General features: G+C 40.1%; 1 protein-coding gene across 3 annotated transcripts; it reads left to right on the top strand.

Annotated features, from left to right (window-relative positions):
• The first annotated feature begins 22,557 nt into the window (after positions 1-22,557).
• VSIG4 (V-set and immunoglobulin domain containing 4) lies at positions 22,558-51,934 on the top strand. Of its 3 annotated transcripts, XM_065900083.1 has the most exons (8): positions 22,570-22,737; positions 28,456-28,812; positions 29,580-29,861; positions 47,476-47,538; positions 48,074-48,151; positions 48,480-48,584; positions 50,811-50,832; positions 51,172-51,934. In XM_065900083.1, the coding sequence occupies exons 1-8, from the start codon at positions 22,683-22,685 to the stop codon at positions 51,407-51,409; spliced, it is 1,200 nt and encodes a 399-aa protein (XP_065756155.1). In that variant the 5' UTR covers positions 22,570-22,682; the 3' UTR covers positions 51,410-51,934. The 3 variants fall into 3 exon arrangements, with proteins under 3 accessions (XP_065756156.1, XP_065756155.1, XP_065756157.1); XM_065900084.1 differs by lacking the exon at positions 50,811-50,832 and having other exon boundaries at positions 22,558-22,737; XM_065900085.1 differs by lacking the exon at positions 29,580-29,861 and having other exon boundaries at positions 22,609-22,737.
• Positions 51,935-72,089: the final 20,155 nt, after the last annotated feature.

Below are 72,089 nucleotides of genomic sequence, written 5' to 3'. Positions count from 1 at the left end.
TGCCTGCTGATACAGGGGACATGGGTTCATATCCCAGTCTGGGAAGATCCCACATGCCGTGGAGCGGCTGGGCCCTTGAGCCATGGCCACTGAGCCTGTGCATCCAGAGCCTGTGTTCCACAATGGGAGAAGCCACAACGGTGAGAGACCCGCATACCACACACACACAAAAATACATCTACGTGTGGAACAACTCCTATAGAACACCTACTGAACACTGGCAGCGATCTCAGACTTCCCAAAAAGCAAGAAACTCCACACATACCTGGGTAGGGCAAAAGAAAAAAGGAAAAACAGAGACAAAAGAATAGGAATGGGACCTGCCCCACTGGAGGGAGCTGTGAAGGAGGAAAACTTCCCACACACTAGGAAACCCCTTCAGTGGCAGAGACAAGGGGTGGGTGGGTGGGGGAATCTTCAGAGCCATGGAAGGGAGTGCAGCAACAGGGTTGAAGAGGACAAGGAAGAGAGATCCCTGCACATAGGATAGGTGCTGATCAGCATTCAACAGCCTGAGAGACTTCTCTGCTCACCCGCTGGGCTGGGTGGGGACTGGGAGCTGAGGCTTGGGCTTTGGAGTTCAGATCCCAGGGAGAGGACTGGGGTTGGCTGTGTGAACACAGCCTGAAGGGGGCTAGTGCTCCAGAGATAGCTGGGAAGCAGTCCAGGAAAATGTCTGGACCTGCCTAAGAGGCAAGAGACCATTGTTTCAGGGTGCGTGAAGAGTGGGGATTCAGAGCACTGCCTAAACAAGCTCCAGAGACGGGCATGAGCCACGGTTATCAGTGCAGACACCAGAGATGGGCATGAGACGCTAAGGTTGCTGCTGCAGCCGCCAAGAAGTCTGTGTACAAGCACAGGTCACTATCCACACCTCCCCTCCCAGAAGCCTGTGCAGCCCACCACTGCTAGGGTCCCATGATCCAGGGACAACTTTCCTGGGAGAACACACGTTGCGCCTCAGGCTGTTGCAATGTCACATGGACCTCTGCCACCACAGGATCACCTCGCATTCCATACCCTTCTCTCTCCCAGGCCAGAGTTTCCAGAGCCCCTTAATCAACTGCTCCTTTAACCCTCTCCTGTCTGGGGTGGGGGGGGGACAGACACCCTCAGCCGACCAACCAGCAGAGGTGGGGCCAAATCCAAAGCTGAACCCCAAGAGTTGTGCAAACAAAGCATGGAAAATGAAATCTCTCCCAGCAGCCTCAGGAGCAGTGGATTAAATCTCCACAATCACATTGATGTACCCTGCATCTGTGGAATAAGTGAATAGACAACACATCATCCCAAAATTTAGGTGGAGGACTTTAGGAGCAACTGAAGGGTTGGGATTTGTTTTCTGCATGTAATTTGTTGCTGGTTTTATGTTTATTTTAGTTTAGTATTTAGAGGTTATTATCATTGGTAGATTTGTTTATTTATTTGGTTGCTCTCTTCCTTCTTTATATATATATATATATTTTCTTTTCCTATTTTTGTGAGTGTGTATGTGTATGCTTCTTTGTGTGATTTGGTATGTATAGCTTTGCTTTTACCATTTACCCTAGTGTTCTGTCTCTCCATTTTTTTTTTTTTTTTTTTTTTTTTTTGCTTTTGTATAGATTTTAGCGCTTGTTATCACTGGTGGATTTCTGTTTTAGGTTTGGTTGTTCTTTTCTTTCTTTCTTTTTTTGTTACATTTTTATTTTTCTATTTTTAATAATATATATATTTTTAATTATTTTATTTTATTATTTTTTCTTTCTTTTGTTTTCTTCTCGCATTTATTTTTTTTTAAACACCTTTATTGGGGTATAACTGCTTTACAATGGTGTGCTAGTTTCTGCTTTATAACAAAGTGAATCAGTTATACATATACATATGTTCCCATATCTCTTCCCTCTTGCATCTCCCTCCCTCCCACCCTCCCTATCCCACCTCTCCAGGCGGTCACAAAGCACCAAGCTGATCTCCCTGTGCTATGCGACTGTTTCCCACTAGCTATCTACCTTAGGTTTGGTCGTGTATATATGTCCATGTCTCTCTCTTGCTTTGTCATAGCACACACTTCCCCCTCCCCTTATCCTCAAGTCCGTTCTCTAGTAGGTATGTGTCTTTATTCCTGTCTTACCCCTAGGTTCTTCATGACAATTTTTTTTCTTAAATTCCATATATATGTGTTAGCATATGGTACTTGTCTTTCTCTTTCTGACTTACTTCACTCTGTATGACAGACTCTAGGTCTTTCCACCTCATCACAAACAGCTCAATTTCGTTTCTTTTTATGGCTAATATTCCATTGTGTATATGTGCCACATCTTCTTTATCCATTCATCCGATGATGGGCACGTAGGTTGTTTCCATCTCTGGGCTATTGTAAATAGAGCTGCAATGAATATTTTGGTACATGACTCTTTTTGAATTTTGGTTTTTTCAGGGTATATGCCCAGTAGTGGGATTGCTGGGTCATATGGTAGTTCTATTTGTAGTTTTTTAAGGAACCTGCATACTGTTCTCCATAGTGGCTGAACCAATTCACATTCCCACCAGCAGTACAAGAGTGTTCCCATTTCTCCACACCCTCTCCAGAATTTATTGTTTCTAGATTTTTTGATGATGGTCATTCTGACTGGTGTGAGATGGTATCTCATTGTAGTTTTGATTTGCATTTCCTGAATGATTAATGATGTTGAGCATTCTTTCATGTGTTTGTTGGCAGTCTGTATATCTTCTTTGGAGAAATGTCTATTTAGGTCTTCTGCTCATTTTGGGATTGGGTTGTTTGTTTTTTAGTTATTGAGCTGCAAGAGCTACTTAAAAATTTTGGAAATTAATCCTTTGTTAGTTGCTTCATTTGCAAATATTTTCTCCCATTCTGAGGGTTGTCTTTTGGTCTTGTTTATGGTTTCCTTTGCTGTGCAAAAGCTTTGAAGATTCATTAGGTCCCATTTGTTTATTTTTGTTTTTATTTCCATTTCTCTAGGAGGTGAGTCAAAAAGGATCTTGCTATGATTTATGTCGTAGAGGGTTCTGCTTATGTTTTCCTCTAAGAGTTTGATAGTTTCTGGCCTTACATTTAGGTCTTTAATCCATTTTGAGCTTATTTTTGTGTATGGTGTTAGGGAGTGATCTAATCTCATACTTTTACAGGTACCTGTCCAGTTTTCCCAGCACCACTTATTGAAGAGGTTGTCGTTTCTCCACTGTAATTCCTGCCTCCTTTATCAAATATAAGGTGACCATATGTACGTTGGTTTTTCTCTGAGCTTTCTATCCTGTTCCATTGATCTTTCTGTTTTTGTGCCAGTACCATAGTCTCTTGATTATTGTAGCTTTGTAGTATAGTCTGAAGTCAAGGAGCCTGATTCTCAAGATTGCTTTGGCTATTCAGGGTCTTTTGTGTTTCCATACAAATTGTGAAACTTTTTGTTCTAGTTCTGTGAAAAATGCCAGTGGTTGTTTGATAGAGATTGCATTGAATCTGCAGATTGCTTTGGGTAGTAGAGTCGTTTTCACAATGTTGATTCTTCCAATCCAAGAACACAGTATATCTCTCCATCTATTTGTATCATCTTTAATTTCTTTCATCAGTGTCTTATAATTTTCTACATACAAGTCTTTTTTCTCTTTAGATAGGTTTATTCCTAGGTATTTTATTCTTTTTGTTGCAATGGTGTATGGGATGGTTTCCTTAATTTCTCTTTCTGATCTTTTGTTGTTAGTGTATAGGAATGCAAGAGATTTCCGTGCATTAATTTTGTATCCTGCAACTTTACCAAATTCATTGATTAGCTCTAGTAGTTTTCTGGTAGCATCCTTAGGATTCTCTATGTATAGTATCATGTCATCTGCAAACAGTGACAGCTTTACTTCTTCTTTTCCGATTTGGATTCTTTTTATTTCCTTTTCTTCTCTGATTGCTGTGGCTAAAACTTCCAAAACTATGTTGAATAAGAGTGGTGAGAGTGGGCCACCTTGTCTTGTTACTGATCTTAGTGGAAATGCTTTCAGTTTTTCACCCTTGACAATGATGTTGGTTGTGGGTTTGTCATATATGGCCTTTATTATGTTGAGGAAATGCCTACTTTCTGCCGGGTGTTTATCATAAATGGGTGTCGAGTTTTGTCAAAAGCTTTCTTTGCATCTACTAAGATGAACATATGGTTTTTCTCCTTCAGTTTGTTAATATGTCACATTTCTTCTAAGCTGACTGGCTGACAGGATCGTGGTGCTCTGATCAGGTGTCAGGCCTGAGCCTCTGAGGTGGGAGACATGAGTACAGGATATTGCTCCACCAGAGACCTCCCAGTCTCATGTAATATCAAAATGTGAAAAATCTCACAGAGATCTCCATCTCAACACTAAGATCTAGATGCACTTAACAACCACCAAGCTACAGTGCTGGACACCCTATGCCAAACAACAAGAAAGACAGGAACACAACACCATCCATTAGAAGGGACTGCTTAAAATCATAATAAATTCAAATTCAAGGCACCAAAATAAATTCAGTACACCCAAAAACACATAACTGGATGCAGTCCTGCCCACCAGAAAGACAAGATCCAGTCTCATCCACCAGCACACCAGAACCAGTTCCCTACAGCAGGAAGCCTACAAAACCCAGTAAGCCAACATAACTCACTGGGGGCAGACACCAAAAACAATGGGAGCTACGAATCTGCAGCCTGAGAAAAGGAGACCCAAAACACAAATGAAGGTCAAATAGGTAGCCTACCTGAAAAAGAATTCAGAGGAATGATAGTAAAGATGATCCAAAACCTTGGAAACAGAATGGAGAAAATACAAGAAATGTTTAAAAAGGACCTAAAGAAACTAAAGAGCAATGAAACAATGATGAACCACACAATAAATGAAATTAAATATTCTCTAGTATGAATCAATAGCAGAATAACTTAAGTAGAAGAATGGATAAGTGACCTGTTAGATAAAATAGTGGAAATAACTACTGCAGACCAAAATAAAGAAAAAAAGAATGAAAAGAATTGAGGACAGTCTCAGAGACCTCTGGTCTCTGGGACAACATTAAATGCACCAACATTTGAATTATAGGGCCCCCAGAAGAAGAAGAGAAAAAGAAAGGGACTGAGAAAATATTTGAACAGATTATAGTTGAAAATTTCCTTAATATGGGAAAGGAAATAATCAATCAAGTCCAGGAAGCAAAGAGAGTCCAAAACAGGATAAATCCAAGGAGAAACATGCAAGACACATATTAATCAAACAATAAAAAAATAAGTACAAAGGAAAAATATTAAAAGCAACAAGGGAAAAACAACAAATAACATACAAGGGAATCCCCGTAAGGTTAACACCTGATCTTTCAGCAGAAACTCTGAAAGCGAGAAGGGAGGGGCAGGACATATTTAAAGCAATGAAAGGGAAAAACTACAGCCAAGATTGCACTACCAGCAAGGATCTCATTCAGATTCAATGGAAAAATTAAAACCATTACAGACAGCAAAAGCTAAGAGAATTCAGCACTGCAAAACTAGATTTACAACAAATGATAAAGGAACTTCTCTAGGCAGGAAACACAAGAGAAGGAAAAGACCTACAATAACAAACCCCAAATAATTAAGAAAATGGTAATAGGAACAGGGTTCCTATATCAAAAACTACCTTAAATATAAACGGGTTAAATGCTCCAACCAAAAGACATAGACTGGCTGAATAGATACAAAAATAAGACCCGTGTATATGCTGCCTACAAGAGACCAACTACAGACCTAGGGACACATGCAGACTGAAAGTGAGGGGATGGAAAAAGATATTCCATGAAAGTGGAAATCAAAAGAAACTTGGTGTAGCAATTGTAATATCAGACAAAATGGATTTTAAATTAAAGACTATTACAAGAGACAAAGAAGTACATTACATAATGTTCAAGGGAAAAATCCAAGAAGAAGTTATAACAATAGTAAATATATATGCACTCAACATAGAAGCACCTCAAAATATAAGGCAAATACTAACAACCATAAAGGGGGAAATCAGTAGTAACACAAATATAGTAGGACACTTTAACAGCCCACTTTCACTTATGGACAGGTCATCCAAAATGAAAATAAATAACACAATACAAGCTTAAATGACATATTAAACAAGATGGACTTAACTGATATTTTTAGGACATTCCATCCAAAAGCAACAGAATACACTTTCTTCTCAAGTGCTTATGGAACTTTCTCCAGGATAGATCATATCTTGGGTAACAAATAAAGCCTTGGGAATTGAAAGAAATTGAAATCGTATCAAGTACCTTTTCCAAACACAACACTATGACACTAGATATCAACTAGAGGAAAAAATCTGTAAAAAAATACAAACAAGTGAAGGCTAAACAATGCACTACAGAATAAGCAAGAGGTCACTGAAGAAATTAAAGAGGTAATCAAAAAATACCTGGAAACAAATGACAATGAAAACACGATGCCCCAAAATCTATGGGATGCAACAAAAGCAGTTCTAAGAGGGAAGTTTATACCAAGACAATCGTAACTCAAGAAACAAGAAACATCTCAAATAAACAACCTAACTTTACAACAAAAGCAATTAGAGAAAGAAGAACAAAAAAACCCGAACATACCAGAAGGAAAGACATCATAAAGATCAGATCAGAAATAAATGAAAAAGAAATGAAGGAAATGATAGCAAAGATCAATAAAACTAAAACATGCTTCTTTGAGAAGATAAGCAAAATTCATGAACCATTAGCCAGACTCATCAAGAAGAAAAGAGAGAAGACTCAAATCAATAGAAATATAAATGAACGAGGAGAAGTAAAAACTGACACTGCAGAAATACAAAGGATCATGACAGATTACTGCAAGGATCTATATACTAAAAAAATGGAAAACCTGGAAGAAATGGAGAAATTCTTAGAAAAGCACAACCCTCTGAGACTGAATCAGGAATAAATAGAAAATATAAACAGGCCAATCACAAGCACTGAAATTGAAACTGTGATTTTAAAAATTCCAACAAACAAAATTCCTGGACCAAATGCTATCACAGGTGCATTCTATCAAACATTTAGAGAAGAGATAATGCCCATCCTTCTCAAACTCCTCCAAAATATAGCAGAGGGAGGAACACTACCAAACTCATTCTACAAGGCCACCATCACTCTGATGCCAAAACCAGACAAAGATGCCACAAAAAAAGAAAATTACAGGCCAATATCACTGATGAACATAGATGCAAAAATCCTCAACAAAATACTAGGAAACAGGATCCAACAACACATTAAAGGGATCATACACCATGATCAAATGGGGTTTATCCCAGGAATGCAAGGATTCTTCAGTATATGCAAATCAATCAATTTGATACACCGTATTAACAAACTGAAGGATATAAATCATATGATCAAAGCCGTGAACCAAGATGTTAGAGAAGGAGGACGTGCTCTCACTTGCTCTTGTATGAACACCAGAAACACAGCTAACTGTTGAACCATCATTGACAGGAAGATACTGGAATTCACCAAAAAATATACACCACATTCAAAGACAAAGGAGAAGCCACAATGAGATGGTAGGAGGGGCACAATTACAATAAAATCAAGTCCCATAACTGCTGGGTGTGTGACTCACAAACTGGAGGACACTTATACCACAGAAGTTCACCCACTGGAGTGAAGGTTCTGATGCGCACGTCAAGCTTTCCAACCTAGGGTCCAGCAACAGGAGGAGGAATTCCTAGATAATCAGACGTTGAAGCCTAGTGTGATTTGATTGCAGGACTCTGAGAGGACTGGGAGAAACAGAGACTCCACTCTTGGAGCACACACACAAAGTATAGTGCACACCAGGAGCCAGGGGAAAGAGCAGTGACCCCACGGGAGAATGAACCAGACCTACCTGCTAGTGTTGGAGGGTCTCCTGCAGAGGTGGGAGTGGCTGTAGCTCACCATGCAGACAAGGACACTGACAGCAGAAGTTCTGGTAAGTACTCCTTGGTGTGAGCCCTCCCAGAGTCCACCATTATCCCCAACAAAGAGCCTGGGTAGGCTCCAGTGTTGGGTTACCTCAGGCTAAACAACCAACAGGGAGGGAACCCAACCCAACCCATCAGCAGACAAGCAGATTAAAGTTTTACTGAGCTCTGCCCACCAAAGCAACACCCAGCTCCACCCACCACCAGTCCCTCCCATCAGGAAACTTGCTCAAGCCCTGTAGATAGCCTCATCCACCAGATGGAAGACTGCAGGAGCAAGAAGAACTACAATCCTGCAGCCTGTGGAAGAAAAACCACATTCACAGAAAGATAGACAAGATGAAAAGGCAGAGGGCTATGTACCAGATGAAGAACAAGATAAAATCCCAGAAAAACAACTAAATGAAGTGGAGATAGGCAACATTCCAGAATAATGATAATGAAGATGATCCAGGACCTCGAAAAAAGCATGCAGGCAAAGATCGAGAAGAATCAGCAAATGTTTAATAAAGACCTAGAAGAATTAAAGAACAAACAGAGATGAACAATACAATAACTGAAATGAAAACTACAGTAGAAGGAATCAGTAGCAGAATAAATGAGGCAGAAGAGCGGATAAGTGACTTGGAAGACAGAATGGTGGAATTCACTGCTGTGGAAGAGAAAAAAGAATGAAAAGAAATGAAGACAGCCTAAGAGACTTCTGGGACATCATTAAACACAACAACATTTGCATTATAGGGGTCTCAGGAAGAGAAGAGAGAAAGGACACGGGAAAATATTTGAAGAGATTAGAGTTGAAAACTTCCCTATATGGGAAAGGAAATAGCTACCCAAGTCCAGGAAGGGCAGAGAGTCCCATACAGGATAAACCCAAGGAGAAACACACCGAGACACATAATAATCAAATTGGCAAATAGTGAAAACAAAGAAAAATTATGGAAAGCAGCAAGGGAAAAATGACATATAACATACAATGGAACTCCCATAAGGTTAACAGCTGATTTCTCAGCAGAAACTCTACAAGCCAGAAGGGAGTGGGACTAAAGTGCTGAAAGAGAAGAACCTACAACCAAGATTACTCTACACGGCAAGTATCTCATTCAGATTCCATGGAGAAATCAAAAGCTTTACAGACAAGCAAAAGCTAAGAGACTTCAGCAGCACCAAACCAGCTCTACAACAAATGCTAAAGGAACTGTGCTAAGTGGGAAACACAAGACAAGAAAAGGACACACAAACAAACCCAAAACAATTAAGAAAATGGTAATAGGAACATACATATCATTATTTACCTTAAACATGAATGGATTAAATGGTTCAAGCAAAAGACACAGGCTTGCTGAATGCATACAAAAACAAGAGCTGTCTACAAGAGACCCACTTCAGCCCTAGGGACACATACAGACTGAAAGTGAGTGAATGACAAAAGATATTCCATGCAAATGAAAATCAAACCAAAGCTGGGGTAGCAATACTCATATCAGATAAAATAGACTTTAAAATAAAGAATGTTACAAGAGACAAGTAAGGACACTACATAATGATCAAGGGATTGATCCAAGAAGAAGATATCACAATTATAAATATATATGCACCCAATATAGGAGCACCTCAATACATAAGGTAATTGCTAACAGCTATAAAAGAGGAAATCAACAGTAACACAATAATATTTGGGGATTTTAACACCTCACTTACATCAGTGAACAGATCATCCAAAATGAAAAAAAAATAAGGAAAGAGAAGCTTTAAATGACAGAGTAGAGCACTCACATTTAATTGATATTTATAGGACATTCCATCCAAAAACAGCAGATTACACTTTCTTCTCAAGTGCGCATGGAACATTCTCCATGATAGATCACACCTTGGGTCACAAATCAATCCTCAGTAAACTTAAGAAAATTGAAATAATATAAAACATCTTTTTGTACCACAACGCTATGAGATTAGGAATGAATTAAAGGGAAACAAACTTAAAAAACACAAACACATGGAGGCTAAACAATACATAACTAAATAACCAAGAGATCACTGAAAAAATCAAAGAGGAAATCAAAAAATACCTAGAGGGCTTCCCTGGTGGCCCAGTGGTAGAGAGTCTGCGTGCTGATGAAGGGGACACGGGTTCATGCCCCGGTCTGGGATGATCCCACATGCTGCAGAGCAGCTAGGCCCGTGAGCCTTGGCCACTGAGCCTGTGCATCCACAGAATGTGCTCCACAACGGGAGAGGCCACAACAGTGAGAGGCCTGCGTACTGCGAAAAAAAAAAAAAAACTTAGAGACAAATGACAATGAAAACACAATGATCCAAAACTTTTAGGATGCAGCAAAAACAATTCTAAGAGGGAAGTTTATAGCTATACAAGCCTACCTCAAGAAACAAGAAAAATCTCAAATAAACAATCTAACCTTACACCTAAAGGAAGTAGAGAAAGAAGAACAAACAAAACACAAAGTTAGCAGAAGGAAAGAATTCATAAAGATCAGAGCAGAAATAAATGAAATAGAAACAAATAAAACAGTAGCAAAGATCAATAAAACTAAAAGCTGGTTCTTTGAGAAAATAAACAAAATTGATAAACCATTAGTCAGAGTCATCAATAAAAAGAGGGAGAGGACTCAAATCAATAAAATTAGAAATGAAAAATGAGAAGTTACAATAGACACTGCAGAAATACAAAGCATCCTAAAAGACTACTACAAGAAATTCTATGCCAATAAAATGGACAACCTGGAAGAAATGGACAAATTCTTAGAGAGGTATAACCTTCCAAGTCTGAACCAGGAAGAAATAGAAAATATGAACAAACCAATCACAAGTAATGAAATTGAAACTGTGATTTAAAGTCTTCCAACAAACAATAATCCAGGACCAGATGGCTTCACAGGCAAATTCTATAAAACATTTAGAGAAGAGGTAACACCTATCCTTCTCAAAATCTTCCAAAAAATTGCGGAAGAAGGAACACTCCCAAACTCATTCTATAAGACCACCATCACACTGATACCAAAACCAGAAAAAGATACTACAAAAAAAAGAAATTACAGACCAATATCACTGTTGAATGTAGATGCAAAAATCCTCAACAAAATACTAGGAAACAGAATCCAACAATACATTAAAAGGATCATACACCATAATCACGTGGGATTTATCTCAGAGATGCAAGGATTCTTCAATAAATGCAAATCAATCAACGTGATACACCATATTAACAAATTGAGGAATAAAAACCATATGATCATCTCAATAGATACAGGAAAAGCTTTTGACAAAATTCAACACCCATTTCTGATAGCAATTCGCCAGAGAGTGGGCATAGAGGGAACCTACCTCAATATAATAAAGACCATATAGGACAAACCCACAGCAAACATCATTCTCAATGATGAAAAAGTGAAAGCATTTCCTGTAAGATCAAGAAAAAGAAAAGGATGTCTTATTCTCATACCTATTATTCAAGAGTTTTGGAAGTCCTTGCCACAGCAATCAGAGAAGTAAAAGAAATTAAAGGAATGCAAATTGTAAAAGAAGAAGTAACACTGTCACTCTTTGCAGATGACATGATACTCTACATAGAGAATCCTAAAGATGCCACGGGACAACTACTAGCACTAATAAATGGATTTGGTAAAGTTGCAAGATATAAAGTTAATGCATAGAAATCTCTTTCATTTCTATACACTAATGATGAAGAATCTGAAAGCGAAATTAAATAAACACTCCCATTTACCACTGCAACAAAAAGAATAAAATACTGACGAGTAAACCTACCTAGGGAGACAAAAGACCTGTATGAAGAAAACTATGACACTGATGAAAGAAATTAAGGGTGATACCAACAGATGGAGAGATATACCATGTTCTTGGATTGGAAGAGTCAATATTGTGAAAATGTCTATACTGCCCAAAGCAATCTACAGATTTATTGTAATCCATATCAAATTACCAATGGCATTTTTTCAGAACTAGAAAAAACTATCTTATAATTTGTTTGGAGACACAGAAGACCCCGAGTAGCCAAAGCAGTCTTGAGGGGAAAAAGCAAAGCTGGAGGAATCAGATTCCCTGACTTCAGACTATACTACAACGCTACAGTAATCAAGACAATTTGGTACTGTCACAAAAACATAAACATAGATCAATGGAACAAGATAGAAAGCCCAGAGATAAACCCAGACACCTATGGTCAACTAATCGATGACAGAGGAGGCAAGGACATACAATGGAGAAATGACAGTCTCTTCAATAGGTGGTACTCAGAGAACTGGACAACTACATGTGAAAGACTGATATTTGAACACTCCCTAACACCATACAGAAAAATGGACTCAAGAGGGATTAGAGACCTAAATGTAAGACTGGACACTATACAACTCTTAGAGGAAAACATAGGAGGAACACTCACTGACATAAATCACAGTAAGATCTTTTTGATCCACCTCCTAGAGTAATGGAAATAAAACCAAAAATAAACAAATGGACCTAAAGAAACTTCAAAGCTTTTGCACAGTAAAGGAAACCTTAACCAAGACAAGAAGACAACCCTTAGAATGGGAGAAAATATTTGCCAGGGAATCAATGGACAAAGGCTTAATCTCCAAAATATGTAAGCAGCTCATGCAGCTCAGTATTAAAAAAACAAACAACCCAATCCAAAAATGGACAGAAGACCTAAACAGACATTTCTCCAAAGGAGACATACAGATGGACAAGAAGCATATGAAAACCTCTTCAACATCACTAATTATTAGAGAAATGCAAATCAAAACTACAATGAGGTATCACCTCATACCAGTTAGAATGAGCATCATCAGAAAATCTACAAATTACAAATGCTAGAGAGGGTGTGGAGAAACGGGAACCCTCTTGCACTGTTGGTGGGAATGTAACTTGATACAACCACTATGGATAACAGTATGGAGGTTCCTTAAAAAACTAAAAATAGAATTACCATATAATCCAGCACTCCCACTACTGGACATATACCTAGAGAAAATCATAATTCAAAAAGACACCTGCACCCCAATGTTCATTGCGGCACTATTTACGATAGGCAGGTCATGGAAGCAACCTAAATGCCCATCGACAGACGAATGAATAAAGAAGATGTGGTACATATATGCAAAGAAATATTACTCAGCCATATAAAGGAATGAAATTGGATCATTTGTTGAAACGTGGATGGATCTAGAGACTGTCACACAGAGTGAAGTAAGTCAGAATAAGAAAAACAAATATCGTATATTAATGCATATACATGGAATCTAGAAAAGTGGTACAGATGTACCTGTTTGCAGGGCAGAAATTGAGACACAGATGTAGAGAACAAAAGTTTGTACACCAAGGGCGGAAAGCGGCAGGGTGTGGGGGGGTGTGGTGAACTGGGTGATGGGTATTGACATATATACACTGCTGTGTATAAAATTCATGACTAATAAGAACCTGCTGTATAAAAAAATATATAAAATAAAATTCAAAACCAAAAATAATTCCTTAGACCCCCCCCAAAAAAAAAGAAAAAGTCATTGCCAAGTCAATAGTTATTTAGATTTTCTCCTATGTTATCTTCTAGGAGTTTTATAGTTTTGTGTTTTACATTTGGGTCTGTGATCCATTTTGAGATTTTTTGTGTGTGATGGGTGTAAAGTCTGTATCTGGATTCACGTTTTTGCACATGGATGTCTAGTTGTTTCAGCGGCATTTGTTGAGGGGCCTATCTTTGCTCCATTGTATTGTTTTTGCCCCATTGTCAAAAATCAGTGAACTATATGCATATATATATAATATATATATTAATCGAAATATAGTTGATTTACAATGCTGTGTTAGTTTCTGGTGTACAGCAAAATGATTAAGTTTTATATATATATATATATATATATATATATATATATATATATTCGTTTTCATATTTTTTTCTGTTATGCTTTATTACAAGATATTGAATATACTTCCCTGTGCAACACAATCATAAAAAATAAAAATAAATTAAGACACTGGAAATGACTCAAAACTTTTGGGTGCAGGCATATCCTTGGGTCAATACCCTGAGCCAGCCAGGTGCCGGCAAATGTGGGTGACACCCATTCACCCAACCTTTTTCTGTGTGCTAGGACCACCTGTGTTTGTGCCCAAGTGAGATGTAGTGCTGAAGGATGTGACCTTTGGGAGGGAGGGATTCTGGTGAGAGACTTGGGGAGTGGTAGTTTTAGTGATGTGTCCACACTTTTAGCTGAATATAGGGTGGGGGCAGGACACCAAGTTTGGGAGCAGAGGTAGTCGGGAGGCATATTTGTGGAAATGGGATGAGCCCAGTGGGAACATGTTTCAGGAGTGCAGCCCCAAGTTTAGAGGACTTGGGGGTTGAACTGGAAATAGCCAGGGTCCTGTCTTAGAAAATGGTACCCAACATCAAGCCCCAAAGGCCAAGGTGACAATGTAAATGGTAGAATAGGCAGCAAGATTATCCTTTGGAAGGGTTGGTCACACATTGTAATTAGATATGATGGATGGATGAAGGAAGGTGGTTCTGAATTAAGGCAGAAATGGTGAAGGTGCTTGTGTTTGCATCTGACTCAGAATAAAATATGAAGACATCACCATTGTCCAGGGTTCCTTAACCTTGACATTGTTGACATGTTGGGCCAGATAATTTTTTTGTTGTGGGTGCTGTCCTGTGCATTATAGGATGTTTAGCAGCACCCCTGGCTTCTACCCACTAGATGCCAGTGTCCTCTCCCCATTACCCACCTCCCACATTGTGACAACCACAAATGCTCCAGACGCTGCCAAATGTCCTTGGGGGGCAAATTGCTCCAGATGAGAAGCACTGCATAACCTGCCAGGCTATGGTACACAGTGCATATTCTAAGGTGTAGAGGAGACCTGCCATCCAGACTGGGACGGGGATCTGGAAGAAATGGAAGAGCCTTGTGGGCCTGGAAATTTACTAATTTAAAAGCTTAGGACAGGTTCCCTTAGATAAAATTGGGTTTATCTTCCTGACTTACAGGTTTCATCCTGGTCTCCTGTGCTCCCACTGTATATCACACATATTCCCAATAAAGCTCCTAAATTCTTGTATTGTCAACAAAATATATATGATCATCTCAAAAGATGCAGAAAAAGCTTTTGACAAAATTCAATACCCATTTATGATAAAAACCCTCCCGAAAGTAGGCATACAGGGAACTTACCTCAACATAATAAAGGCCATATATGACAAACCCACAGCCAGCATTGTTCTCAAAGGTGAAAAACTGAAAGCATTTACACTAAGATCAGGAACAAGACAAGGTTGCCCAATCTCACCACTATTATTCAACACAGTTTTGGAAGTCATAGCTACAGCAGTCAGAGAAGAAAAAGAAATAAATGAATCCAAATTGGAAAAGAAGAATTAAAACTCTCACTGTTTGCAGATGACGTGATACTATACATAGAGAATCCTAAGCATGCTACCAGAAAACTACTAGAGCTAATCAATGAATTTGGTAAAGTAGCAGGATACAAAATTAATGCACAGAAATCTCTTTCATTCCTATACACTAATGATGAAAAATCTGAAAGAGAAATTAAGAAAATACTCCCAATTACCACTGCAACAAAAATAATAAAATACCTAGGAATTAACCTACCAAAGGAGAGAAAAGACCTGTAGGCAGAACACTATAAGATACTGACGAAAGTAATGAAAGATGATACAAACAGATGGAGAGATATAATATGTTCCTGGATTGGGAGAATCAATATTGTGAAAATGACTATACTACCCAAAGCAATCTACAGATTAAATGCAATCACAATCAAACTACAAATGGCATTTTTCACAGAACTAGAACAAAAAATTTCACAATTTGTATGGAAACACATGCGACCCTGAATATCCAAAGCAATCTTGAGAAAGAGAAATGGAGATGGAGGAGTCAGGCTCCCTGACTTCAGACTACCCAACAAAGCTACAGTAATCAAGACAGTATAGTATAGGCACAAAAACAGAAATATAGATCAATGGAACTGTTTAGAAACCCGGAGATATATCCATACACATAGGGTCACCTTACCTTTGATAAAGGAGGCAAGAATATACAACGGAGAAAAGACAGCCTCTTCAATAAGTGGTGCTGGAAAACTAGACAGCTACATGTAAAAGAATGAAATTACAACACTCCCTAACACCATACACAGAAATAAACTCAAAATGGATTAAAGACCTAAATATAAGGCCAGGCACTATAAAACTCTTAGAGGAAAACATAGGCAGAACACTTAATGACATAAATCATAGCAAGATCCTTTTTGACCCACCTCCTAGAGAAATGGAAATAAAAACAAAAATAAACAAATGGGACCTAATGAAACTTCAAAGCTTTTGCACAGCAAAGGAAACCATAAACAAGCTTCAAAGACAACCCTCAGAATGGAAGAAAATATTTGCTAATGAAACAACTGACAAAGGATTAATATCCACAGTATACAAGCAGCTTATGAAGCTCAGTATTATAAAAACAAACAACCCAATCCCAAAATGGGCAGAAGACCTAAATACACATTTCTCCAAAGAAGATATACAGATTGCCAAAAAACACATGAAAGGATGCTCAACATCACTAATCATTAGAGAAATGCAAATCAAAACTACAATGAAATATCTCCTCACACTGGTCAGAATTGCCATCATCCAAAAATCTACAAACAATAAATGCTGGAGAGGGTGTGGAGAAAAGGGTACACTCTTGCACTGTTGGTGGGAATGTAAACTGATACAGCCACTATGGAGAACAATATGGAGGTTCCTTAAAGAACTACAAATAGAACTACCATATGACCCAGCAATCCCACTACTGGGCATATACCCTGAGAAAACCATAATTTAAAAAGAGTTATGTACCAAAATATTCATTGCAGCTCTATATACAATAGCCAGTACATGGAAGAAACCTAAGTGTCCATTAACAGATGAATGGATAAAGAAGATGTGGCACATATATACAGTGGAATATTAACCATAAAAGAAACGAAATTGAGTTATTTGCAGTGAGGTGGCTGGACCTAGAGTCTGTCATACAGAGTGAAGTAAGTCAGAAAGAGAGAAACAATTACTGTATGCTAACACATATATATGGCATCTAAAAAAAAAAAGGTTCTGAAGAACCTAGCAGCAGGACAGGAATAAAGACGCAGATGTAGAGAATGGACTTGAGGATATGGGGAGTGGGAAGTGTAAGCTGTGACAAAGTGAGAGAGTGGCATGGACATATACACTCTACCAAACGTAAAATAGATACCTAGTGGGAAGCAGCCGCATAGCACAGGGAGATCAGCTCTGTGCTTTGTGTCCATCTAGAAGGGTGGGATATGGAGGGTGGGAGGGAGACGCAAGAGGGAGGAGAAATGGGGGTAAATGTATATGTATAGTGATTCACTTTGTTATAGAGCAGAAACTAAGGCACCATTGTTAAGCAAATATATTCCATTAAAGATGTGAAAAAAATAAGTAAATAAGTAAATAAAAGTAGTCTGAGTTCCAGTCCTTCCTCTAACACTGACCTTCACTCTGTAGACTTGAACAAATTCCATTCTCTCTCTAGGCTTCAGTTTTTCCCACCTGTACAATTGAGACAATGTAAGATCCATGGTGACCTCAAAGGTTCTCTAGGCTCTGACCTTAAATGATTCTAAGTATGGGTCTGGAATTAGTGGCAAAGGAGGGAGCTGGGTGTGCTCTAGGAACTCTTGGTTCTCCATCCTTGACTCTCTGCTCCTTTTCTCTACTCTCCTCAGCGGTTTGGCAAACTCCCATGTCTTCACCATCATCTCTTTCTAAATGATTTTCAAAGTTCTCCCTCTAGCCATGACCTCTCTTATGACTTCCAGTCCTCTCATATTCTCCCTACGAGGACATCTCAGTGCAGAAGTCCCATCACTTCTATTCCCATAAAGCTGGTTCCAAACTGTTTTCACATAAAAACCACCACTTCCCATCCAGAATTTGTTGAGTTTTACTTGTGGCCTTGTTGTTGCCCACGCCATCCAGATCTACCACATGAACAATATCTGCACCTTACACTTAGCCATGATTCACTCTGACACATTGTCAAGTCCTAGCCACTCTTCTTTCCTCAGTCTCTGGCATCTACTCTTTCTACTCTGATTAAAGTGCCACCATTGTACATTTACTCATTTGTGGCAAAAGCATCCAGATTGGTCTCCCTGCTTCTACCCTTGCCCCTCTAGTGTCTACCATAGAGAAGTCATGGAAATGATTTTAAAACACTATCAAGATCACATCATTCCCATGTTCAGATACCACCAATCATTCCTTATCTCAGAGTAAAAGCTAAAATTCTTTAAATGACCCTCAAAACCCTGCATGATATACTCCCCCTCAACCATCCCCTTTCCCATTACATCCTCTAACAATTCTCCCCTTCACTCACTGTACTCCAACCACACATACTTGAAAATGCCAGGTATACTCCCTCCTCAGGATCTTTCCACTTGCAGTCCTCCTTTCCTGGAATTATCTTTCCCAGATATCGGCCAAACCTGCTGTTTAACTTCATTCAAGCCTCTATTCAAATGTTACTTCCTCCAAGAGTACATGCCACCTTATTACTCTGTTTAATTTTCTATCATTGCCATAACAAATTATCATGATTTTAGTAGCTTAAAACACCACAAGTTTACTACCTCACAGTTCTAGTGGTCAGAAGTCTGCCAGGGATATTCCTGAACTAAAATCAAGATGTGAGCAGAGCTGCATTCCTTTTTGAAGGCTTTGAAAGGGAATAATCCATTTCTTTGTCCTTCTTAGCTTCTAGAGGCCACCCACATTCATTGGCTTATGGCTCTCCTCCTCCATCTTCAAAGCCAGCAATGTTGCACCTATCTGCACCTTTTTTTCATAGTAAGATTTTCCTATAACTCTGACTCTTCTGCCTCCCTCTCTTCCACTTTTAAGGATCCTTGTGATTACACTGACATCACCTGGATAATCCAAAATATTCTCTCTGTTAAAGTCAGTTAACCAGTAACCTTAGTTCCATCTGCAAATTTAATCCTCCTTTGCCATGTAAACTAACATATTTACAAACTTTGGGAATTAGCATATAGACATTTTTGGGGGTCCAGTATTCTTCCTACCATACTCACTGTCCCACAGCACTGCTTCATTTTAACTTCATGGTACTCATCACCGCCTGATGCAGTATATACAACACACGTATTTATTTATTACATGCATGTAATCAAAACAATCAAATAGTTCTATGATGCTTGTTAAAACATTCTTCTCTCCTCAGAGACAAATATTATCAACGCTTTTAACTGATTTTGGGGAGCTTTGACTCCATAACTCTAAATAACATGCTTATATTGCTACTCCTTCTTCTATCTTATATAGAAGATGAGAATCTAGATCTCATTTGTTCCCCTGTATCCATTCACTCCAGTCCTGCACACATAAACTCATGCATATTTCCTGTCTTCCCATTATCTCAATACATTCAAATATAATTTTATTGGTAAGAGTAAGATTCAGTGTTTATGATGCTGAGATTTCGTGCCTGAGCCATATCATATATAACGTTTCATTTCCATATTTATTTGTTTGGTTGTTTGTTTAATAGATACTTTCCACTAGAAAATAAGCTCCATGTCTGTTTAGTTCAGCACTATATCCCCAGTACCTAGAACAGTGTCAGGAATGTAAAGGTAAATAATATGCATTTGTTCATTACCCATCTTATCTGGAATTCCTTCCCCATTCTCTTTGCCTAGACAGTGTTAACCAAATCTCAGGTCCCAGCCCACATTCCAGCTCCTCTCAGAAGTTTTCTTAGACCAATGAAGTTCATGGGATTTGTTACCACCTCTGTATTCCCATTGTACAAATAAGTTTCTGTCATTCCCTTATCCCTTAGTATGTGAGGCCTGTTATTGTTAGTTTACTTTTAAATACATTTCCCCCTTTTTAAATGTTTCTTTGGGTTAATGTTTGTATGTGTGTATCTGTGTGTTTACATGCTTATATGCATGTACTGTCTGCTTGTGTTCTGCTTGGATAAATGGATCTGTGTTTCAATCCTTGTTTTTGTGTCCATGTGCATGTCTGTGTATATTTGCATGTCTGTATGACTGTTTTGTGTGTCTGTGTATCTCTGCATGTACATTTCATGTATTGTGTGTCAATGTGCTAATATTTTATGCCTATGGTCATTATATATACATATGTATAACTATGTGTCCATATGTATCTATGCATCTATGTTTATATATGATATTTGTGGGTTTATGGGTTTGTGTGTATGCATGTTCTTGAGCAGGATTTGTGTGGATTTCCTTTTTGCACCACTGATTCCTTCCAGCTCACCCAAACCCAAGGTGTACATTCACACTGTGCTTAACAATTTGGATCTTGTCTAGGTAGCTCTATACAGGTAACTGATTTCACTATTCTGGGCCTCAGTCTCATTTGTAAAATGGTGATTTATTCAATTCCTTTATCAAAAAATATTTACTGAGTATCTATTATATGTTAGTCGCTGTTCTAGGCACTGGGTATATAGCAGTGAACATGACTTCATAGTGCTTACATTCTAGAGTGGAAGACAGAAAACAAACAAATAAACCAGTAAAAATGCAACATGCCAAGTGATTTCTACAAAGAAAAAGAATAACAGCATAAGAGGGAATAGAGTGATAAAAGAGACACAAGAGTAAGTACAATAATATCAATACCTACCTGAGTGACTGTAAATGCCAAATGAAATAATCTGCACTAAGTGCTTAGTACAGTGTCTGGAAGAGCAAATGATTAAGAAATAGTAGCTGTCATTGTTATACTTGTTATTGTATGTATATTATAGTTTGATTTTTAAAGATCAGGAAAGATACAAATATCAAGGCTAACAGTGCTCATGTCACAATTGGGGAAGCTGAGGTGCAAAGAGATTTAACTTGTCTAAAGTCTCAGAATGAAATAGATGCAGAGCCCGGCCTGTCTCTGGGCTTCCTAATTTCACCTTCAATGTTCTTCTTGATCAACAGTTACTGAGCCCACTGCAGGACTGGAAGTCTTCCCCAGAGAAATTCTGTGCATGCTCTCGAGGATATTTCTTTATCTTCAGATCCAGGAGATCCTAACAAGAGGCAAGAGGCAGTTCAAAAATAAAATCACCAGGCCAGACAGAAATTGACACCAGTCCAAGGGGGCATGGGCTTCCAGCTCTTCGTCAGGAAAGACTGTATAGGTGAAGAGGTGTGTGTGTGTGTGAGAGTGTGTGTGTTTGTATGTGAATGGTGGTAGTGTGGTAGTGTGGTAGGAGAGTTCTCCAAAGTTCAGAGTTCCCTGAGTGAGGACCCTATGGGAATGAATGACTAGAAGTTCCAGTGAGGTAGACTGAATGAAGTAACCAAAAATCAAGGGACAAATAGACAAGTGGGATTGAAACTGGGAGGCAGAGGGGCTTGACAGAATTCCTTGTGATAATGGCAGGGCCTGAAAATCTGAAGTCTCCTCTTAGCCCTTGAACAACTCCAAATCATCTGTATGTAAACATGCTTTGACAAGCATGTGGAGGAGATAATGTCTCTCTTTGGAGTCCCACTCCCCCTCTCTTTAAAGCTAATGCCTCCCCAACCAAGGTCTCTCTATCCCTCTAATCAAAAAGAAAGCTAAATTCAGATGTTACCCACACTTCAGTATGAATTTGTTGGATGTATTTTTCTTTTGGAAGTGTTTATATTTTCAAATATTAGTGGATTGTTGTCAGTGTCAAACTTGGAGGTAGACTTCTGGTGGACTTACAGTCACTCTTGGGCCTGTGAAAAGAAGTAATTAAGCTTCCCATAAGGCTTAATATCACTCTCTCACAGATCAGGGGTATGTACCAATTGAAAGCCACTGAAAACATCAACCTAATAGAGCGCACCACTCAGGTCAATTGGCAAGTACATTGGATGCTAGACTTAACTTTCCCACAAAATAAATAAATAATAGATTCCTTGTGAGCAGTAATGGGAACTAATGTGTACCCTTACCACTAAAGAGGCAGAGCTATTGGAGAAAGTAATTCAAAGAGCTTTCCCTATATGAGATATGGGGGTATATTCCCTCATAACCGTCTTACTCATGGGCTTACAAATTATTTAAGCATTGGTGTATAAAAATGTCTTTCATAAACTTAATCTCTGTATTCTGAGGCCCATAGGCACCCACCTCCAACACTCTTTATTTGCATACACTGAACAGACGGGGTTAACTGTATAACTGCTGAATATTGCATAGGCCAGCAAAGTTGATCTTTTCTACTTGGGCCCACCAGAAAGGAAAACACTCCCATACTGAAGGGAGCAGACTCATCCCAAAACTCATTCCTCAACCTCATCTTGTTGAGGAAACACAAGTAAACACAGCTTGAGAGATCAAAGACCAGAAGCCCCTATTGGCTCCAGGGAAAGTCAAGTCAATAGTCTTAGCAGGGGGAGGAATTGCTTCACTCACACTTAAACCTCCAACCCCAGGCAGGGGAGGGAAGGGTGTTCTCATGTGACTTGTGCTGAAATAGGGAAGGAAGGGGAATTTGAGATGGGACTGGGAGTCCGAGCGAGAGATATAGGGAAGAAAAGGAAGTGAGCAGGCACAGACACTGGCAGCCATCAGGAGTTCAAGTCTTTTTGACAGCAGGAGGCTGGAAGAAAGGACAGAAGTGGTTCTGGCTGTGATGGAGCTCTTACTGGGCCTACTGCTCCTGCACCACCTATTGGTGGTCACCTATGGTAAGGTAGCAAAAGGGGTCTGGCTGCTACTGCTGGCACAGGCAAAAAGCTGGGGGTTGGGGAGAGGCGGGATTGAACGCCTACTGAGGAAAGCCTACTCCTGCTGACTAGGTGAGTGTTCTCAGCCAATGCTCCCAGCTTTCTCAGCTTTTGGCAGAAAAAAGGGAGGAGGTTGAAATCTATTGAAGAAGCTAGGAGATAATTTTGGGTAGAAATTGGAAAGGATCCTCTCTCGGAAAACATCCACATGATTTTCTAGTACCTGTCATATCTCAGGGGCATTAAAAATGTGCCCAATGCCACCCAAATCCCTCCCCAATCTGTTGCCCTTCATCTGAAATTCTACCACTATACCTTTACCCCCATGCTACCAGGTTTTGATCCTTGTTAAGGGATACAACCCCCAAAAGAAGTAATGTTGTCAGGAGCTAGATGGGACCTTAGAAGTAACTTAGATCCACATTTCACTGTTATGAACAGGTGTTCAGAATATTTGTTCACATTCTTGCAGTGACTGAGAATTCACTATTTGTCCAGACCATCTAAAAAGGCAGCTTCAACTGTTAGAAAGTTCTTCCTTGTGTTGAACTAAATCAAATTCCCTGTGGTTTCCATCCAAACACCGCAGCCTTGTTTCTTGGAGACACAGATAATATATCTTCTCCCTCTATGCTGTGACAACTCTTTAGAGTCCTGAGGACAGAAACCATGTCCCTTTGATTCATCTCTTCTCGAAGCTAAACAGCCTTATCTCCTTCAACTGTTCTTCACAGAACTTGATTTCTTACCACTTCCTGGGTTATCTCATTTCCCTGTGGACATAGTCCAGTTTGTCTGGGCTATTTGTGGGGGCTTAATGCTGGACACATACCCCAAAAGAGGATTGACTATCCCATAGTAGCATTATTTTGTGGGGTCTTACTCCATCCTCATTTATACCCCTGAAAATTGAAATAGCCTTTTTAGGAAACTGAGCCTGATAATAGCTAAGTGAAATCCAGGATAGGGTAAAAGATTCTTTGATGCACCCCTGTTTATTCCATATCCTTAGAGGGAGAGACTAGATGAGTGTTAACTTGGTGCCCTTTGTGTGGTTAGAAAGAACCCAGCTTTCCATAACTGACTCAGATTAAACCACCTTGTCCTGGGGCTCTGTGACCCATTAAATTCTAGAACCTCAAAGTTAGAAAAGGAACACTGAGTTAAGTCACCCAAGAAGGAAAATAATTTGCTCCAGGGCACAGAGCATTAGCAGCAGAGTTAATGTTCCTAAAAATTACCGTTCTTTCTACAACTACAATATTTTCACTATCTAACATGTTTTAGAGTGCACCACTCTACCTTCTCCAAATCTGTTGATTTGAGCTGGGAATTAAAGAGGCAGGACTGGAGCTCAGAGGAACATTTTGTAAATGTTAAATTTAAATCACGTGTGTATGTGTGTGAGTGCATGTTCCCTCCACAGCCTGTGAGGGTCCTTTAGACCTGGAAGCAGGTCTTCCATTTGCATGGAGGGTCTTACACCACAGACCTGAGACTGTGGACAAACTCAACAGCCGATAACGCTTTCTGTCTCCCTTCATCTCAGTATCCCCAACCCATCTATATAGTTAGATCAGCTTGGCTGGCCTTAGAAGATCCTGTCAGCTGGACAAATCTGTAGGACTGTGGCTTAACTTCTAAAAAGCCTCTAGATCTAAGACATATGTTGAAATAATCACAATAAAAATAAGTCCTAATATTTGCATTTTATAAAAACTATAAACATTTTATAAATACCTATTATCTTAGCTAATCTTCTTTTGAGGAAGCATCCCAAGAGGAGGAGAGAGGCCAAACACAGAGGTGCAGGGTCATTGGAAGATCTCACCATCTTTGTTTGATAATGGGAGAAGGAAAATTCAAGATGGAATCCATAATGGATCTCATAAAAAGGGCCACATACCCCAAACTAGGCCTTTTCTTGATTTAGTATCATCACACAGACCACAGAACGTTGATTTTCAAAGTCCAGGTCCCAGGACCAGAGTGGGCCTCAGTAATATGCGTTCTTTCTCAAGCCAAAACTTTTTTCAACAAAGCCCTTTGAGTACATGCTCAGTCCTTTTCTTTCTTCTGAGGGGATGCAATATTTGCAGGAAATTCAATCCTTTCATGAGGGAGGAGAGCTAAGCTCTGAAGTTCTGGGAAAGGTTTCTCAGGAAGCAGCTGGCAGATGGGGGAATTATTTTTCAGGCAGTCAGGAGGATATTATCTAGCCCTAGGATAACACCCATTAAACCATGTCAAATAGGCCCAGATAAGGAGTTGCTGGTTTCTGTTGTAGCTGGTGGATTAATCAGTTAAAAAAGTAAAAAGGCAGTGTAGGAGCTGAAAGACTTCATTCTAGGCCTCCAGGCCAAGCTCTGCTCGTGCTCTCTGTGTGACTTTGAGTAAGCATCTTTCTCTCTCTGGGCCTCAGCTTGTCCACATGTACCATGAGGGAGTGTGACTAAGTGGTTTCTAAAAGCCCTTTGAGCTATGCCATACTGAAAGTCTCCAAATTCTCTCCTGCCTGATACTTCAAACCCTGTTGTACCAAGTACCTCACCATTTGGTGGTCTGCATAGATCCATAATGGGCAGAGCATCCCCCTAATAGTTGGGACTTTCCTGAAATAGATTTTCCTCTACCCAATCTTCCAGGAAAGTCAGGAGTATTGTTGAATTTGGCCAACATTTCACATTGGCTGCCAAGCCAGTCCTGTCACTAAAGTGTCCTCTCTGGTTTCCTTATAACCCAGGGATGACCTATTACCTACCCATAACTTGGTAGGTCCCAGCAAAATGGAAAGGCAAACTCCTTACTTTCTCATGTATTAACTTCTCCTTCAGGTCATTATTAAAGCAGACAATGACCCAATCTAATGAATCTGTCCACCCTGAGTAAGACATATTGAGGATTTCTAGGATAAGAAGAATCAATACAAATATGTGAAGTTTCTCTTGAGGCATGGGACAGGACTAGCATTTATCCCACACCTACTGAATGCCAGCCACTATGCTAGGTGCTTTCACACTTATGAGCTCATTTTATCATCATAATAACACTCCATGGAAGGTTTACTATTACCTCTATTTTGCTGATAATGACCTAAAACTCAGTCAGGCTTAGCAATTTACCCAAGGTCACACAGAGAGATATATGGTAAGGCAGACCTTAAACTTAGATTGGTGTTATTCTTCTTACTACATCATGCCGTCCTTCACTGTCCTCCTGATCTCACTAGGTGCAGTGCTCCTACTCAGTGTTTCTCTAGGCTCTTTGTGCACCAGAGGAAGAGTTGGAAGGTAAAAACCTATGCTATTGAAGTTACCTTCATTTTGGAGGTCAGGGTACATGAGGAATGGTACATTGTCCTCTTTCTTGTGATACCCTGTGCCTACCATACACTGTCTCTTCATGCTACTGATGAAACAGGAAGAATAAGAGGAGAGAAGAACAAGAAGAAAAAGGAGGAGTAACAGGAGCAAGATGGAATAATGGGTGAAAGGAATAAAGGAGAAGGGAAGGAAAAGAGTAAAAGGGGGAAAATATGCCATTCTTGGATGTCTTGTTACTAACTATGCCCCACTCTCCTATTCTGGGATGGAGAAGTGAAGCCTGACCCACTTCTAGAAGTAAGACTGGGAAATTGGGAGTGGCTGCCCATATTTTTGACAGACCAGAGTGAGCTATGTGAGAATCTCCAGCAAGTTTCCAGAGAGAGTAATGCAAGACAGGCCTTGCAGCCCCGCTATGTCAAAGGGAAAACATATATATTCACAGACAGGCATTTTTGGCTGCTCCAGCTGTCCTCACAACAAAATGCTGTTTTGTTGCCCTAGAAGGAAGGGAAGTATGAGGATACTTTTCAGAGTTGGAGAAGGATATTTGGGAGGGCTGGAGTAAGATTAAACTGAAAGGGTCAAATAGTTTTCAAGGGGCTTAAGGCTGGTATGCTTGTGCTTACAGGTGAGCAAAAATATATATGGGCATGTGTGCTCATGACGATGATAAGCTGTATCTGCATGCATATGGAGGCAGGAACTGTCAATAGCACAGTGGAACCCACTACCTGGTGAAAGCTCACCACCAGCTAGAACATGTAATTATTTAATTTATGCTTTCATTAAGTCTATTAGCACTGAACCATCTAAGATTGGAAGAGACCTTAAAGAATAATGCTGTTCAAGACCTAAACAAAGCTCAGAACTTGCCCTAGACAGCTTAGTCCATCATGGACAGCTCTGATTAATTACAAAATTCATTTTTAGGGAAAACCAAAATCTGCCTGTATTGTGCTCCCATTTGTGGATCTGAGTTTTTCTCTCTGCCCTGTTTGAAACTCTCCAGATAGAATGTGGTGGACCTAGCAACATGGACCCATGTTTATTTATTATTGTTTATTCAAGGCTTTTATCTTGGCCAAAATATGCTGGTTATGTACTAGAGTCCCAGGTGAGGGCACAGGCCAAAGGCTAAACTTTAGTAACCCCATTGATAGAAGCCCTGGTACTTGGCAATACATTATGGGAGCTAGCCCCCACCCCAACTTCCATCTGCTTGACTGAAGCCTGGGAATACTAGGCTATATAAAAAGTTTTTATTCATCAATAGCTTGCACTTTGAAACAACCTCTCCTGAGAGAGATATAAAGACATATCTAAATACAATCTCTCACTCCTGACCCCAGTTAAATAAAACACAAAATCCTCAAGATATTAGCTTATGGATGGATATTGCTGATGGAAGGTGGTGGCTCTCTCAACACCCACAAATTCCCCCCCCTTAGTTTCCTTTCCCAGCAAGCCAAGAATTAATCACCCTTTGGTCCTACCATCATTCCTACCACAGCCAGGTCTAGGATTATACTCAGAACTTTTTCCCCTCCAGACCTTTTCATCTCCATTCCTCCTCAGCATGAAATTTTCCAATGTACCTTTGCTGACAACTCAGAGAAACCAATAGGGAAATAAACAAAGAAAGGATAGAAATCAGAAGAAAAAAGTCAAGCTTACAAATTACAGGTTTAACACTTAACAATAACTAAAGATTTTGTTAAACAGGAATGCATCTCACACAAGTTTCCACCCTCAAAATTGTCCTTTGTCTGCCTCTTTCCTCCCTTCCAGAAAAGAGCTTTAGTCTAAGGACCCAATCTGAGCCTTTCTGAAGGAGCAATGGGGAATTAGTGGGGCAGATAGCCCTTTCCTTCTGAGCCTTGAAGCCACCACATTTATCCAGGTACATAATTACATACAGTAAAATAGCCCAGACCCAACTGCTCAGCATTTGCTTCCACACTTCTTTTGCAAAATGTTGAAAGACGTATCTTTCATGGATTTACAGAACGTTAGTTTGTAGAATCGTTAGAGATCATTCCATTCAGATTCTCTACATTATATACAAAGAAAATGGGTCCTCCATGGTGAAAGGTGACTTACCCAGGGTCACCTCACAGCAAGGCAGTGACAGGGAAAGGACTTGAAACTCACAAGAGCTAAACAACCTTAAGGGCTTTCCTTCTAAGGACTGGTTCTGATTGATGGGAGGGCTGGCGGAGAACAAAAGGGCATGGGAAATCTGAAAGTATGAGTTAAGGCTGTGCTTCTCAAAAGCCTCTCTGCCATTGCCATCTTAGCCCCCAGGTGGGTGTGCCATCTGTGTCTGCTTCCTTCTTCTGTTCCCCCTCTTCAGGCCATCCCATCCTGAAAGTGCCTGAGAGTGTGACAGGGCCTTGGAAAGGGGATGTAAATATTCCCTGCACCTATGGTCCTCTGCAAGGCTATACACAAGTCTTGGTAAAGTGGCTGGTACAACGTGGCTCAGACCCAGTCACCATCTTTTTACGTGACTCTTCTGGAGACCATATCCAGCAAGCAAAATACCGGGGCCGCCTGCATGTAAACCACAAGGTTCCAGGAGATGTGTCCCTCCAACTGAATACCCTGGAGATGGATGACCGGAGCCACTACACATGTGAAGTCACTTGGCAGACCCCTAATGGCAACCAAGTCGTGAGAGATAAGATCATTGAACTCCGTGTCCAGAAACGTGAGTCACTGTGGGTGTTAGGAAAGTACTGGTAAGCAAAAACCTGATAGAGGACTGTAATCCTAGAAAACACTGAGAAACCCAGAGACCTCTGTTTACATTTACATAGTCTCTCTTCAGTTATATGTGCTAATCAGAGGAAGTGGACAGGCAGAGCATCCTCAGTGATATCACTCTCGTGGCAGAATTTAAATGTTGGGAAGGCTTTCTGGCCTTCAAATCTCTACCACTTCAAGTGTCCCAGAAATTCCTGCATCGATAGCCTGATTGCTTCCTTGGACTCTGAGTCTTAAAATCCATAAAAATGAGTATATCTGATCAGGATATTGGAGAGTGGATAGATGCTGGCAGAGAAACTCTGGGAAAAGGGATGCATGGATTAGTCAAGATAAACTTAACTGACTTGACAATTTTACAGAGTTCTGACCCCTGGTAATCCCAAACTGCATATAATCCAAAAACTCTACTTGAGCAAAACAACAACAACAAAGCCTGTTTGTTGTTGTTGTTGTTGTTTTTAGTCAGTTGATTGTTTTAACTCCAGATAACCCAAATCCCCAGATAATACAAAATGGTACCTAATCTTCCAAAAGGAAGTTATTTTTATTTAAGTTGTCCTATTCCCTTTTTCCTCCCCATGTCAGGAGTCCCTTTTAGTTCCCTTTGCAGATATATTCATACCCCTAGACTCAGCAGGGATGACTCAGCCTTGTGTTCCCATACCCTTGTAACTTCTCAGAGCCTCCTCTCTTGTCTTCCCTTTGCAGTTTCTGTTTCCAAACCCACAGTGACGACTGGCAGTGGCTATGGCTTCATGGTACCCCAGGGAATGAGGATTAGCCTTCAATGCCAGGCTTGGGGTTCTCCTCCCATCAGTTATGTGTGGTACAAGGAACAGACTAACAACCAAGAACCCATCAAAGTAGGAGTCTTGAGTACCTTACTCTTCAAGCCTGCAGTGGTGACAGACTCAGGCTCCTATTTCTGTACTGCCAAGGGCCGGTTAGGCTCTGAGCAGCACAGTGACACTGTGAAGTTTGTAGTCAAAGGTGAGCAATTCTCTTTCCTGGTAAGCATTTCAATGGACTACCTTGTTCCAGAGATACGTCAGTATATGCCTTTATTCCAGAGAAGAGAGGTTGGGGCAGGGTGGGAAGGGAGTCCTGGGTTGTTCAATCACAAAGAAAAAATTCTGGACTGGGGACAATAGGGGTGCAGACAATGCCTGTCATGTTGTAGGTTAAGTAGATGAAAATGGTAAAGGGAAAAGTGACATTTACTAGGTACATTTATTTGCCAGATACAATGCACAAGAAGTCGGCACATGTTTTCTCATTGAATCCCACAAATATCTCATGAGATACCCTTATTTTACAGAAAAGGAAACTAAAAGTCAGGAAGGGAAACCTACTTGTCCAGGGGCTCAGAGCTTGGAAGTTCAAGGCAGTATTTGTACTCAGATTTCATGCTCTTTCCACTATGTCTGATTGCCTCTCATGGTGGAACCTATATCAGCTCCTGGGCACCCTTTGGGATACTTTTTGTTTGTTTGTTTTTGTTGTGCTTTGTTTGGTGTGTTTTTTGTTGTTATTTTGTTGGTTGATTATGTTTGGTTTTGCTTTATGAAATAAAGCCCAGATCTCTGCATAGTTTCTTTAAATCCCCCCCCACTCTTTTTTCCTAAAGCCAAATGCAAGTTCTGGTTGAAGTCTCGATGAAGATTGACTATGCTTAATCAAGGTCAGATTATTTATTAAAGAATTATTTGGGAATACTACAAACTGTTTACATAAAGATTGTAGGCTGGGATTTAAGTGATCAGCTCAGCAGTGATATGTCCAAATGAGTCTTGTTAACTTTCAAGAAATCTCTTTGGAAGGAAAGATACTTATTTCAATAAGGTTTCTATTTCCCAAAACATGTTGAGTACTAACTGCCTTTAGGAGATTATCCTCAGAGCCACCTGAAAATTATTATCCTCTGAGGCCAACTCTGTATAACAAAAGTGAACAAACTGTCTCCTTCCACTTGGGTTAGGAGACCGATGTTGGTTTGAGACTCCTGTTTTGCCTGCAAGGATTTGTTTCCCAAAATTGAATTGTAATGAGGATGTGTGCTGTAGGATTTGGTCTGTTAGCTTAGGTGGGAATAACGGCAGTCTCATTCTGAGAGAATTATATGGACACTGGCCCAGTTCTCTGAGAGTCGATAATCTGGTCAAGCAGAGAGAGCAAAACATGGGCAGAAAGTCCAAGAATGTGTACTTCATAAAGGGACAAGTTGAACATTCTCACCTTTCTGAGTTTGTTTCTAGTCCTTCTGGGGAGGATCTTGCTCACAACCAATCAGCCTGTCTATTCCTTATCTAGTCCATGTTCACAGGTCACAGAGCTGTTAGGCAGTGCTCACAATTGAGCTCTCTGACAGATAAGGAAATTGAGGCTCAGAGAAGTTACACCCTTCCCTGTTCTCTAAGCCAAGCTACTATCTCTTGGCTTCCTCTACCTGCCTCTTTTGCACCTCAATCTGGTCCCATGAGTCTGGTCACTTGTTTCATCTCTGTCCTACATAGCTCTCAGCTCCTCATCCATCCCCTCACCCTCTGTGATGTTCCTTAATTCTGGAAAAAGCACAGAGGTGCATTGGTGCCACTTTAGTTTCATGCTCTGTGACATCAACTGCCTGTCCCCGTGCTGTATGCCAATCAATTTGCTCATCTATGTTCCATTCCTTATAACAGCTATTCAGAATACTTTCTGCCTTATCTCATGTCCCCAGTCCTGCTCCCAGAAGATGAGGTCACCTTCTCCTTCTTTGAGAAGACCCAGACCCCTGCCCTCAGATGTAAATTCTATCAACCACCCTCTCTACTTTGACATTTCCCTGCCCATTCTCTCTTGGCTCAGAGTAAGATGTGTCTTTCTTCTCTCCACAGTAAACCTTCTACCTCAGCTCTTTACCTCAACTACTCCAACTCCCTGCTTCACCCATTATCCTCTACATAAGCCTAAAATGTATGTATGTACGTGTGTGTGTATGTATATATGTATAATATATGTATAATGTAAGCCTAATATACATATATATGTAAATAACATACATATATATGTTATTTTAAAAAACGTTTTCGGGCTTCCCTGGTGGCACAGTGGTTGAGAGTCCACCTGACGATGCAGGGGACACAGGATCGTGCCCCGGTCCGGGAAGATCCCACATGCTGCGGAGCGGCTGGGCCCGTGAGCCATGGCTGCTGAGCCTGTGCTTCCGGAGCCTGTGCTCCGCAATGGGAGAGGCCACAACAGTGAGAGGCCCGCGTTCCGCAAAAAAATTAAAAATAAAAAAAGAATAAAAAATAAACGTTTTCTTCATCTGCCACACCACCTCTCTCCTATGGCCACTACCAACCTATTAAAAAAGGTAGTTTTCACTGGCTGTCTCTCCCTATTTAGCACAACATAACTTTGTAAACTGGAGTCATCACTTCCAAATCTCCAAAACCCAAGATATCTTTATTCACATCTTTGCTCCTTTGTCATAAATTAATTGTCCATATAAGTGTGAGTTTATTTATGGGCTCTCAATTTTGTTCCATTGATCTGTGTGTCTGTCTTTGTGCCAGCAACATACTCTTTTGATTACTACAGCTTTGTAGTATAGTTTGAAATCAGGGACTGTGATGCCTCCAGCTTTGTTCTTCCTCAAGATTGTTTTAGGTTATTCTGCATTTTTTGTGGTTCCACACAAATTTTAGAATTATTTGTTTTAGTTCTGGGAAATATGCCATTGGAATTGGGACAAGGATTGCATCAAATCTGTAGATTGTTTTGGATAGTATAGACATTTTAACAATACTACTTCTTCCAATCAATAAAAATGGGATATCTCTCCAATTATTTATGTCTTCAATTTCTTTCATCAGTGTCTTACAGTTTTCAGTGTACAGGTCTTTCACCATCTTGGTTAAATTTATTCCTAAGTATTTTACATTTTTGATATAACTATAAATTGGATTATTTTCTTCATTTATCTTTCTGATAGTTCATTATTAGTATGTAGAAATGCCACAAATTTCTGTATATTGATTTTGTGTCCTGTTATTTTACTGAATTCATTTATTAGTTTTAAAAGACTTTTGGTGGTCTTTAGGTTTGTCTTTATATAGTATCATGTCTATCTTCAAATAGTGAAAATTTTACTTCTTCCATTCCAATTTGGGAGGCTTTTATTCTAAAATTATTTTCTTAAATTTAATTTTGGATTGTTCATTGCTAGCATACAGAAATACAACAGATATTTGTATATTGAACTTATATCCTGCAATCTTGCTAAACTCATTTATTAGCTCTAATCATTGTTTTGCGGATTCATTTTTTTTATATAAAACATTGAAAACCAGGCCCCTAGATAAACACTTTGGTTTCTTGTTTATAGGAGGCATAATTTCTTTACATATATATATATATATATATATATATATATATATATATATATATATATATTTATATATTTATTTACATACATTACATCTTTCTTGGAGTATAATTGCTTTACAATGGTGTGTTGGTTTCTGCTTTATAACAAAGTGAATAAGTTATACATATACATACGTTCCCATATCTCTTGCATCTCCCTCCCTCCCACCCTCCCTATCCCACCCCTCCAGGCGGTCACAAAGCACCGAGTTGATCTCCCTGTGATATGCGGCTGCTTCCCACTAGTTATCTACCTTACGTTTGGCAGTGTATATATGTCCATGCCTCTCTCTCACTTTGTCACAGCTTACTCTTCCCCCTCCCCATATCCTCAAGTCCATTCTCTAGTAGGACTGTGTCTTTATTCCTGTCTTACCCCAAGGTTCTTCATGATATTATTTTTTCTTAAATTCCATATATATGTGTTAGCATACGGTACTTGTCTTTCTCGTTCTGACTTACTTTACTCTGTATGACAGACTCGAGGTCTATCCACCTCATTACAAATAGCTCAATTTCGTTTCATTTTATGGCTGAGTAATATTCCATTGTATATATATGCCACATTTTCTTTATCCATTCATCCGATGATGGACCATTAGGTTGCTTCCACCTCCTGGCTATTGTAAATAGAGCTGCAATGAACATTTTGGTACATGACTCTTTTTGAATTATGGTTTATTCAGGGTATGTGCTCAGTAGTGGGATTGCTGGGTCATATGGCAGTTCTATTTGTAGTTTTTTAAGGAACATCCATACTGTTCTCCATAGTGGCTATAACAATTCACATTCCCACCAGCAGTGCAAGAGTGTTCCCTTTTCTCCACACCCTCTCCAGAATTTATTGTTTCTAGATATTTTGATGATGGCCATTCTGACTTGTGTGAGATGATATTTCATTGTAGTTTTGATTTGCATTTCTCTAATGATTAATGATGTTGACCATTCGTTCATGTTTTTGTTGGCAGTCTGTATATCTTCTTTGGAGAAATGTCTATTTAGGTCTTCTGCCCACTTTTGGATTGGGTTGCTTGTTTTTTTGTTATTGAGCTGTATGAGCTGCTTATAAATTTTGGAAATTAATCCTTTGTCAGTTGCTTCATTAGCAAATATTTTCTCCCATTCTGAGGGTTGTCTTTTGGTCTTGTTTAAGGTTTCCTTTGCTTTGCAAAAGCTTTGAAGTTTCATTAGGTCCCATTTGTTTATTTTTGTTTGTATTTCCATTTCTCTAAGAGGTGGGTCAAAAAGGATCTTGCTGTGATTTATGTCATAGAGTGTTCTGCCTATGTTTTCCTCTAAGAGTTTGATAGTTTCTGGCCTTACATTTAGGTCTTTAATCCATTTTGAGCTTATTTTTGTGTATGGTGTTAGGGAGTGATCTAATCTAATACTTTTACATGTACCTGTTCAGTTTTCCCAGCACCACTTATTGAAGACGCTGTCCATTCTCCGCTGTACATTCCTGCCTCCTTTATCAAAGATAAGGTGACCATATGTGCGTGGGTTTATCTCTGGGCTTTCTATCCTGTTCCATTGAACTATCTTTCTGTTTTTGTGCCAGTACCATACTGTCTTGATTACTGTAGCTTTCTAGTATAGTCTAAAGTCAGGGAGCCTGATTCCTCCAGATCCATTTTTCGTTCTCAAGATTGCTTTGGCTATTCGGAGTTTTTTGTGTTTCCATACAAATTGTGAATTTTTTTGTTCTAGTTCTGTGAAAAATGCCAGTGGTAGTTTGATAGGGATTGCATTGTATCTGTAGATTGCTATGGGTAGTACAGTCATTTTCACAATGTTGATTCTTCCAATCCAAGAACATGGTATATCTCTCCATCTATTTGTATCATCTTTAATTTCTTTCATCAGTGTCTTATACTTTTTTGCATACAGGTCTTTGGTCTCCTCAGGTAGGTTTATTCCTAGATATTTTATTCTTTTTGTTGCAATGATAAATGGGAGTGTTTTCTTGATTTCATTTTCAGATTTTTCATCATTAATGTATAGGAATGCCAGAGATTTCTGTGCATTAATTTGGTATCCTGCTACTTTACCAAATTCATTGATTAGCTCTAGTAGTTTTCTGGTAGCATCTTTAGGATTCTCTATGAATAGTATCATGTCATCTGCAAATAGTGACAGCTTTACTTCTTCTTTTCCAATGTGGATTCCTTTTACTTCTTTTTCTTCTCTGATTGCAGTGGCTAAAACTTCCAAAATTATATTGAATATGAGTGGTGAGAGTGGACCACCTTGTCTTGTTACTGATCTTAGTGGAAATTCTTTCATGTTTTCACCATCGAGGACGATGTTGGCTGTGGGTTTGTCATATATGCCCTTTGTTATGTTGAGGAAAGTTCACTCTATGCCTACATTTTGCAGGGTTTTTATCATAAATGGGTGTTGAATTTTGTCAAAAGATTTGTCTGCATCTCTTGAGATGATCATATGGTTTTTCTTCTTCAGTTTGTTAATATGGTGTATCTCACTGATTGATTTGCGTATATTGAAGAATCCTTGCATTCCTGGAATAAACCCCACTTGATCATGGTGTATGATCCTTTCAATGTGCTGTTGGATTCTGTTTGATAGTATTTTGTAGAGGATTTGTGCATCTATGTTCATCAGTGATATTGGCCTCCAGCTCTCTTTCTTTGTGACATCCTTTTCTGGTTTTGGTATCAAGGTGACAGTGGTCTCGTAGAATGAGTTTGGAAGTGTTCCTCCCTCTGCTATATTTTGGAAGAGTTTGAGAAAAGTAGGTGTTAGCTCTTCTCTAAATATTTGGTAGAATTCACCTGTGAAGCCATCTGGTCCTGGGATTTCGACTGTTGGAAGATTTTTAATCACAGTTTCAACTTCAGTGCTTGTGATTGGTCTGTTCATATTTTCTATTTCTTCCTGATTCAGTCTTGGCAGGTCATGCATTTCTAAGAATTTGTCCATTTCTTCCAGGTTGTCCATTATATTGGCATAGAGTTGTTTGTAGTAAACTCTCATGATCTTTTGTATTTGTGAAGTGTCCGTTGTTACTTGCCCTTTTTCATTTCTAATTCTATTGATTTGAGTCTTCTCCCTTTTTTTCTTGATGAGTCTGGCTAATGGTTTATCAATTTTGTTTATCTTCTCAAAGAACCAGCTTTTAGTTTTATTGATCTTTTCTATCATTTCCTTCATTTCTTTTTCATTTATTTCTGATCTGGTTTTATGCTTTCTTTCCTTCTGGTAACTTTGGGTTTCTTTTTTTCTTCTTTCTCTAACTGCTTTAGTCACAAGGTTAGGCTGCTTATTCGAGATGTTTCCTGTTTCTTAAGGTAGGGTTGTAGTGCTATGAACTTCCCTCTTAGAACTGCTTTTCCTGCAACCCATAGGTTTTGGGTCATCGTGTCTCCATTGTCATTTGTTTCTAGGTATTTTTTAAATTTCCTCCTTGATTTCTTCAGTGATCACTTCATTATTAAGTAGTGTATTGTTAAGCCCCCATGTGTTTGTATTTTTTACAGATCTTTTCCTGTAATTGATATCTAGTCTCATAGCATTGTGGTCGGAAAAGATACTTGATAAAATTTCAATTTTCTTAAATATACCAAGGCTTGATTTGTGACCCAAGATATGATCTACCCAGGAGAATGGTCCATGAGCACTTGAGAAAAATGTGTATTCTGTTGTTTTTGGATGGACTGTCCTATAAATATCAATTAAGTCCATCGTGCTTAATGTATCATTTAAAGCTTGTGTTTCCTTATTTGTTTTCATTTTGGATGATCTGTCCATTGGTGAAAGTGGGGTGATAAAATCCCTTCCTATGAGTGTGTTACTGTCGATTTCTCCTTTTATGGCTGTTAGTATTTGCCTGATGTATTGAGGTGCTCCTATGTTGGGTGCATAAATATTTACAATTGTTATAACTTCTTCTTGGATCGATCCCTTGATCAGTATGTAGTGTCCTTCTTTCTCTCTTCTAATAGTCTTTATTTTAAAGTCTATTTTGTCTTATATGAGAATTGCTACCCTAGCCTTCTTGTGGCTTCCATTTTCATGGAGTAACTTTTTCCATCCCCTAACTTTCAGTCTGTATGTGTCTCTAGGTCTGAAGTGGGTCTCTTGTAGATAGCAAATATATGGGTCTTGTTTCTGTATCCATTCAGCCATTCTGTGTCTTTTGGTGGGAGCCTTTAGTCCTTTCATATTTAAGGTAATTATAGATATGTATGTTCGTATTCCCATTTTATTAATTGTTTTGGGTTTGTTATTATAGATCTTTTCCTTCTCTTGTGTTTCCTGCCTAGAGAAGTTCCTTTAGCATTTGGTTTTAAGCTGGTTTTGTGGTGCTGACCTCTCTCAGCTTTTCCTTGTCTGTACAGGTTTTCATTTCTCCATCAAAACTGAATGAGATCCTTGCTGTGTAGAGTAATCTTGGTTGCAGGTTTTTCTCCTTCATCACTTTAAATATGTCCTGCCACTCCCTTCTGGCTTGCAGAGTTTCTGCTAAAAGATCAGCAGTTAACCTTATGGGGATTCCCTTTTGTGTTATTTTTCCCTTGCTGCTTTTAATATGTTTTCTTTGTATTTAAAATTTGACAATTTGATTAATATATGTCTTGGCATATTTCTCCTTGGATTTATCCTTTATGGGACTCTCTGTGCTTCCTGGACTTCATTAACTATTTCCTTTCTCATATTAGGGAAGTTTTCAACTATAATCTCTTGAAATATTTTCTCAGTCCCTTTCTTTTTCTTTTCTTCTTTTGGACCCCTATAATTCGAATGTTGGTGCATTTAATGTTGTCCCAGAGGTCTCTGAGACTGTCCTCAGGTCTTTTCATTCTGTTTTCTTTATTCTGCTCTGCACAATTTTTTCCCACTATTTTGTCTTCCAGGTCACTTTTCCGTTCTTCTGCCTCAGTTATTCTGCTATTGATCCCATCTAGAGTATTTTTTATTTCGTTTATTGTGTTGTTCATCATTGTTTGTTTCATCTTTAGTTCTTCTAGGTCCTTATTAAATGTTTCTTGCATTTTTTCTCTTCTATTTCCAAGGTTTTGGATCATCTTTACTATCATTATTCTGAATTGTTTTTCAGGTAGACCGCCTATTTCCTCTTTATTTGTTAGGTCTGGTGGGTTTTTATCTTGCTTCTTCATCGGCTGTGTTTTCCTCTGTCTTCTCATTTTGCTTATCTTACTGTGTTTGGGGTCTCCTCTTTGCAGGCTGCCGGTTCGTAGTTCCCGCTGTTATTGGTGTCTCTCTCCAGTGGCTAATGTTGGTTCAGTGGGTTGAGTAGGCTTCCTGGTGGAGGGGACTAGTGCCTGTGTTCTGGTGGATGAGGCTGGATCTTTTCTTTTTGCTGGGTAGGTCCATGTCTGGTGGGGTGTTTTGGGGTGTCTGTGCACTTATTTTTATGTTAGGCAGCCTCTCTGCTAATGGGTGGCATTGTGTTCCTGTCTTGCTAGTTGTTTGGCATAGGGTGTCCAGCACTGTAGTTTGCTGGTTGTTGAGTGAAGCTGTGTGCTGGTGTTGAGATGGGGATGTCTGGGAGATTTTCGTTGTTTGATATTATGTTGAGCTGGGTGGTCTCTTGTGGACTAGTGTCCTGAACTTGGCTCTCCCACCTCAGCGGCACAGCACTGACTCCAGGTTGCAGCACCAAGAGCCTTTCATCCACGCAGCTCAGAATAAAAGGGAGAAAAAGTAGAAAAAACAAATTAGTAGAAGTAGAAAGAAAGGAGGAAAAAGAGAATGAAAGGAGGGAGGGAGGGAGGTAGGAAGGAAGGAAGGAGAGAAAGATAAAAAAAGAAATAAAGAAAGAAAATAAAGTAAAATCAAATAAAGTAAGATAAAATATAATAAAGTTATTAAAATACAAAATAATTATTAAGAAAAATAATTTTTTAAAAAACGGACGGATAGAACCGTAGGAAAAATGGTGGAAGCAAAGCTATACAGACAGAATCTCACACAGAAGCATACACATACACACTCACAAAAAGAGGAAAAGGGGAAAAAATCATAAAACTTGCTCTCAAAGTCCACCTCCTCAATTTGGGATGATTTGTTGTCTAAAGGAGGGAAGGAAGGAAAGATAGAAAGACAGAAAGAAAGAAAGAAAGAAGATAAAGCAAAATAAAGTTATTAAAATAAAAAATAATTATTTTGAAAAAAAAAAAACAAACGGATGCATAGAACCCTGGGACAAATGGTGGAAGCAAAGCTATACAGACAAAATCTCACCCAGAAGCATACACATGCACACTCACAGAAAAAGGAAAAGGGGGAAAAATCATAAATCTTGCTCTCAAAGTCCACCTCCTCAGTTTGGGATTATTCGTTGTCTATTCATGTATTCCACAGATGCAGGGTACATCAAGTTGACTGTGGAGCTTTAATCCACTGCTTCTGAGGCTTCTGGGAGAGATTTCCCTTTATCTTCTTTGTTCTCACAGCTCCCCGGGGCTCAGTTTTGGATTTGGCCCCGCCTCTGCGTGTAGGTCGCTGGAGGGCATCTGTTCTTCACTCAGACAGGACGGGGTTAAAGGAGCAGCTGCTTCAGGGGCTCTGGCTCACTCAGGCCAGGGGGGGTGATGGTCATGGAGTGCGGGGAGAGCCTGCGGTGGCAGAGGCCGGCGTAACGCTGCACCAGTCCGAGGCGTGCTGTGCGCTCCCCCTGGGAATTTGTCCCTGGATCCTGGGACCCCGGCAGTGGTGGGTTGCACAGGCTCCCCGGAAAGGGGTGTGGATAGTGACCTGTGCTTGCACTCAGGCTTATTGGTGGCGGCAGCAGCATCCTTAGTATCTCATGCCCGTCTCTGGGGTCCGCACTTTTATCTGTGACTCGCACCCGTCTCTGGAGCTCCTTTAAGCAGTGCTCTTAATCCACTCTCCTCGAGCACCAGGAAACAAAGAGAGAAGAAAAAGTCTCTAGCCTCTTCGTCAGGTCCAGACATTTCCCCGGACTCCCTCCTGGCTAGCCATGGTACACTAACCCCCTGCAGGCTGTGTTCACTCTGCCAACCCCAGTCCTCTCCCTGCACTCTGACCGAAGCCCAAGCCTCAGCTCCCAGCCCCACCCATCCCGGTGGGTGAGCAGACCAGCCTCTCGGGCTGGTGAGTGCCGGTCGGCACCGATCCTCTGTGCGGGAATCTCTCCGCTTTGCCCTCCGCACCCCTGTTGCTGTGCTCTCCTCCGCAGCTCCGAAGCTTCCCCCCTCCGCCACCCGCAGTGTCTGCCCGCAAAGGGGCTTCTAGTGTGTGGAAAGTTTTCCTCCTTCACGGCTCCCTCCCACTGGTGCAGGTCCCGTCCCTATCCTTTTGTCTCTGTTTTTTCTTTTGCCCTACCCCTGTACGTGGGGACTTTCTTCCCTTTTGGGAGGTCTGAGGTCTTCTGCCAGCATTCAGTAGGTGTTCTGTAGAAGTTGTTCCACGTGTAGATGTATTTCTGCTGTATCTGTAGGGGAGGAAGGTGAGCTCTGCGACTTACTCTTCCACCATCTTCCCTCCTGTTTTGTGGATTCTTGTGGCTTTTCTATATATGATTTTGTCATCTGAAAATAGGAATAATTTTATTCCTTTCTTTCCAATTTGGATGCCTTTTATTTCTTATTCTGGCATAATTTTCCTGGCTAGTATCTACAGTACAATGGTGAATAAGCATGGAAAGAATGGAAATAATTGACTTGTTTCTGATATGACAGGAAAATATTCTTTCTTTCACCATTATGATGATAGATGCCTTTATTTTCGTAGATGCCCTTTATTGGTTTGAGACCACTTCTTTTTTTTCTAGCTTGTTGAGTGTTTTTATAATGAAAAGTTAATTGGATTGTGTCAAGTTCATTTTCTGTGTCTATTGAGATGATTTTGTGTTTCTTTTATTCCTTATTCTATTAAGAGACTGCATTACCTTGACTCATTTTCAAATATTGAGCCAATCTTGCATTCCTGGGATAAATTAATCATGGTGCACAATCCTTTTAATATGCTGCTGGATTTGGTTTGCTAGTATTTTGTTATGGAGTTTTGCATCTATATTCATAAGGGATATTGGTTCTTAGTTTTCTTTTGTTTTGATGTCATTCTATGATTTTGTATCATGATAATACTGGTCTCATATACTGAGTTTGAAGGTGTTACCACACCTACTTTTTGAAAGAATTAGTGAAGAGTTGCCATTAAAAAAAAAAAAAAAAACACCTTTATAGAAATCACCAGAGAAGCCACCTGGGCCTAGCCTTTGCTTTATCTGAAGTTGTTTGATTAGCAATCCAACCTTTTTACTTGTTAACGTTCTGCTTATTCTGATTTTCTATTTCTTCTTTAGTCACTTTCAGTAGATTGTGCATTTCTAGGAATTTGTTGTTTATATCTTAGTTAATCCACTGTCATATGGTTGTTCATAGTATTCCCTTGTCATTCTGTTTACTTCTACAAATTTAGTAGATATGTCCCCATTTTCATCAAAGATTTTAATAATTTGAGCCTGCTTTTTTCTTTCTTTCTTCTTTCTTTCTTTCTTTCTTTCTTTCTTTCTTTCTTTCTTTCTTTCTTTCTCTCTCTCTCTCTCTCTCTCTCTCTCTCTTTCTCTCTCTCTCTCTCTTTCTTTTGTAGGTTGGTCTCGCTAAAGGTTTGCCAATTGCACTGATCTTTTTCAACAACCAGATTTTGGTTTTGTTGATTTTCTCTATCGATTTCTATTTTCTATTTCATTTATCTCTGCTAAATATTTATTTTCTTCCATCTGCTTTGTTTTCTGTTTAGTTTTCTCTTCTATTTTAAATTTTATTTTTAAGGTGGAAGATTAAATTATTAATCAGAAACCTTTCTTATTCTCTGATGTAGGTATCTACATCTGAACCCTGAGTACTGTTTTCACTGCATCCAATAAGTTTTGGTATGCTGTGTTTTTATCTTCAATCATCTGAAAGTATTTTCTAATTTCCTAATGACTTCTTATTTAACCCACTGGTTATTTAGAAGTATGTTATTTAATCTCCACATATTTTTTAATCTCCCTAATTTCCTTCTGTTATTTGTTTCTAATTTTATTTTATTGTGATGCATTATTACAATTGTTTCAAGTTTATTGAGACTTATTTTATGGCCTAACATATGGTCTATTCTGGATAATGTTCCATACGTACTTGAAAAGTAAGTGTATTCCGTTGTTTTGTAGAGTGTTCTGTATCGGTCTGTTAGGGCCATTGGTTAACAGTATTGTTCAGTTCTTTGATGTCCTTGTTCATCTTTTTTCTAATTGTTCTATCCATACTTCAAAGTGTCATATTCGAATCTCAAGCTATTATTGTTTAATTGTCTATTTCTCCTAAAAATTCAGTCACTGTTTGATTCATGTGTTTTGGGGCTCTGTTGTTAAGAGCATATATATTTATAATGGTAGTGTCTTCTTGATTGATTGATCCTTTTATAATTATAAAATGTGATTCTCTTTCTCTAATAACACTTTTTGGTTTTAAGTCTATTTTGTTTGATATTAGTATAGCTACTCCAGCTCTATTTTGGTTACTATTTGCATGGCATATTTTTTCCATTCTTTTACTTACAAACCATTTGTGTCTTTTGAATCATACATATACATAGCTTGTAGTTGAATTGTGTTTTGTTATCCATTCTGCCAGTCTCTAAATTTGATAATTTAAGCTATTTACATTTAATGTAAATGCTGGTAAGATAGGGTTTATGTCTGCCAGCTTGCTATATATACTGTCTTTTCTCATTCCTTTATTCCTTCATTACTTCTGTCTTTGGTAGTAAATAAATATAATATAGTGTACTATGTAGTTCCTCTGTTGTTCCTCTGTTGTTTCTTCCATAAATATTTTTGGTTATTTTCTTGGTTGTTACTATGGGGATTACCATTAATTCTTAATTTACAACAATCTAGGAGGAATCCATGTCAACTTAATTTCAATAGCATATAAAAACTTTGTTTCTATATCATTCCATTCTTCTCACGTCTTATTTAATCCATTTATCTGTGGATGGACATTTAGGTTCTTTCCATGTCTTGGCAATTGTAAATGATGCTGCAATAAACATGGGGGTGCATGTATCTTTTTTTTTAACATCTTTACAATGGTGTGTTGGTTTCTGCTTTATAACAAAGTGAACCAGTTATACATATACATATGTTCCCATATCTCTTCCCTCTTGCATCTCCCTCCCTCCCACCCTCGTTATCCAACCCCTCTAGGTGGTCACAAGCACCGAGCTGATCTCCCTGTGCTATGAGGCTGCTTCCCACTAGCTATCTAGTTAGTGTATATCTTGTTAGTGTATATATGTCCATGCCTCTCTCTTGCCCTGTCACAGCTCACCCTTCCCCCTCCCCATATCCTCAAGTCCATTCTCCAGTAGGTCTGTGTCTTTATTCCTGTCTTACCCCTAGGTTCTTCATGACAGTTTTTTTCTTAAATTCCATATATATGTGTTAGCATACAGTATTTGTCTTTCTCTTTCTGACTTACTTCACTCTGTATGACAGTCTCTACATCCATCCACGTCACTACAAATAACTCAGTTTTGTTTCTTTTTATGGCTGAGTAATATTCCACTGTATATATGTGCCACATCTTCTTTATCCATTCATCTGTTGATGCACACTTAGGTTGCTTCCATGTCCTGGCTATTTTAAATAGAGCTGCAATGAACATTTTGGTACATGACTCTTTTTGAATTATGGTTTTCTCAGCGTACATGCCCAGTAGTGGGATTGCTGGGTTGTATGGTAGTTCTATTTGTAGTTTTTAAGGAACCTCCATACTGTTCTCCATAGTGGCTATATCAAATTACATTCCCACCAACAGTGCAAGAGGGTACGCTTTTCTCAACACCCTCTCCAACATTTATTGTTTGTAGATTTTTTGATGATGGCCATTCTGACTGGTGTGAGGTGATATCTCATTGTAGCTTTGACTTGCATTTCTCTAATGATTAATGATGTTGAGCATTCTTTCATGTGTCTGTTGGCAATCTGTATATCTTCTTTGGAGAAATGTCTATTTAGGTCTTCCACCCATTATTGGATTGGCTTGTTCGTTTTTTTCATATTGAGCTGCATGAGCTGCTTGTAAATTTTGGAGATTAATCCTTTGTCAGTTGCTTCATTTGCAAATATTTTCTCCCATTCTGAGGGTTGTCTTTTGGTCTTGTTTATGGTTTCCTTTGCTGTGCAAAAGCTTTGAAGTTTCATTAGGTCCCATTTGTCTATTTTTGTTTTTATTTCCATTGTAACAAAAAGAATAAAATATCTAGGAATAAACCTATGAAAGGAAACAAAAAACCTGTATGCAGAAAATTATAAAACACTGATGAAAGAAATTAAAGATGATACAAAGAGATGGAGAGATATACCATGTTCTTGGGTTGGAAGAATCAACATTGTGAAAATTAGTCTACTTCACAAAGCAATCTACACATTCAGTGCAATTCCTATCAAATTACCAATGGCATTTTTCACAGAACTAGATCAAAAAACTTCACAACTTGCATGGAAACACACAAGAAGCTGAATAGCCAAAGCAATCTTGGGAAAGAGAAACAGGTCTGGAGGAATCAGGCTCCCAGAATTCAGACTATACTACAAAGCTACAGTAATCAAGACAGTATGGTACTGGCTCAGAAACAGAAATATAGATCAATGTAACAGGAAAGAAAACCCAGAGATAAACCTACACACATATGGTCACCTTATCTTTGATAAAGGAGGCAAGAATATGCAGTGGAGAAAAGACAGCCTCTTCAATAAGTGGTGCTGGTAAAACTGGACAGTTACATGTAAAAGACTGAAATTAGAACATTCCCTAACACCATACAAAAAAATTAACTCAAAACGGATTAAAGACCTAAATGTAAGGATAGACACCTTCAAACTCTTAGAGGAAAACATAGGCAGAACACTCTGTGACAAAAATCACAGCAAGATCCTTTTTGACCCACCTCCTAGAGAAAGGGAAACAAAAACAAAAATAAGCCAATGGAATTTTTGTTTTTATTTTATTTTTTGTTATTGAGTTATATGAGCTATCTATGTATTTTTGGCATTAACTCTTTAGCATTCATATTATGCATATATTTTCTCCCATTCAGTAGGCAGTCTTTTTGTTTTGTTGATGGATTCCTTAGCTGTGCAAAAGCCTTTAAGTTTAATTAGTTCCCATTTGTTTATTTTTGCTTTCTTTTCTTTAGGAGACAGATCTAAAATAATACTGCTATGATTTATGTCAAAGAGTGTTCTGCTTATGTTTTCTTCTAGGAATTTTATGGTCTTAGCCATTAGTCTTGCTGAGAATCTCTTGTATATGATGAGTTGCTTCTTTCTTGCTTCTTTCAAAATTCTCTCTTTGACTTTGGCTTTTGAGTATGTATCTAGGTGTGAATTTAAAAAATATTTCCCTACTTGGAGTTCATTGAGCTTCTTGTACTTGCAGATTGTTTTCCATCAAATTGGAAAGTTTTCTGACATTATATCTTAAAATATTTTGTCTACCCTTTTCTATCCTCTGCTTCTACAACTCCCATTATGTGTATGTTGGTACACTTGAAGGTGTCCCACAGACCTCTGAGGTGCTACTCATTTTTCTTCATTCACTTTCCTTTCTGTTTCTCTAATTGGTTAATTTCAATTGTTATCAAGTTTACTGATTCTTCTTCTGCCTGCTTAAATCTCCGTTAATGAATTTTTCTTCTTTTTATTGATTTTTATCCTTTCAGTTGTTGTACTTTTCAACTCCAGCATTTCTAGTTGGTTCCTGTTTTATAAATTCTATCTCTTTATTGATATTCATTATTTGGCTTGAATTGTCCTCATTCTTTTAGATTTTTGCACAATCTTTCCTTTGGTTTATTTCTTTTTTAACAAATTTAGTTGATTTAAAATCTTTGTCTAGTAAGTCCAGTATCTCTGCTTCCTCAGGGATGGTTTGTATTCATTGCTGTTTTATAAGTTTATGGGCTCTAGCTTCTAGTTTCTTTGCATATCTTATATTTTTGTTGAAAATTTGACTTTTTAAATAATATAATATGGCAAATCTAGAAATCTGACTCTCCCTTTCTCTCTCCAGGACTTGTTTTTGGCACTGCTTATTGTACTAGTTGCTGTTTGTTTGTTCAGTAACTTTTCTAAGATAATTTTAAGTAGTCTCTTGTATTCTTTGTCATGGATTGCCACTGAAGTCTCTGCTTGGTAGCTTAGTGGTAAGCTACTGATTGGATAGATATCTCCTTAAATACTTAGAACCACTAAAACTCCCAGGGCTCTGTTGCCTTTTGAACTATGTCTTCAACACTTACCCAGGAAGTTTATAACTGTGCTGTAGCCTTCACTTCCTGCTAATGCAGAGCCTCAAGGCTAGCCAGAGGAAAGAACTTATGATGTTCTCATGTTTTTCCTGAGCATGCACAAAACCCTAGGCATGTCTGTGTTTTCTAGATTACCAGGAATGTGTCAGAGATTTTCAAAGTCTCTATGAACATCTAATTACTTTTTTTTCTTTTAAGTTTTCTGGCTAGTTTCTTGTTTACCTCAACTATTATCTCTTGCCTCAGGCAGCTGTGTGATAAATACATCCCTTCCCTGGGGACAGTTTTAGCACTGGGTGAGCAATAAATATAAGCCTTTTGAGTCAGGTCTTTCAGGGAACCACCACACAGGTCAAATAATGACAATTGTTTGGGAATTAAATCTGCTCTGTCCACTCCAGCACCTAGAAGGGGGTTTATTTTCAAGGCTACTACTGGCCTGGGGCAGGGTGATAGGGCTGGGTTAAGTTAAAATGCCACAGAGCTCCCTGTTCTTAACATGACTGGGATATTTTTCTTCCATAAATGCTACTTGGGTTGATGCAAATCTTTGGCTAATTTCCCCAAATCTGAAAGAAAAAAGTTATGAATTTTTTTTCAGTTATTTCATTGCTTTTGTGAAGAAGTGAATATTTGGAGGTCATTACTCTACCATTTTTACTGACATCACCACAGCCACCTTCTTTGTAATCCTTCTAAGACCCTCTCAAGAGAATGAATAGCTGAATTTCAATCAGAAGTTAGTTAAAACAAAATGTTTTCCCATCCAGATTAATTAAGGACCTGACTGGCCCTAACTTACTTCCCATTTCCCCTAAGGCATTCCAACTGTTCACTCAAAGGTGCCAGGACCCTTGAATGGACTTCCTTTTCCTTGCAGATTCCTCAAAGCCACTCGAGACCAAGACTAAGGCACCTCCAACCATGCAATCCCCCTTCGAAGGTGAGTTTTACTAGGGTTCTGCGGGAGTAGGAAAGGTCTGAAATGGCTTCATAGAAGCCAAGAGAGGAGGCCCAATGCCATTAGATGGGTAATAAGAGGTCGTTGTGTTCTCCAGAAAGAAATTAGTACTAAAGAAATGGAAATAAGAAAGATTTAAGAGTCATGATGAAGTGAAATCATGAATATATATATTCTTCTTCGTGAAAATGTTTGAGGCAAAAGGAAGGAGAGAATTTGAATAATCTCATGGGAAAAGTTAGAAAAGAAAAAACTGTGACTTCTGCTTTGCTCCTAGTCTGACTTGCTATAGGAGTTTAGGTATATTGTCTCCCCTCTATTGGCCTTCTTCCCATCATAAACAGTGAAAAACTAAGATACCTCACTTTATGGTAATAGTGGTCAGTGACATGGCCAGGAATTGCAGAAAGCTTAGCACAGATACCCACAGAAGGACTTCAGACTTTGCAGCCACCCTCCACCTCACAGCTACTTGCTGGAAGAGAGGCCTCTAACCCTAACACACTTGTTGTCATAGCAACATCCACAGTGAACTCATCCCAGGGCTGGACCACTGAAGTGGATGGCTACGTTGGAAAGACAAGTGCTGGGCCAGGTAAGGGCAATGTTAAGACTTCTAGCCTTCCCTTTTGGCTGTGAACTTTGTAACTGAAATTTTCCACTATATACAATGTTCTATGTCATTCAAATGCCCAGGCCAATCAGCCATCAACCAGTGGGTCTGAAATAACTTGTTTATACGTGGAGTCTCTAGCTTCTCTCAAGTCTTTCTCATGGGCCTAGGGTTTTGTTTGTCTCTCTGGCTAGCTAAGAAATTTAGGAGAAGATGGAAAAGAAAGAAGTGTGAGCTGGTCTGGACTGACCCTTGGAGTTGCTAGATTCATTTTCAACCAGATACCACTTGGTCTTGTTTTACCTCCTAGGAAATGGTCTGCCTATCTTTGCCATAATTCTCATCATCTCCTTCTGCTGTATTGTGGTCACCACCATGACTTATATCATGGTCTGCCGGAAGACATCCCAACAGGGTGAGTGATAAGTATGATTGGGTGGCTCTTGCTCATTTATTCATTCATTCAGCAGTATAGTTGAGCATAAACTCAGCATCAAGCACTATGTTAGGCACTTCAAAGGGACTCCTAGCCTAGTTTGAAAGTGAGGGTAGGGGGTCCATGGAGACAGACCTGCAAGGCAACAATGAGAATACAACTTATGAAAGTTAATTCACAAATCTTTGGTACCAAACCGAGTACAGTATCTATGTAATGAGTTTTCTAATGAGGATGCAAGAGAAGGAGAAGTCACAGTCCTTGACCTCAAGTTGCTTACAATTTGATTAATGGAATCAAGGTAGAAGCGTGGAGTTTATCAATAACAATACATAGCTATAAAGGCTATGGACTCAAAGCCTGGAGAAGACAATCAGTGCTAAAGGTATCCAGAGGACAGGGGAGTCAGTTAGGGCTAGAGTAATTAACAAGGGATTTCAGAAGGAGGTGGGGCTTAGACCATTCCTTGGAGGATGAAAACCATTTGAAAGGGAGCAATAGTCTAGGAAGGAGAAACTACAAGAGTAAATGGGTAAAATGGTGAAATATGAATGTGAGTGGGATCATCAATAAAGAACTTCAGGTAGCCAAGCAATAGAGAAATACAGGGGAAAAAGAAAGCTTATTCCTGATTATAGAAGGTCTTGAATGACAGGTTAAGGAATTTGGACTTTCTTCTCTAAGGGTGCATTAAAAATTACTAAAAAATATTTAAGCCGAGGAGTGACATGATTACAGTGTAGTTGTCAGGGTCATTTAACATCTATTTGCCAGCAGAGGAGGAAAAAGAATTTGAATGTTGATTTATAAGTAAAACCTAACTGCACTTCAGTTCCTGTTGCACTAGCTATTTTAACTAGCATTTGTGTGTCTCTTCGTTTGTAGTAGCTCTTACTCCCAAATAATCTGGTTTCTACCATGGGTCTCTCCAACCAAAAAGGAGAAGGGAGCCTTGAGTGTTTCCTTATCCTGGGTCTCAAGTGTAAGCTCTGGTCTTGGCCAACTGCCATGGCTACGACCCATGAGGCTAAACTTGGATGTGGAGATATCTCAAGTGGTCACAAGTCCCAGGAGTACTAAAAGGAAAACATTCATTATAGTCTCAATGAGACTGGATATAAACTGTAATCATATGATTATTTTCCTTTCAAAAACAGTCCAGGGCTCCTCATGACTCAGGGGGTAGAGGTCAAAATGTAGCATTCTATTCAAAGCCCTCTATAATGTGGCTCTGGCCTATCTTGTCAATCCCCACCATGCCTTTATACTTATTTTCATTTCCAGACACTGGAGTCAAGCAGGCAAATAAATAGGCCACACACTTCATGCCTTTATATTTCTCCTTCCAGGATTGCCTTCCCAGAATTCCTGCTTTCTACCTCTCTATAAGGGAGACAGCCTTAGGGCATCAATCCAATTTAACATGTAGTTATTGAGTGCCTACTACGTACCATGCATTAGGCATATAAAAATGAAAAAGACCCTACAATATAGGAGCTGCCAGGCCAACTGGGGAGGTAAGACATGGAAATACAGGGCTCTATCACAAAGCAAAATTGCTGCAGCATGCCGTGTTTGCTTTAGTGTATGCATTCCCTGTTGCATCTCCGAAAGATTACAAGCTCCTAGAGGACAGTACCAAGAGATATCTATCTTCGTACTAGGTTAGAGCCTTTAAGCCTGCATGGAATGTAGATACTTCTCCTCCACTGACACTAGGGGGCAATGGTGACTTATTTCAAGATCTTTCCTGGATGCAGGGTGGGGATAAATGAATTTGGGAATGGCTCAAACCAAAGTCCCAGACATCAGACTAATTCAGACCCTTTTACCTGGGCTCTGGATGGCTGCCAAGTTTCTCACAAGGACTCCCTGGGGATCTTTGGCAAGATTCCTGGGTGGAGAGTGGATCCAGTTCCAGTGTCCCTCCCCCCACCATACCAAGCAAATGCTCCAGCCCAATGTCCAGAGTCAGAGTATGTCAAAGATGACAGTGATAAAGTGTGCTTCCTTTTCATTTCCCTGATAAATCTGCATCCCTGTATTTCAACTCACCTTCCCAACAGCTCCTATTTGTTGGAAGGCTGAGACATATTGAGATCCCCCTTTCTGTCTCCCCTTCCCTTACCTTTTGAGAAGTACTCATGCTTGGCTCTTACTCACTCCCCATGGAGACTTCTGACCTGATTCTTCCTTTTTTTCTAGAGCATGTCTGTGAAGTGATCAGGTAAGATAACCTCTCTTCTTTTATCTTCTGACCCATTCCTTGCCCTCGATTTTGTTCGTCACTGGCATAGAGGAAATGGGGTTTGGCACAGGCCCAATCTTAAGCCCAGAGGTCTTCGGGGTCAGGGCACAACTTTCTTCCCTCTCTGAAGCATCTTCTGTGGTACTGTCCTGGCCCATTGAACACACAAAATAATTCAGGTCCTCTAGCCCTCCATTCCCAGAATCCCTGGGTGGCAAGTGCCTGAGGGTCAGTTGGCAAGAATTGGGGCAGAAAAGTGGGAAACCAGGGTACCAGATTCAAGTTTCTTCTCATGGATGGTGGGCTCTTGGACCACAGGGTGCATGCTGGGGAGGCCAGTGACTCTGGTGAAACCATGAGGGTGGCCATCTTCACAAGTGGCTGCTCCAGTGAAGAGCCAGCTTCCCAGACACTGGACAACGACTACTCTGATGAACCTTGCCTGAGCCAGGAGTACCAGATCATCACCCAGATCAACGGTGACTATGCTCACCTGCTGCACACGGTTCCCCCAGATTATGAGCTTCTGGTCACCAAGGGCAAGAGCAACTGCTAAAAATGTCCTACTGGGCCAAAGTCTGTTGACATAACTGCCTATTCATCCCTGGCATTCCGCATGGCCCCTTTCCCTGCTATCTTTATTCCTGGATAGTCCAAAGTGTCTTCCTTGCCAACACTGGGGTTGCTAAGAGTGAATGGCTTTGCCTAAGAAGTTACCATATGCACCTCAAGCAAACCTGCTGCTGGATCATGCCTTAGGCCCTTCTAGTATCCCTGTCTGGAGTTTCCATTGCTTCACTCCAAACATCAGAGGGAAGTGCCTATAGCACTAGGACTTGGTCATCATGCATCCAGACACCAGTCAACTTTGGCCTCTTACCACTGAATGACCAGAGGGAGGCTCAGCTCTGGCAGCTCAGGGAACCAGTTAGGTTTAGGATCACTTCCCTTTCTCTAGTGCCAGATAGCTTTTAATTGAGATTGTCATGTAACAGGCCAGGGTTCAGTTCTGCTCCTGTACTGTGAGTCTAGTGCTCTGGTATTCTTCTGATGCTCAATGAATATCTAAACATAACAGCAACTTTGGTCATATTGGTCCTCTCTCAAGGACCTACCAAGAGTGATTAAAGTGAGACTAGTTGAGATGGTTGGGGCCCTGGGAGTATGGATAGCACCTTTGCTTTTTTGTTTTTTCCTTCTTCCCACCCATGCTACCCTTACCTCATTTCAGCAGTGAGCTCACTGGAACACAATGAACATTTGGTAAAACAGTACTCAACTGCCTTCTATTCCCTTTTTAATCATCCTGCCAGCTCCACCTGGGTGACTCTTCCCAGGTCAATTGGAAACCTAAAAAAGTGGACTGTGGGTGCGGAGATAAAGAGATCCCCCTTTCTCCAAAGTATGAATGCATCACCCTCAAGGATTTCCACCTCCTAGAATCCTAAAATCTTTGGAGTAGTTGTACTCTTCATAGATGGTCTTTATCTCTTGGCCCCTTCTTACACTGTGGGGTAGAGGTCAGAGCAGGGAAGTCTTTCTTCTCAAACAGGAATAAGCACTAGGAGTGTGAGTGTGTGTGTGCGTGTGTGTGTGTGTGTTTATCTGTCTGTATATGTGCACACACAATACACCTTTAAATCAGTGTCCTCAGAGAGGAACTGTTCTGGGTCAGTTCAACACTGTTTCCTTTCCCTCAGGTAATGCATGTCAAATCAACTTCTTCACCCTTTATGGAAGCTGACATGTGCCACTTTTGGTTACAATGCAATTCCAAGGTCAGCTCAGGTTTAGCCAGCAGCTGCTCCCCTATGAATTGATTACAGAAGTCAAAATCATACATAAAAGTGAACAAAGAGTCCTTCACTTTACAGGAAGGAATGAAAGTAATGAATCAAGGAGCACATCCATCCCTGGGACCCATAAGCCTTTTGTTGTTGCTACGTAAATTGTTCCAGAGTAGGAAAAAATGAAAGTAAACTTCTAAACTTTTTCTATGATGCAGGTTGACACTGATACTGCAAGTTTATTAAATGCCACAAGATAAAACAAGATAAAATTACAGACCTAGGAGCATATATTTATTGCAGCAGGAAACTTCTAGAGATCATGTCTGCCTAAAACCTGATAATCTTTTTCATGCAAGACAAGCCAGTAAGAAAGTCCTAAGTATAAGGCTAGCCCAAATATGCAGGATAGGCTAAACAAAAATGGTATAATAAAACAGGACCTGTCTTAGGCAGGTAGCTGGGTGGAGAAAAGTAGAAGAGTAAAAAGACAAGATCTCCAGAAGAGAGGAAAGATATGAAGTTCCTCTAAGGCAATTTCTCAAATTTTGTTCCATGGAACACTCAATCCAGGAAATGGCCCACAGAAAAACGTTTCCATGATCAGATAAGCATGGGAACTGCTTCATTCTATGGCCCTCTCTTGGAGATTTCCAATGGAACATTACAATATTAAAGTCTCTGAAAAATCCTGCAATAAAGCATCTGTATAACTTTTTGTTACCAAGTAATTCCCAAACTTACTTGCCCTCTGAGTCTACATGTTTGCCCTCCTTCTCTGACTCTTGACCCTATTTCTCAGGAAGAAAAACCCTCCATGTTGGCAATTACCTCACACACCCTATAGCACTGCAGTGACCAAAGTTTAATTGTTTTCTTACAAAATTCCTGGGTAGCATTTGGCCCAAAGGCCCAAAACTAATAGACTAGTGGAAAGCCTATCAACCAATAAACAGTTATTAAGTATTTTCTTTTACCTGAGTACTGTTCTGGGGCTGAAGTAGGGATGGAATGGGGAGACAGCAATTAAGGAAAGAGTATTGTTCTCTAGGAGCTCACAATCTAGTGGGGAATTCAAAAATATCCCCTGTAAAAGTCCACTAACAATTCAAGATGTGCCATTTGGCAGTAGGAGATAAAAGGGTACATACAAGCACCCAGGCAAGGAGTGCTTTGAGAATGAAGAAGGAAAGAGTATAGGTTGACTTTCAAAAGGCCTTGGAGAGACTGGACTTTGGCTCGGCCAAGAAGTATGGGAAAGAATTGGATAAGAAGAGAGAAATGAAGAAGGTGTTCCCAGGAGGAGAAAAAGCATGAAGAAAAGGAGAGAGATAGGTAAGGTCAAAGTGTGTTTAGAAGCCAAGGTTAAGTGTCCAGAAACTGGGTGTCTAAGCCCTGTGATGATGCTTGTGTGAGAATTCAGATGTCCTTGTTAGGGGACTCTGGGAGGGGAATGTGAAGGAAGAAAGTAATGAATAAAGGAGTACTGCCATCCCTGGGACCCATATGCCTTTTCAAGACTATTGTATCCACCTAGGGCTCCCACTGTGTATAAGCAGAGCTGCTTCATTTCCCCGCCCCCCAACACCCTCATGTACAATGCTTTAATTCCCTCAAAGTCACCGAAAATAACTTCTGAGAGCTTAGTTGGTATTTGGTGTGTGTTCTTGCATCCAGCTGTCAGTCTATCAGCTGTATTTCAACTGTCCTGGCCTGGAGCTGCTAGGCATATGCCGCACTTGGGGTATTTGACAAACTGACACTCTACTACACGGAGTGTCTAACTCAGCTTGTCAAATACACGGAGCGTGGCACTGCAGGAGGCTGGGCCATGGGCTTCAGTGGGGAGGCAAGATCTTCCTGGGAGATATGGCCCTGGAGGGAAAGAAAGAGAAAGGAGTCACACCCTGAGCACCAGGGAAACTACAGAGGCTATAGGGACTAGCTGAAGCACCAGAATAAGGAAGTGAACAAAATAGGCAATAAAGCTTCTAACCAGAAGAGGCATCCTTAGGGTATGTAAGAAAGGCCCACTTGATACTGCAGGTGAAGCCCCAGTGCTCAGTTGGGGAGGTCCTCAGGCCTGAGTCCTATAGCTATGGCGTTTCTAGGGATCTGGAGCTTCAATGAGATTCTCTATGCAGCAGAGAATGTACAATTTGGTCATTGTCCTGCCTCCCTGACCTCAGGAAAGGACCAGGTCCCAGAGTCAATGTCCATGTCTCACCTTCCCAACTCTCTCAGTCTATGTTCTCACAGTGTTATGACTATGGACATAGGCTTTGAGTTTAAGCATGGGCATGAATTCTGGCTCTTCCACTGAGTAGCTGAGAAATCTTGGATAAATCATTTCATCTCTTTGAGCTCTAGTTTTCCACATCCACAAAATGGGCGTAAGTATAGTACTTACCTAATAAGTTATTGTGAGAATGACATGAAATAATGTATGTAAAGCCCTTAGGTCAGTATTTGATACATAACAAATGCTCCAAAGGAAAAATAAAAAGGTGGTTGAACTACCACAAGGAAAGCAAGGGCCATTGACCACTGACTTAACAGGGTCAGGACAATGAAACAGGAATTTCTTATGGTCTCAGACTTACTTAACATGATGCACTTAACAAATCAGGACTCAAGAATGGCAGCTATAAAAGGACCTTCATCTAGTTTCACCTACTCATGTTATAAATGAGGAAATGAAGGCTCACACTGAGGATGAGAGTTGCTAAAGATCATACAAGTTGTACACAGTTTGGGTCTGTGCCCTATGTCACCCTATTGTGCCCTCCAGTTTTCCTCACTGGTCTTTTTACCTCCATGCTCTGTATATCTCTCTGGGAAAAGGGAGACACATCAAAAAGGAAGGCAAAATATAGGCAGTGGACTTGGCAGTGAGGTACTGGGATCATTCAACCCACAGCCATCAGAGGAATAAAGAAGCTGCCAGGAGCATGATCAGACCTGGAATTTCTGAGAGAATTCACTTGGCAATACCCAGATACTGTTGCTAAAAATTCCAGGTAGTCCGTGTGAAATTTCTCCCTTTTCCAGATGTGGTAGTTGATCTGTGAGAAAGTAGCTGGCTTATATTATATACTGACATGAAAAGAGGCAAACATTCCGAGGAACATAAAACTACCCTATGAGGCCAGAAAGCCTTATCCCAGCTAAGACAAGGCAGAGGGACTTGTCTTTCAGCAAAATATCATAGTGCATTGAAAAAAAAAACACTTAACTCTTTCAGGTAAATGTATGTTGGTAAGCAGATGACATGCTCCTCCAATTTGATATCTGAGAGTGACTTCAAACCTAAAGCTCTAAATGATATTTTCCATCCCCTCATTTCCCTCTCTACTTACCCAAGCCATTCCAAGCCACCCAGAAGTGTGGCTTTTTCAGCCAAAGCAACAATCTTGGTCACCAGATATGGCATAGTGGAAAGAATCAGACAAACTTGGATTCTAATGCTGCTTGGGGCACTAATTAGCCAATCATGGCTTTGGGAAAGTTTTCCTTTAGGCTTCAGTTGCCCTTTGAGCTTCAGTTGTCTTCTCTGGAAATGGGGACAAGAAGACTTACCTGGCAAAGTTGTCAGGAAAGTGTTTGGTGAGCTTTCCAGAGCCTCTCATATAGGAGCTCACAGGCACCTTGGCTCAGTCCCTGGAGCTGTGAGTGGAAGCCAATCAAGGAAGCTGATTAATAGAGTTTGAGTTCAGGGTAGTGGGAGAGAGAGAACTGGACTGATTCCTTTCTTCTATCATTATCCTTACTGGCTACCAGCTTCTGTGTGAAGACCTGGATAAACTGAAGATGTCCACAGCCTCCTGAATGCCCTTTCTGACTTCATCAGAAAGGAAGACAGGTATGAGGAGGTTAAAGATTCTTTCTTAGTACATGACGTTTAAGAGCCTTATAGACCATTTTGCCCCAGTATTAATGGAAAGAGGCAGTGGCTGAGCTGAAATTATATTGGTTTTATTTTCACATTTGATGTTTTAGTCCATGCCTCTCCAACAGAGTGTATATAAGGAAAGCAGGTTCAGCTGAGGAAGGTTGGCCAGACCCATAGGAAGAAAAGATGGATATCTACGTGGAGTGATACTGAGGATCTCTGAAAGTTTTCTCTTGGTCTGTTATACTACATAAAATATCATTTGCTCCCTGTCTACCCTGGGAGGGCTAACACACCAAGCAGTAAGACCTGCTCTGCAACTGACCCAGTTAGGCCCCTTCATACTGGGAGAAGTATGGACTTTTTTTCAGGCATAGTTCAACCCTCTGCTCAACCCTACCCAGAGATATTTACTCAGCATCACTCTCATGTCCTTTCTCAACAGAGGGCTAAAAACTATCAAAATAAGGGATATAAAAACTAAAAGAGTCTCTAGACACTGTCCATCTAATCCTTCCCCTCCTCTTCTTTTCAGAAGTGGTCAAAAATATGAGTCCTAGAATGGAGAAAGGACTTGTTCAAAGATACACAATGAGTAAATGGCAAAACCAGGACCACTATTCAAATATCCTGATCCTGGTTCCAGAGAACATTCCTCTTCCATTTGGCTGTCCCCTAAACAGCCTGTTTGGAGAGGAAATGTCATCCTCCTTTCTCATCATTATAGGCTCCAGGAGAGAAGGGTACCAATGGGACACTTCTTCTCCCCCACCCTTGATCCAGAATTCCTTAGAAGTGTCCAAGGAGAATGGGATGAGCAGATCCAAGCCATATTTAGTAGCCATGGACACTGCCCCAGTTTGGGAAACCAAGCAGAGAGAACAAGTTGATACTATACCTGTTACTGGAGTGGTGCCTTCATCTTGTAGGAGGCATAGGTTCCCTGGTGATGAGTCAACCTGCAGAGACCAGAGGGAACTGGGCTTTATGCTGTGAGCAGGAAGGTCCTATGTTTTGAAGGGCCCTTGGTGTCTTCAAGAGGAAACAGAAATGAGGAAGATAAGGCTGAGGTTAGCCAACGGAAATCTGGGTGCAAAATGACAAAAGAGTGCCGTTGTGAAAGGATCTCCTACTGAAGCAACAGTCCTCACTGCCATGTCCTCACCCACTGCCAGCTGAACTCCAACAGATACTAACTCCCCAAGCTGCAGAGAGTCTGAGCAGAAAGCCCTGGCTGCCCTAGGTTCGACCTATGGACAGGGAGGTTTCCCCAGATTTACTGAAGGAGTCCTGGAATGTCAAAACTGAGACATTATCAAATAAAAATCCCCATTGTCAAAATTGAGAAACTGACCCCCTGAGGGATAAAAGGAAATGCCTGATATCAAAAAGAAAATTAGTCGTATATCTAGAATTTGAATCCATTTCTGTCAACTCCAAATCATGTGTTGTCTCACCCTGTCAGAATGCCTCCTAGTCCTGAAACACCCATTTTATCTCCCCTGGCACACAAACATAATTAGCAGGGCCCAGTGAAAAATGAAAAGGAAGGGCCCTTTGTAAAAAAGAAATTAAAAATTCAAGATGGCAACAGCAGAACATTAAGCTAAGTTTGGGGTCCTTCTAAGTATGAGGCCCTGTGAAAATTTACAGGTCACATGCCTATGAAGCTGGGCCTGCTAGCACAGCTCTGCCCACAGGTCACATTCTGGCATCCAGGGAGGTCACAGACAGAAAAAAGAAAATTCACATCTATGAAAGTATTTATTATGTGTTTTACATGTGTTATCTCATTTAATCAACAACCACCTAGTATGGTATTATCATTATTCCTATTTATAGGTGAGGAAACTGAGACACATGGAAGTAAAGTGGCTTGTCTAAGGACACAAAACTAGGAAAAATGGAGAAGGCAGAATTTGTACTCAGGTCTTTCTGACTTAAAATGTTAGGCTTTTTCTACTCTCCTATGTTGGTTATGAAGAAAGTGGTTGACCTTGAGAAGGAAAAGATAGTGCCAGACACTTAAGTTCAACTGTGACCTTTAGGCTTCATGAGGGACATGACAGTTATGAGAAGAAAGTGAATGACTTCCTAGAGCCTTATGTTTGCAATCCTTGGGCAGTCCCCATTCACAGCCAGGAAGACTTTGGATTCCCATTATGCAGTGCTCTACATCATAAATCCTGATGATATGGCAGACGGGAGAGGCAGTTCTTGCAATGCTTTCAGGGTATACTTACAGGATCACCTTCAATGATTGCAGTGCCCAAGTCTCAGTCCTTGGTCTACATAGAAGAAATAGGACCCTTGACAGTACTCAAGCCTCGGTGAATAATCTATCTAAGCTACATACAGTCATATAAATTCGGGTTCAAGAGAAAAGACCACATCCTGGGAGCCAGGAGTTTGGTGTCCTACTCCCAGATCTGTCAGCTCTGTTCCCTCCCTTAGTCTTAGTTTCCCATTTAACCAACAGAGGCTGAACTAGATGATCTTGGTGGCCTCTCCAACTCAAACATTTCCTGGTTCCTTTATAACCCCTTCCATACCTGCCCCTCTCTCACTATGGTCTTTCCTGTGTATGCAGAGTCTAGAGGCTCTAGGGGACAGCCTGGGATAGGAATTCACTTACACTCACACTACTCTGCAGAAAACTTCCTTCTACCAGAATAATTTATTGGCTTAGTCCTTGAAACCAGTTTCCCCAGATCTGGCTTCTAGAAAGATTCAATTCCTTTTTATTTTGGTTTCTGACTAAAGCTTGTGGTAGAGTCAGGGTTGTCCTGTGGGCACTTTTCTAGGGAGGGACCCTTCCTCCCTACTCATATCCTAGAGATTAAGTTCAGCTACCCACTTGGGTTTTTTTCTCACTTATCAGTTAAGGTACTCTCCTAGCTTTTTAACAGGGGCCCTCTGGAAACAATGCCTTCAATTAAAGTAGTAATTAATGGTGGCCAACTTGAGCTTCATAGTACATCCATGAAAAAAAAACATTAGGGTGGGATTGACATATATACACTAATATGTATAAAATAGATAACTAATAAGAACCTGCTTTATAGCACAGGGAACTCTACTTCACTTCGCTGTACAGTAGAAACTAACACAACACTGTAAAACAACTATACCCGAATTAAAAAAGCATTAGGAACCAGGAGGATCTACAAATCATACCTACTATGCAAAAGGTCTGAATTAGAGAAAATGGCATGGGGCTCCTCAGAGCTCCTCTTTACCTCACAAACATAAAGCATGCTTGGAAGGACCAATTTTCAGCAACAGCACAAACGGGACTTTTCCTTTAGGTCTGTTGTCCAACCAAAAGACATAGAGTTCTTCCATTTTGGATGCTCTTTGGCTTGACCATGCTTATGAGGCAGGATGAGGGAGAAGAGAGTTGGATAGGGGGAGCAGGCAGACAGTGCGGGAGTCCCACACTGTAGATACATGCATTTATTCACTCAGTGCTGGAATGAAAAAAACACTGAATTTTGAGTCTGAGTCCCTGTGTCTTGGATCCTGTGTTATAGCCCCTGGGTTATAGACCAACCTCTGTAACATTAACTATACGCCCTTGAAAAATCATGCACAGCCTGTCTGAGCATCAGTCACTACATCATACTGAAGGATTGTCAGGCTAGAGGGGAGAGGGATTCAGGCATGCACCTAAGGAAATATATATCTCTACAGTGTGAGACAAGTGATTTGATGAAGGTACAAAGTGAAATCAGAAGAGTGGGTAAGAAAGACATGATTCTTCCAGGGCAGAGGGTGAGGAAGTGGTGGTGATTAGAAAGGTTCATAGAAAAGTAGGATTTTAGCTAGATTCTAAAAGATGGGGAGATAAAATAATGATGCTCACTGTCTCTAGAAAGCTTTCTCTGACCACCCCTTTCCTGACAAAATTAATGGCTCCTGGCTTTGCCTGCCTCTAGTCTCAGAAACCTCTCCACACTGCATTTATGTGTCTGTCTCTCCAAAAAGACCAAGAACTGCCAAAAATAGGACTGTGTCTGATCCCTACCTTTCTTCACAGGTCCAAGGATGAAATAGTTGCCCCAGAACTGTGAGGTGAATAAGTGAATGCATCAGTGCATAAGCAAATGAAAGAGCCCAAGATCCCCACATTCCTTAGCTTACCTCACCTTCATGAAGGAACTGAGAAGCCCCTCTCAACATTGAGTTCAACTTCATGCTCACCTACCCCCACTTCCTATAGGAAGCCTGTCAAGAAAATGTCCCAGGGACAACTGCAAAGCTGAGGCCACTTCCTGTGCAAGAAGCCAGTGTCCACACACTCCACCTCATCCCTGGTGATTGCTATGTGTATGATTGCACTGGGGCTTCCTCTGAAAGGAAATACAAAGGCTGATGCAATGTACAGGGCACCTCCAGGCCAAGATTGAAGAACTTCATGTACTCATGGGCTTGGGGATAGATGTTTCATTGAGAGGTTCCCCACAAACCCAGTGACAATGACAAGAAATGTGGCAGCAATTAACCTACCAACTATAGCTCAACTTTATTCAACAAGGGTGTATTGAGCACTTACTGGCTGCAAAGCTCTATGGTTGGCACCAAGGGGAAAAATAAATACACAGCAGAGCCGTATTATACATCTAACAGAAATACAATGTGAGCCACAAATTTTCTAATAGCGACATTAAAAATTTGAAATATAAATAGGTGAAAGTAATTTGATAGTATATTTTATTTAACCCAATGCATCCAGTATGTTATCTTAACCAGTAAACAATGTAAAAATGTTTTAATGAGGTATTTTACACTCTTTAAAATGTGGTGTGTGTTTTAAATTTACAGTACACCACAATATGGACTACCTATGTTTCCAGTGTTCAATCACCACACATAGCTAGTAGTTACCATGTGGGACAACAAAAGTATAAAATGTAGTCCCTGCCCTCAAGGAATTTACAGCATAGTCCAGGATCCAAATTAATACATAAGCATGTACAAAGAACAAATACTATAGTGGAGGTGAATGTATGGAAAAGAGCAGTGCACCTGAAGTCAGGAGACCCAGACTACAGTCTATTCTCTGCCACTGATTATCTGTGTGACCTTGAGTAAAACCCTCTCCCTCTATGGGCCATATCTACAATGAGGTTGGACTAGATTCATTCACTCAACAAATATATATTGAGAGTTTTCTAAGTATCAAGCATGGTGCGAGGCACTTGGGATACAGAGGAGAGCAAGACACATAAGATGGCTACCTTCTTGGCACTTGCAGTGTGGTGGAAAATAGCTATTGAACAAATAATTACAGGTAAATATGAAAAGAAAGGAGGAATCACAGAAAGCTAGGAGAACACAGGGAACCTAATCCACAAGGCTTGGATAGGTCAAGAAAACCTCTCAAAGGAAGTGGCCTTTGAAGTGCGACTGAAGAATAAGAACAAATGACCAGGTGAGCCAAGTGAATAATTGTTGAAAACCCATTCCAAGCAGAAGAAACAGCATGTGTAAAAGCTCTGAGATGGGAAAATATGTGGCATATTCCAAGAAGATAAGGAGGCTGATGTGGTCTGGAAAAGAGCAAGCAAAGGAAAGAATAGCTCAAAGCAAAGTGGGAGAGGTAACAGGAGGCCAAACTGAGGAAACCCTTGTATACTATGTTGAGGGTTTGAAACTTATCCAATGTGACATGAGAAACAAGAGAATGTACAAGTGGTGCAATACTCTTCCATCTTCAAGACAAGGAATTCTGGAGTTTAGGCCATGGAACAAAAAGTTAATTCCAACTGGGTGGACAAGAGACTTCACAGAAGAGGCATTTAAAAACAGCCTTGAAAGATAGTAAGATCAATAGTCAGAGAAGAGCATTCCAGACAAAAAGAAGAACACAAGTAAAAGTGCAGAGGTAGGAAAGAACATGGTGAGCTTGTGTGAATGGAGGGACAACTGATGTAACAGGGTAAATATAAGCTTAAGTATATTTTTGAATATCTATAGATGCACTAGAACAATAGCCACCCCAAAGCCTATCCAACTCACAAAATGTGTTCTGGGAGAAACCAGGCAAAGACCTTGGACCTACCAAGAGAATTTACTAAGTGCCAGGCACTGTCTCAAGCCCTTTGCATGTATTAGTTTAGTAATATCCTCATAACAACCTTATAAGGGAGATACTAAAATTATCCCCATATGACATAATAGGAGCTGAGGTTCAGGGAGGTCATGTCACTTGCCCAGATGCTATGCAACAATTTATGAAAGGTAGGAATTTTGAAGCAATCTACAAAAATATATAATATGGCTCTGGTTAAGAAGTAGCAAATTCAAGTAAGTTATCATCTCAGTCTACAAGGGCAGTCTTATTCAGAAAAAACTCAATTAATTTCCAATTTATGACTATTAGAGGGGTTGAGCTGAGCTGACCCGTGCTTAGCTTCTTGGAAAGAAAAAAATAAACTAATTAATGGGAATTCCCTGGTGGTCCAGTGGTTAGGACTCCACGCTTTCACTGCTGAGGGCGTAGGTTCCATCCCTCGTCAGGGAACTAAGATCCTGCAAGCCATGCGGTGTGATCCAAAAAAAAAAAAATAAAAGGTAGATAAGATAAGATAGGAGTTCCAGAGAGTTTAAAGACCTAGAAAAGTAAACTGATTGTGCTCCTCACTTCTTATACCTTACTCCCAATAAGAGTCCTTCAGAAACTTCCATCTATGACAGAAATAACAGAAGAAATAACTAGCCAACCACTCATCTATTTTCCACAATGGCCCACCTAAAGGTAAAAACCCCTAGGCAACAATTGTGGACAGGGAAGGAAGGAAGGAGGAAAAACTTGTGATAGTCCATTGCATATATTTGGAAGGAACAAAACAGCATTTCTTTAAAATATATAGTCTCTAATTCAGACTGGGATGGGTGCCCCTGGTTTCACTGACTTGACACACAGACCATTTTCATCTTCTTAGAGTTTCCTCTGACTAAACAAAGGGCAAGAATGGTGCATTTGTGGGGACAAAAAGAGAATTTAGGCCAAGCCTTTGTGCTTACACCACAGCTAAACATCTTCTAGAACTAGGGTGCTAGAACTTAGTTTAGCACTGATTTAGGAGGTAGTCAATTTTTACATACTTCTCTCTAGGGTTAGTCACCACAGACAGCTTTCCTTAATGCTCCTGTCCCTTATTTGCATATGTTAGCTTCCACAGACTCATCTAAAGAGTGTCAACCATCACAATGTGTATGGCAATAGGTAGTTCAGAATCTCCAATGTATAAACTGAACTTTTCTAACCCCAAAGCAGATGCTATGCTGTAGATGGTCTAATGTCTCTTACTCATAAAGAGTGTTACAGTTTGATTAAGTGGGAAATAAAAATATCAAAGATGTTAAAAGTGGGTGTTTGATTGGTGACAGGCATTGCAGATTGTCACCCAAGGCCTTGTGCTATAGTGACAAGAGCATTGAGCTTGAAGTTCAAAGACCTGGACTTGAATTTCAGTTTGCCACTTTCCAGCCGTGGGGCCTTGGGTAAATTACTAATATTTCTGACTATCCATTTACCCATCTCAAAACTGAGCTAATAAATAGGTACCTCATGGGATTTCAGGAAAGTGGTATAACTGAGAACTCTCAAGGCCAGACATTACATGGTAAGAAGCAAAAAAAAAAAAAAAAAAAGCTAAATATTCACAGAAGAAGAGGCACTGCTCCTCTATTCTCAGTTCTAGGCAGAATGAGAGGTGGGAAATGGAAGGAAAAAAAGTTTTGTTCAGTGTTTATTATGTACCACATACTCTCACATCTATTATATCACTTAGTCCTCTCAACAAACCTGTAGAATTAGAATTATTCCCAGTTCACAAAATAAGGACACTGAAGCTCAAAAATAAAAGCAATTCCCCTCAAAGTTACATATTTAGTAAGTGACAGAGTTGATATTTGGACTTTTATTAGCTGTGTACCTAAGAAGACATGAGGGGGGCTACTCAAGGACTCACCATCTCCTTTGGTGTCCTAAAACCATGCAGTCCAGCCACTCCCTAGCCTTAGAGAAAAGGAGGTTCTCCCGCTAGATTACAAGTTCCATGAGGTCAAGAACCATGTTTGTTATATCCAGTTTTCTATAAAGTTGTTAATTTATTTTTCTTGTGTTTGGGACTTCTTTATATATTAGAGAGATTTCCCCCTTTGTATGTAATAAGAATTGCAAATATTTTCACTAGTTTATCATTCGTCTTTTGACTTTGCTTCTAGCATTTTATATTTTTGTTTATTGTCTGTGTCTTCTACCAAGCTCCATGAGGGCAGTGATTTTATCTTATTCACAACTATATTCCTAATGCCTTGCTTTTAGTAGGTGTTCAATAAATATTTGTTAATGAAAAATAATTATTCCTGTTGTACAGGCCTGAAAATGAGGTGACATGTAAATATTGAAAGCTTTGACCATCCCTTGACCCTGGTGCCTAATGACCTAGGACCCAGAATTAATCGAGATTGGAGATTCATTAAAGAAAGCCCTATACACAGTGGCAGAAGATTGAGTTCCAGGCCCAGCTATGCCATGGCTTGTAGTATGAACTTGGGAAATTTCCTTCTTTGCTCTTCTTTATAAATGTGGTAGACTATATGGTCTTTAAGAATCCCCTTCTCCCATTTAAGAATTTTTCAAATGGTCTGGGTGATAGAGATACCAAAGATAATGCAACTGACTAGAACCCTACCCTCCCAGAACTCATGCTCTAATGAGAAAAAAGCACTCACCAAACAATCCCACAGTAAAAATACAAGGTTATGTAAGTTAAATATAGGGTGTTATGAGAGAAAATAATAGTAAATCTAATCTTGTATAAGAGTTTAGGTAAGTCTTTCTTCCAAACGGCCTAAAACTGACATCTGAATGATGATCCAGACTAAGTAAAGTTTTCTGGGCCTTGGTTCTTTTATATATATATATATATATATATATATATATATATATATATATATATATATATAAAATTAATATTAATTATATCATGTTTATATATTATATATTCTTTATTATTATATATAATATTTATTATACAATTTATAATTTTATTATAAACTATATTTATATTATGTTAAACACAAACATATACATATAAATCCTAACCTAACATGTATGAGAAAAGTTTTCTAAACTATAAAATGATAATATGAATGTGAGGGATGACTTTTTTCAGGCGGCTGGAGATTTCTCTGGACCCGTTTGGAACTTCATGGGTGGCTTTTACTCCAGGACCCTTTGAGGCTGAACCTGAGCCTGAACCTGAGACTCATAGGGGGATCTGCTGCTCCTTTAGTAGTGTGAAGCAAATACCATCTGTCTCTGACAAACAAAGACCTGTTTTGGAGCCTGAGAGTGTCCTTAACTACATATTAGGCCCACTTCTCTGACTCACTGATGCTATCAGATATCCTGAAAAGCAGCTTGGCTTGTCTCAATGCTTGATAAAGGAGGTAGGATGAGGGTTACTTTGTGGGCCCCTCTGGACAACTTGACCTTATCCAGGAGATGGTCAGCTCTTGGACATTGTGGCATGGATTCCCAGCATCCACAGGTTTTCCCATATTCTCATTATCTATTAAGTGTAAACAGGGAGAAGAAAGGGGGTTGGCATCTGGAGACTCCAGCACACAGTGTTGATAGGACTAGGGATACAGCAAGTAGGGGAAGGGTGCCAACAGTTGGCTAATGGCTACTATGTCCCAGGCACTGTGCTGGATGCTTTATGCACATCCTCTCATGTAACCTTCACAACTATTCTAGGAGGTAGCAGTTGTTCTTCCCTTTCCACAAATGATAAAAATGAAGTTCAGAGTGCTCAAATGATTCATTTCAAGCCACTCAGTTAGCAGCTGAGTGTTTGAAGTTCAAACCAACTTTCCCACTTTCTTCTATACCACATGCCACTTGGAAGAGCCATTTTAGTAACTTCCACTACCTCCAGGGTGGACAGTACCAATTTTTATTGCAAAGCAGGGGGAGAATTGTTTGTAAATTTGGGGAGATTGCAAATATAGAGTTTCTCTCACTTCTCTTGCCATGAGCTATTTTCCTCTGGCAGGAAGTTGATCCTCTCATCTCATCTGAACCATGCCTGTTGTGGTTTAAGTCAACTTCCTCTCCCCTTATCCTACTTCTCCTCCAAACATTCGCCCCTGAGTTGTAAGCCTCCAGCCTCTTGTGCTCCTTTTGAACCTCCCTCTTTGACTCCTAATCCAAACAAAGGCATTTCAGAACTCAGATTAAGGCCACTCTCACTTCACCTGCTTCCATTACTCCACTGGCTCTGCTCACAGAAACTTCATCCAACTCAATGGCCTCTTAGATGCCATCCTGTTTGGTCCTTCATATGTTGATCACAACCAACTTAAAAAAAATCTCTTTCCAACGCCCACTCCATCATTCTTCAGTTCACTCAAAGTTCTTGCAAAAGTAGTTTCTAAATGTTGACTCGTTGTTTATCCTCCTAATTCACCATAACTTAGCTTCCTATTTGTCTTCTATCCCCCTTTCTGCACTGACCCTGCTATCTGGTGTCACCAAATTACTGTGAATGCCTTCTCAACAAAGCCAAAAGCCTCTTTACTAGCTCTCATCTCCCTAAATGTCTCTGCAACAGATGACTCTGTCAGCCATTCCTTCTTTCTCGAAGTCCTGTGGTTTAGAAGTTATCCTCTCTCTTCAGAATGAATTTTGTCATCAGTGTCACACAAGCATGGTTCAGATGAGATGTAAAGATCAACTTTCTGCCAGAAGATCATAGCTTATGGCAGGGACTGTTTTCTTCATTTGTTGCCCTAGTCCCTAACACAGCACCTGATCCAGAGTAGTGTTCGGTGAGAATAGTTGAATTTGCTTGCCCATATTCCTCTGATTTGCTTATCTTCCTGACTACTTTCCTTTGTTTTCTTCATGAATTCCTCTTTCTTTTCCTGCTCCTTATTACGTTAGTGTTTCCCTGAGTTCTGTATCTTTCTCTGTGTGTATGTGCATGTGTCTGCAGCTTGCTCACCCTCTATCTCCCTCACCTCTACATTAGTAGATTCAATTGAATATTGAGCATATCTCCCTGAATGTCTAAGTCCTCATGTCCCTGACCCTATACCTCAAACCTTCTCATCATACTGAAGGGAATCCATATCTCCATGAAAGGAATCCAAGATAGAGAGATCAGTCATCTTTGACCACCATTATATATTTTTATTAATACTCTGATTATAACACTTCCTTGTATCATGATATTTTATGCCCCTGCCTTCCTCTCATTATAGCCTGGAGTTCCCTCAAGGACAAGGGTCTCTTGGTTAATTTCTGTATCCTCAGTTTGGGGCACAAAGTAAGTTAGCATTTAAGAAATGATAGCTGAATGAATGAATGGTAATTAGGTCAGCCCCCAGAGCGCCTGTATTAAGGGAGAGGATAATCTTATTCTTAATGATTAAGATGAAAATGAATATATATAATTCATATATATATATATATATATATATATATATATATATATATATATATATAAAATGCTTATTTTCAGTTGATGATTTCTTTCTCCTTAAAGTTTGGTATTTATTGTCAGGACGGTCTTTCAGCAACACTGTTCTAATGGTGTTACTTCACTGCTTAAAAAGAATCAGTGGTTCCCCATTGCCTGAAAGTAAAAGTTGAAAATTCCTCAGCCAATTAGTCAGGACCCTTCACAACCTGTCTACAACCTATGTCTTCACCCTTATCCACACATCCTATGTTCCAACTACAACACCCCTTATACACTAGTAGTATACCTCTGACCTTTCCATATGCCTCTCTGTGGACCTGGAAGTTTTCCTGGCCCCGTCACATCTATCCTGACAGGTGACCTTGTGTTTGTTCTTCAGGCTCAGCTCAATTATCATCTCTGGGAAACCACTCTTGGCTCCCCTAGACGAAGTTTCCTGTACTATGTATATACCTCAATTATGGCCTGAAAACATTGCATTTATGTTATCTGTTTACATGGCTAGAAGGAGAGATCTATCAGGCAGGGACCTTAACTTAACTTGTTTTAGGATTCCCAGAGCCTTTAGAGTAAGTTCCAGCATGAAGCAGACTTTCTGTAAACTCTTGCTAAATCTGATTAAAATGCTTATTGAAAGATCCTTTCCATACATGTTCAGTCTCCAACTCCAGTCTTGCCCCAGTCCAAATCTCTTCAGATGACAGGGTTATCTCTTTTCTTAGGTTCCATACCTAGCACAGAGTAGGTTCTTAGTGAAAGACCTAGAATCAGATTCTGGCTGGAGGTGAAAAGAGGATGGCACAGCAATTTGGTTTTCTTCTAAACTTCTACTTTCTTCCCATGGACATACTGATAGAAAATTTGAAAAGGAATGAACACAGTTTCAATCAGGGTTATATTCCTGTCACCTTAAGTAAGGAAGAGAAGGAAATTAAATGAGAGAAAAGGGAAAACCCGGGTATGGGGGGTGGGGGCAGTAGAGGGAGGAAACCTGTCATCTAAAGTCAAAAGGAGCAAAGTTATAAATAGACTTCTGTCCCTTGGGCAGTTACTAGAAAAGTAACTAGGTTCAATTGATTTAATGACTATTTTTCTGAGAGTTCACAGAACTCCTGATCCTTATTTAGAGGCTAAGAGAGAGTTTACAAAATGCAGACATAGAATGGTATAGGACAAGAGCCTAGGTAGAACAAGGTTATGACCTAGGCCTAGATCCTGGCTTTGCCATTGACCCACTTGGGCAAGTTTCTTACCCTCTTGCACTTCACTGACCCCATCTGCAAAATAAATAAATTGGCTACTTGACATTACGGAATGAGATAGAAGTGCCTTCTAAGGATTTGGGCTTACTTCTTGGGCTGCAATCCGCGGGCCTACAAGCCCCTGTGCTTGCCCAGCTTCAAGACCGAAGAAAGGGTGCAGAGTCAGCGACAGAGACATCAGTGGTTTAATGGATGGGGGATCTTACATGTCTGAAGCAAGGTGCTAGAGCAGCACCACACCGTGTGGGGTGGAAGGTGGGCAGGACGTGGCAGCAGGCCTCGCTCCCAGGGGTAAGGGGAGGTTGCCAGTTATAGTGGGAATTGACGTCAGGTTAACTCACCAGTTATCAGGGAAACTAGCAGAGGGGAACGCCCCACACAGCCCCTTTGATAAGAATGTCACTAGCTGGGGCCTGGGGCAAGTATGTAGGAAAGTCAGTCATGTTAGTAGGGTGTAGGTAAAGCAGGCACTGGTCAAGTCAGGGATGTACAGAAAGCAAGAGAACAGCCATCTTGAGTGGTCTGATACACTTCTCAGAGATCTCTCATCTTGGGGTACAGGGTTCAGTTTTACATGACCTCCAAACTCCATTTCTGAGAAGATACCTGGAGTTGACCTGACCGTAGTCAATGAACTGACTCATACAAGACAAAATCACAGGAAATGGATGTAACAACAAAGGATTTTTTGTTTGTTTTTTGTATTTTTAATTCCAGAACAAATATAATCCCTAAACAGCTGGGGAGTTGTTAGCTGAACAACAATTTCTCTCTTGCTCAGAAAAATTCATTCTGGAAGCCAAATTAATCACAAAATTCCTTGATGAAAACACAGACCGGACAAAGGACATTAGATGAACTTAATGAATTCTTCCTTTCCCCAAACAGCCTCAACTAAAATGGAGTGAAAAGGAGGGTCAGGGTAACCTATTTATTTTCTCTGTCCCTGAGACACTACCATGGATACAATGAGCACTTTCAGCTCTAGGTCCTGTTTTTTTCCAGTGTTCATACAGAATCCCTACCCACCCTTCTGTGTTATTTCTGCAGATGAGCTAATCTTGTTGATGAGCCTTCTAGAACTTCTTTAATATCCTATCAGATCTCTTGAGATTCCACCTTAATTAGATTTTTGATTTCTGTGAGGCTCTGTTCTTTCCTACTTTGATTAGTGAGAGCTTCTATCCCCTTAAGGACTTCTCCAGATGGCTAATCTAGTACATGCTGATTTTACTGAGCAAAATCTCAGAGGAACCTTTGCTTTGGGTAGAGGGAAAGGAGGAAGAGGGTCTCACTTTGCCCCTACTCCTATGTACAAAGAGCTCTGCTCTCTCCCCTGATAGAAATTGGAGTGAGCTCAAGGGACTCTGGAAGATTCAGGGGATTTGCAGATGCATTTTATTTCTGTTGAGGTTATTGATTTGAGAAGTTTGGTAACCAAAGTGTTGCATTATTATCAAGGTGAAATACTATTTCATAGGAAAAGCCTTAGGCCTCGCTGAAGTTGCTTTCATGGTGAGGCAGTATTGGTGAGAATACTATTCAAAGAGAAGTTATCCTCTCCTTCTTTCCCCTGCACTCCTCTTCTCTACTTTCCTTTTTATTTCTACTCCTTCCTCTCTCATCTTCTCTTCCTTCTTTCTTCTCCCATTTTCCTCTCCTTCTCTCCTTTATCTTCTTCTATCCTCTCCCTCAAGCTGGGAGATGGGATAGATATTAGGACTAAGTGCTAAGGTAAACCTGAGCCTGAGGTTATAACTGACTGTAGCACTTTGAGTTGCAGAGAGAAGAGGGGGAGGGGAGGGGAGGAAGATGAGGAGAAGAGAGAGAAGGAGGAGAGGGTGGGGGAAGAGGAGGAGGGCGAAGAGGTGGAGGGGGAAGGGGGAGGGCAGGAGGAGAAGGAGGCAGAGGAGAAGTAGAAGAAAAGAGGGCTATAAAAAACAAATGAAAATGGATTTGAAACTTTCATCAGATCTCCTCCCATGAAAGCACAAAGATTTTGGACTTTATATCTAACCCTCTTCCAAGGCCTCTGCCCTGACCAGGATAAAGCTTATCTACCCAAAACACTGTGTTGCAGTTTCTGCTCTTCCTGGAAATATCTGCTGCTAAGAAAAGCTTTGCTGACATCCAAAGGCAAAACCATACTGTCAATGGGCTCACAGATGACTTCCTCCCTCTGCATCCAAGATGGAGTCCCCCCCCCCCCGGTACACTTCTTCCAAGCAGTGCCAAGAGTCTGGTGTGCCCATTTAGTTTTTAGTTCAGATGAGACTATCTCAGTCCTACCTTAGCTGATCAGGCCTAGAGCTGAAGAGTGATGTTCTTATCCATCAGACAACCTGAGGCAAAAGCGCTTCATCTCTGCAGGCTTGAACTTTCTAACAGGAAGATGGGGTCATGGACTAGTTAATGTCTCCAAGCTATAAGACCTCTTAGGGAACAAATATCCCCACTTCCTTGTTATACAGATGAGAATACTGAGACTGAACAAAATTTAAAAATCCATGCGGGAAAGGGATTAATTTATGCCTGGCACATAGTAGACACTTACTAAATGCCAGTTCCTTTCTGTGCCATTTAAAGAACTTTTAGCAGGAATGGCTCTAAAAGCAAAGGGATTCCTCAAGTTGCATCCAGTGCTGTTCCTGCATACTACACTGCCTCCAGATGGCTATTAACCCTAGTCAGGTGGACTATGTACATCTCTGGCTCTTTTTTACCTCCTGACCTTTGAAATTCCCTTCAACCCATGGCTGAATCCTTCTCATCCTTCAGGTGTTAAAATATC

This window comes from Phocoena phocoena, chromosome X (assembly GCF_963924675.1).
Source record: "Phocoena phocoena chromosome X, mPhoPho1.1, whole genome shotgun sequence".
NCBI lineage: Eukaryota > Metazoa > Chordata > Mammalia > Artiodactyla > Phocoenidae > Phocoena > Phocoena phocoena.
Note: the sequence above shows the minus strand (reverse complement) of the source record. Positions and strands in the feature narration are given on the sequence as shown.

What these genes read in the sequence shown, in the direction of transcription:
- VSIG4 (XM_065900083.1), top strand. Translation starts at nt 22,683, where the DNA reads ATGGAGCTCTTACTGGGCCTACTGCTCCTGCACCACCTATTGGTGGTC. An exon ending in TGTGAAGTTTGTAGTCAAAG is followed by an intron (nt 29,862 to 47,475) that starts GTGAGCAATTCT and finishes TTTTCCTTGCAG; the next exon opens with ATTCCTCAAAGCCACTCGAG. An exon ending in CATGCAATCCCCCTTCGAAG is followed by an intron (nt 47,539 to 48,073) that starts GTGAGTTTTACT and finishes TTGTTGTCATAG; the next exon opens with CAACATCCACAGTGAACTCA.